Genomic DNA, 68,594 nt, shown 5'->3' on the forward strand with positions numbered 1-68,594 from the left:
TGGGGAGCAGATCCCCACGGCACGGCTATGATCCCCACAGCCTGTTTGTGGTCACCATGGACTAGGAGCCCTTAGCAGGGGCAGGGAGAGGGAGAGGGGCAGGAGGAGGAGGGTCTCAGCAGTCCAGAGATGCAGGTGGGACAGGCACTCGGGGCGCTGCAGCGGTGGCGGGGGCAGATTGTGACCCTGGATGCGGGAGGAGCGCAGCATCTGACTCCCGCAATGCCGAAGAGGAGGAAGAATAATCCAGGAAGCAGCCAGACCGCCCCCAGCAGGGACCAAGCTGCACAAAGGGTGCCGGCAGCCCACCCTGTCTCTCCTCCCAGATCTGCCTCTGGCCAGGAAGGACTCAAAGAGAGCTTCCAGAGAGCTGGACGGCTCTGCCGGCTGGCACGCCTGCCCACAGGTCCCTCGAGGAAGAGCTCTAGCCTGCGTTCAGCTTTTGGGATCGCCTTGCTAAAAACAGCGCTCGCTGGGAGGCAACGGGCAGCAAAGCCAAATCCGGAATTAAAAACAGTCGTTGGCCTTGCAGGCGTGAGCTTACGGGGTGTTTTCTTCTCTGGAGGCTTTGGGGCAATTGGCGGAAATAGCCAGCGTGGGAGGTTTGTGGCGTGGGATTTTGAAAGCTGTGTGCTTGCGTGCGCCCATCTTGCAGTCTCTTCTTTCTAAACACGGCGTTGGAGCCACTCGAATGGAAGTGGGCTGGATGAGCCGACAGCGAGCGGGACTGAAAGGGGCTGAACAGCCGGGCCCAGAGGGTGCCGCTCGGTGGCAGCAAGCCTAGCGCAAGGCCAGGACGTAGCGGTGTCTCCCGGGGGTCAGTAGTGGCTCTGGTCGTGCTTCGCCCCTTCCTCACCTAACGTTAGCTCTGGGTGATGGGGCAGAGCGCCTCGTCAGCAAGTTGGCAGGTGTCACCAGCCCGAGAGGAGCTGGCGATTCGGCCAGGGGGTCCTGCTGCCATCCCGAGGCCGAGCTCCGGCACCTGCTTCTGCTCCGCTTCCTTGGAGCCTTTAGTCCTGACAGCAAGGAATGGTGTTTCTTCCTTTCTTCTGCCCCGCCCGCCCCCACCCCGGCACCTTCAGGGGAAGAATGCTATAGAAAGTCAAAGAAGAAAGAACTCTGGCCCGGCCACCTTATGCCCAAGATGCCTTCGGCAAAAGGCGCCCCTCGGGGCACAGGCGCTCTTCAGCCACGTTCAGCCAAGCCAGCCCGCCTGCCGTGGCTCTTTATGAAGGGTAGCGAATGCCGTGCTGCCCCAGCACACGAGCTGTGGCTGAAGCGTGTGAGTGAGGAGCGGGCACACCCTGCTCAACCTCCAGCTGCCAGGGTGCCCTGCTTTCCTGGGTGGCACTGGGCGCTGCCAGCTCCGGAGCCCTGACCCTGCCCTGAGCTCAGCAGTGAGGTCCCTCTGCACCTAGGAGTGTGGGATGGCTGCCAGCTGGAGGAGCGGTGCTAGAGGAGGCTTGGAAGCAAAGCTGCCTTTGTCCCGCTCGGTGAGCTTGTGGCGTGAGCATTGAATGCGGCGCTTGGCTGCTGGCTGGTGCCAGGGAAAGGGCTCTGGAGCCTGCTAGTGCTGCTGTGGCAGGGCCCCAGCGTGCGCTGGAAGCAATGCTCCCCGGGCTCCGAGCAGGTCAAGGGGTGAATCCAGGTGCTAAGGCGCTGCCCACCAATGTTTTGGGGAGCTGGAGGGTGAGAGAGGCAGCCAAGGTCAATGCAGCGCAGTTGCTGAGGGCGTTTCTTTGGTAGCTCTCGTTCAGAGTCAGGCTGTGGCTGTACCTGGTGGGGGGCAGATCAAACTCCTTGGAAAAGAAGCTGCGAGAGACCGGGTGCTTTGCTACACCAGTCTCACGGACACAGTCCTGTAGCTGGGCAGAGCAGAAAGGAAAGCCTCAGCGAGCGCAGGCGGCAGGCAAAGGTGCGAGCAGGAGCGCTTCCAGGCCTGGCCAGCGCTTCGTCCGTCTGGCTGTGTGGCTCGGCGAAGAGGTGGGAGCTCTGCCGGCGGACAGACGGCGCTTGGGCAGCAGCGCGTGGGGAAGCCCGGGGGCTGCCAGCTGCTGGCTACAGGAGGTGCCCGGGCTGTGGCGGCTGCTGGCCGCAGCGCGTCCCCGTGCGTCCCCGTGTCACAAAGGGGCGGTGATGCGGCACCCGCCCGGCGCTTGTGAGCTCACCCGGCCAGGGCCTGTGATCCTGAGGAGCGGGCCAGCGAAGGCCAGTTGGGCTGAGCTGGCCTTCGGGACAACTCGGCTCCTGCCTTTGCTGCTCGCGCGGCTCCTTTTTTCCAAGCATTCCTCGTTTCCTGCCCACTTCTGCCCAGCTTCCCTCCTCTCTCAAAGGTAACCGTGACGTGACTTGCAGGGCAGATGGCAGAGTAGGTCGCCGTGGGATGAAAGGAGAGGCTGGTCTGTACCTTGCCAGCCCTAGGCTGAGCCATCGCACCTTTGTAGGCTGGCCACACGTGGGCTATGGGTAGCGCTGCTGTTTGGCAGTTGTTCTTTCTTTGCCGTATCCTAGGAGGGGCAAGTAGGGGGTGGGGGGGTGGCAGTGCAGCGTGAGGCATTGGGCTCAGCCTAGAAGGACGAGAAGCCCACCCTGAGTGCTGCGGTAGGAAGGCTGGCAGAGGAGGAGCACGGCAGCGGGAGCTGCTCAAGTAGCAGCCCAAAGCCGGTCGCTCCTGCACGCAAGGTGGGAAAGTGTGGGCTAGAGAGGCGGCGGGCTGTGTTGCTAACGCTGGCCACAGGCCAGCAGCAGGTCCTCTTCAGAGAAGGTGCCGTGCATTGGAGCCTTTCCCAAGGGCCTTTGACGGTGCTGTGGACTGGGGCCCTGGGACAGCGCTGGGAAAGGCGTCAGCCTGCAGCTCTGCCGCAGTTCCGAGCACCACCGAAAGAGATTTGAGGGCAGATACCGTTCTGTGGGTTTCGTGTGGCGCTTTTTTAAATCCTTTTGGTGAGCTGCGGTTATTTCTTTGCAATCAGGCGGCAGGCTCGGCGCTGCTCTCTCTCTGGAGCGCCTCCCGACGTCCTTTGCCATCCGGAGCCTTCCCCTCTGTTCCCGAGAGGAGCGATGGCCGCAACGGGGAACGACTCCTGTGAGTAGCGGCTTCGCCAGCAGGCTCGGCCTTTGCCAACGCCAAAGGCAACGGGCGCGGCTGGGGCTCCATCCCTGCCTGCTGGTGCGCTGAGAGCCTAGGGCGAATCCTGGGGCGCTTTCCTGCTAGCAGCCAGGCTTACCCAGGTGTTCTCCATTAGAGACAGGAAAGCACCTTGTGTCACTCCTCTGCCGCTAGGCACAAGACACTGAAAGGTGTCCTTGCCGGCAGAAAGGTCTGACAGCAGCAGGGCTGCCTTCTCACCTCTTCCCCAATGTCATTTCCCTGCAGTCCTTGTCGAGGGAATGGCTCCTCCACAAAGGGTCCTCTTTCCCCCGGAGAAGATTTGCCTGGCCTGGCAGCGCCGACAGGGAGCCGGAGCGGGACTCCACAACCTGGGCAATACGTGCTTCCTCAACTCCATCCTGCAGTGCCTGACCTACACACCCCCTCTGGCCAACTACCTGCTCTCTCGGGAGCACAGCCAGTCGTGTGAGTACTTTGATGAACAGCTCCTCGTTCGTTGGGCACTTGCCAAGGGTTCCCAGCACCTGGAATTCAGCTTAGGAGCAAAGCCGCCCTCCTTTCTCAACCCGCCGAGTTGGTCGTCTTTGAACACTCAAGCCCAGAAGCCGCTTGTCCTGTCCAGGTGTCTCTTTCCCCTTCAGAAAGGCGCCTCTTTGTAGCCCCGCGTCTTGGTCCCAGCTCCTGCAAGTTAAACCCTCTTTGCCTGTGGCACAGACAGGCTCTGTCAGCGAAGAAGCGTCCTTCTGAAGAGTGTCTTCTGCGCACTCGAATGTCCTGGGCTTGTTGGGACGTGGGGGCCTTGGGAGGGGTGGAGGCCGCTCCTGGGACTCCAAGGTCTGCGTGAGGTTTCCCGTTGCTATGGCTATTTTGCTAAGCGGAGAAGCTTGCTTCCCTCCCACCTCCCTCTTCAGGTCGTCAGCAAGGCGTCTGCGTGATGTGCAGGATGGAAGCGCACGTGAACAGCGTCTTGCGTTCCTCAGGCAGTGCCATCGAGCCCTGGGGTGTCGTCAGCGTTCTGACATGTAAGTCGCTTCAGGTGCTTTGCCATGTCTCCGTCTGTTCGCGGAGGAGAGAAGGACTAACTTCCTCTTTCTTAGGCATAGGAGAACATTTCCAGCTGGGCGTGCAGGAAGACGCCCACGAGTTCCTCCGCCTTGCTGTCGATGCCATGCAGAGCGCTTGCCTGAGCGGAAGCAGCGAGTAAGCACAAGCAAATTACCTTTCCAATGCTCCCGAGCCCTTTGGACTCCTTGAGGTGCTCCCATCAAGGAGAACCTACGCCCAGGGTTTTCAGGCCAAGTAAAACTCCTGGAGGAGGTGACTCTCTGCCCCTTACCGTTTCTTTCCAGCTTGGACATCTCTTCCCAATCGACTACCGTCGTCCATCAAATCTTTGGGGGCTGTCTGAGATCCAGAGGTACTGCTCCCCACCTGTTGTTCCCCTTGGGACTGGCTGTGCCCTTCTGCCTGCTGCCTGTGATAAACAGCTGTACGTCTGACTGGCGCAGTAGGTAGGAGGAGCATGAACGGGCACGGTCGACCTCCCCTATCGCTGAGCGTTTCGGTTTGCCTTCCAGTCACGTGCTTGAGCTGCAAGGCAGTTTCCAGTTCCTACGAGGCCTTCCTGGACGTTCCTTTGGACGTGAAAGTAAGAGGGCTTGTGGCTTGTGCTTCGGGGCATCCCAAGGCCCCTGTAGCTTTCCAGAATCAACGCGGTTGGCTTAAAACGCCTCCTGTGACCCGAAGAGAGCTTGGTGGTGGGCGGGAAGCGGAATGGCCCGAGTCCCTCTGGGGAGGCCGTGGCAGCGGTCTGCCTGTGGGTGCTGGCTTGAAGCCGGGCGAGTGGGAATTGTCCTCTCTGCACCCTGGACGTCCTCTCAGCCTTCTTCCCTTTGCCCTCCCTCAGCAGCCGTCTGGCTCCTGGCCTGGCGGGTGGTATTGTTTTCCTTGGTGGTGACCCTGCACACCCTCGGTAGCTGAACTGTGCAGCGCCACAGAGAGGTGGCTCTCGGTAGCCTTGGGAATCCCTTGGGAAGGAGGGCGATGTTCAGCCCCAAAGGCTCGTCCCGTCTCCTTCCGGACGCTGCTTGCAGGCTGAGGGCGGGTCTCCTCAGCGTCGTCTAGCTAGGTTTTTGCGTAAACTCCTAGGAGGTGTTTGGGTGAGGGTGTTTCCCGCAGCTCAGTGCTCTCCTTTCTCACTCCTCCAGGCAGCCTCTTCTGTCACCGGTGCTCTGGAGGGCTTTGTCCGACCTGAGCGGCTGGAGGGCGAAAACTGCTATCGGTGTAGCCAGTAAGATGAACGCTAACGTCCTAATCGTACTAGATCCTGCGTGAAGGTGCTGCGTGTCGCCGAGCATAAGCCGTCGTTTCGTGTAGGCTGAACGCACAAGGAGACGACGCGGCTGGCTTTAGCGTGGCCTTACAGTGCTGAATAGTTTTAAAATAGCGCAAGGATGTGTGAGACGGGAAGGGTTGTCTGGCCTTCCGGGGGGAAGAAAGGCTGCGTCGCAGGGTGCGTTTCAGCCCTCGCCTCTGTGCTTGCTTCCAAGGTGTGAGAGGATGGTCGCCGCCTCCAAGAGGTTTACAATCCATCGCGCGCCCATGGTTCTCACAGTGTGCCTGAAAAGGTTTGACGATTTCACCGGCGGGAAGATCAGCAAGGTGTGTACGCAGCTGGAGCGCAACCTCCTCTTCCTGGCGCAGGGGGTTTCCCAAAGCAGCGGGGCCTTTCGCCGGCTGTTGGCGTTGAGGTCTTTGCGTTCCCTTGCCAGGAGAGGAGAGTTCCCGTGGGAGGAGAAGCGCGTGCCCTGCTCCGGCAGAGCTGCTTTGGCCGAGAACAGTTTCCTGCCACCCAAACCACGCCCCGTAGCTTTAGGGAGCGCCGAGTTGCCGTCAGCCCCAGAGATGTCTTTCTACGCCTCTAGCCCTTAGTCTTGGAAGGCTAGTTCACGTAGTATTTCAGGATGGCTTCTGAGCCCTCTTGCTCTCTCCGTAGGTTGTGGAGTACCCCGAGTACTTGGACCTTCGCCCGTACACGTCTCACGCAGCTGGGGAGCCGCTCCTCTACTCCTTATATGCTGTCGTGGTGCACCGCGGTCCCAGCTGTTATCACGGACACTATTTCTGCTACACAAAGGTAAAGAGGGACGTCCTGCCTAGCAAGGCAGGGCAAAATCTACCCTGCCGAAGACACGCTTTCACGGCAGTGTTACTGGCAGCCGAGGGTCTTGGCGAGAAGGTCTCCTTAGGGGCTGGGCTGGGTTGGTTTTGGCTTTCTCTTGGTTCTGCAGTTCTCTGCCTGGGTTGGTGGAGGCACCGTGCCGTTCATCTCCAGATACCGACGCCTTTCTTTGCAGGCCAGCAGCGGAGCGTGGTATAAGATGGACGATGAGTCTGTGGATCGTTGTGGCATCGACACCGTGCTCAGGCAGCAAGCGTATCTGCTGTTTTACATCAGGTAATAAATAACAAGCGGTACTAAAACCTGTTTAGAATCGGTTTCCTCTCCTGGTTTTTGCTGATTTTCTTCTCATCCCCCTGAGCGTTTCTCTCACAGGAGAGCGAGTACAGGCCGCCCCATTCAGCGCTGTCAGAGCTGAGCTACCCCACGTCAGTGGTTATCTTTCCCTAGTGGGCTTTAGGCTGCTGCCCTGGTGCAAAGTGCTGCTTGCCTGCTCTGTGAAGCTGGCTGACGTAGGGAAGAGTACTTAAAGGGGGCCTACAGGCGAGGTGGGGAGGGACTCTTTATCAGGGAGTGTGGTGGTAGGAAGAGGGGCACCGGTTTGAAAGCGAGGGAGGGTAGGTTTTGGTTAGCTCTCTGTTAGGAAGAAATCCTTGAGGGTGAGGGTGGCGAGGCCCTGGCACAGGTTGCCCAGGGAAGCTGTAGGTGCCCTCTCCCGGGAGGTGTTGGAGGCCAGGCTGGACGGGGCTTTGAGCAACGTGGTCTGGTGGAAGGTGTCTGTGGCCAGGGCAGGGGAGGTGGAACGAGGTGATCTTTCAGGTCCCTTCCAGTCCAAACTGCCTGATGATTCTACGATTCTATGAAATGGAGGCCATAGGGGTTATAAAGACGAGGCCTTGCTCCGACAGGGGGATTGGGGAAGACCCCAGCTGAACTTGCCAGAATGCCATTTGTGGCCCTGGTTGCATCTTCCCTCTGTCGTAGAAACCGCTCCCACAAAAGGACTGAAGCCGAGAGGAGGCTGCAAGAAGAGCCCTAAAGAGAGATGCCTCTCTTTGTTTTTATTCTCCAGGTGCTCTGATCGGAAACCTGGCGAAATGGCTGCTTCCTCACCGGCACCATCGTATGCCCCTTCCTTCCCCAGCCTGTGGGGGTCCAGCAGGAAGCAAGTGGGTTCTGTGGGAGCAGAGGGTGAGCCTCGACAGACCAAGGTAACCCTGGGGAGGTGGCTGAGGGCAGCACGTGGGCAGTGGGCTTCTTTCTGGCATCTTGGCATCGCTCTCTTTTCCCTGGCACGCGGCACCGCTGTTGACAGTTGCGACGCTGCTCCCTCTCAAAGCACCCCCCCTAGATCCGTCCCATTGGTGCGCCTTTGGCCCTTCCGCCTCTGCAGCCCTCCAGGAGAGGCTCTGGAAGGCCCTTAGCTGTCCCCTCAGGCACCTTCTGGGGCTTCCCGCGGCTCTGCTCCCTTGAGGAGGGAAGGGCAGGACCCTATCCCAGCTCTCCTTGCAGGACGTGGCAGCGGGCATGGAGGACTCTCCAGGGGACAGCGGCTCCTCCGCAAGAGCCAGCACCAGCCAGCCCACCTGGGCAGGTGCACGGGAGGCATCTGCAGGCTGGCTGGGCCCCGTCTGGCCAGGCAGGCTCAGCATTGCCTCCTGCGTGGGCTTCTGCTGGCATCGCTTCTTCTGCAGCTTGACAAGGCTGGTGTCCAGAAGGAAAGCTGACTGCCTGGTCTGCTCTCCGCCCTCGGGCCGTCTGCTGCACACCATGCAGGAGGGCAGCGAGGAGGAGGAGCGTGGAGCGAGCCCTTCTTCCCAGAGGAAGGGTGGCAGGGAGAGGCCCCGGAGCAGATCGCCGCAGTGGGGCAGGGATCTCCGCAGCTGGGTCGTGGACCCCACGGACTACGACCACTCAGCAGGGAGGAGGAAGAGAACTAGCCCTGCGAGTGTTGACTGCGCTCCCAGGCACGGCGCAGCTCCAGGGCCCTCCAAGAGCAGCTGCCAGTCAGCTCGCGCAGCCAGTGCTGCTCAGGAGCAGAGCCTGCCAAAGCAGAGGGAGCAGAGAAGATGCTGTCAGCGGGGCAATGATATCCACAGCCTCCCTGTGGAGCACACGGGGCGCCGCCGCTCAGCACGCAAGAGGAAGAGGGAGAGAACAAGTCCTCCGCGTTGTGCCCGAGCCCCAAGAGGCGATGCAGCTCCCGAGGCCCTCCAACGCCGGCTCCGAGGGGGCTCCCGCAGCCAGGGCTGCTTGGGAGCAAACTCAGCGGAGCGCGGAGTGGGGAGCAGATCCCCACGGCACGGCTATGATCCCCACAGCCTGTTTGTGGTCACCATGGACTAGGAGCCCTTAGCAGGGGCAGGGAGAGGGAGAGGGGCAGGAGGAGGAGGGTCTCAGCAGTCCAGAGATGCAGGTGGGACAGGCACTCGGGGCGCTGCAGCGGTGGCGGGGGCAGATTGTGACCCTGGATGCGGGAGGAGCGCAGCATCTGACTCCCGCAATGCCGAAGAGGAGGAAGAATAATCCAGGAAGCAGCCAGACCGCCCCCAGCAGGGACCAAGCTGCACAAAGGGTGCCGGCAGCCCACCCTGTCTCTCCTCCCAGATCTGCCTCTGGCCAGGAAGGACTCAAAGAGAGCTTCCAGAGAGCTGGACGGCTCTGCCGGCTGGCACGCCTGCCCACAGGTCCCTCGAGGAAGAGCTCTAGCCTGCGTTCAGCTTTTGGGATCGCCTTGCTAAAAACAGCGCTCGCTGGGAGGCAACGGGCAGCAAAGCCAAATCCGGAATTAAAAACAGTCGTTGGCCTTGCAGGCGTGAGCTTACAGGGTGTTTTCTTCTCTGGAGGCTTTGGGGCAATTGGCGGAAATAGCCAGCGTGGGAGGTTTGTGGCGTGGGATTTTGAAAGCTGTGTGCTTGCGTGCGCCCATCTTGCAGTCTCTTCTTTCTAAACACGGCGTTGGAGCCACTCGAATGGAAGTGGGCTGGATGAGCCGACAGCGAGCGGGACTGAAAGGGGCTGAACAGCCGGGCCCAGAGGGTGCCGCTCGGTGGCAGCAAGCCTAGCGCAAGGCCAGGACGTAGCGGTGTCTCCCGGGGGTCAGTAGTGGCTCTGGTCGTGCTTCGCCCCTTCCTCACCTAACGTTAGCTCTGGGTGATGGGGCAGAGCGCCTCGTCAGCAAGTTGGCAGGTGTCACCAGCCCGAGAGGAGCTGGCGATTCGGCCAGGGGGTCCTGCTGCCATCCCGAGGCCGAGCTCCGGCACCTGCTTCTGCTCCGCTTCCTTGGAGCCTTTAGTCCTGACAGCAAGGAATGGTGTTTCTTCCTTTCTTCTGCCCCGCCCGCCCCCACCCCGGCACCTTCAGGGGAAGAATGCTATAGAAAGTCAAAGAAGAAAGAACTCTGGCCCGGCCACCTTATGCCCAAGATGCCTTCGGCAAAAGGCGCCCCTCGGGGCACAGGCGCTCTTCAGCCACGTTCAGCCAAGCCAGCCCGCCTGCCGTGGCTCTTTGTGAAGGGTAGCGAATGCCGTGCTGCCCCAGCACACGAGCTGTGGCTGAAGCGTGTGAGTGAGGAGCGGGCACACCCTGCTCAACCTCCAGCTGCCAGGGTGCCCTGCTTTCCTGGGTGGCACTGGGCGCTGCCAGCTCCGGAGCCCTGACCCTGCCCTGAGCTCAGCAGTGAGGTCCCTCTGCACCTAGGAGTGTGGGATGGCTGCCAGCTGGAGGAGCGGTGCTAGAGGAGGCTTGGAAGCAAAGCTGCCTTTGTCCCGCTCGGTGAGCTTGTGGCGTGAGCATTGAATGCGGCGCTTGGCTGCTGGCTGGTGCCAGGGAAAGGGCTCTGGAGCCTGCTAGTGCTGCTGTGGCAGGGCCCCAGCGTGCGCTGGAAGCAATGCTCCCCGGGCTCCGAGCAGGTCAAGGGGTGAATCCAGGTGCTAAGGCGCTGCCCACCAATGTTTTGGGGAGCTGGAGGGTGAGAGAGGCAGCCAAGGTCAATGCAGCGCAGTTGCTGAGGGCGTTTCTTTGGTAGCTCTCGTTCAGAGTCAGGCTGTGGCTGTAGCTGGTGGGGGGCAGATCAAACTCCTTGGAAAAGAAGCTGCGAGAGACCGGGTGCTTTGCTACACCAGTGTCACGGACACAGTCCTGTAGCTGGGCAGAGCAGAAAGGAAAGCCTCAGCGAGCGCAGGCGGCAGGCAAAGGTGCGAGCAGGAGCGCTTCCAGGCCTGGCCAGCGCTTCGTCCGTCTGGCTGTGTGGCTCGGCGAAGAGGTGGGAGCTCTGCCGGCGGACAGACGGCGCTTGGGCAGCAGCGCGTGGGGAAGCCCGGGGGCTGCCAGCTGCTGGCTACAGGAGGTGCCCGGGCTGTGGCGGCTGCTGGCCGCAGCGCGTCCCCGTGCGTCCCCGTGTCACAAAGGGGCGGTGATGCGGCACCCGCCCGGCGCTTGTGAGCTCACCCGGCCAGGGCCTGTGATCCTGAGGAGCGGGCCAGCGAAGGCCAGTTGGGCTGAGCTGGCCTTCGGGACAACTCGGCTCCTGCCTTTGCTGCTCGCGCGGCTCCTTTTTTCCAAGCATTCCTCGTTTCCTGCCCACTTCTGCCCAGCTTCCCTCCTCTCTCAAAGGTAACCGTGACGTGACTTGCAGGGCAGATGGCAGAGTAGGTCGCTGTGGGATGAAAGGAGAGGCTGGTCTGTACCTTGCCAGCCCTAGGCTGAGCCATCGCACCTTTGTAGGCTGGCCACACGTGGGCTATGGGTAGCGCTGCTGTTTGGCAGTTGTTCTTTCTTTGCCGTATCCTAGGAGGGGCAAGTAGGGGGTGGGGGGGTGGCAGTGCAGCGTGAGGCGTTGGGCTCAGCCTAGAAGGACGAGAAGCCCACCCTGAGTGCTGCGGTAGGAAGGCTGGCAGAGGAGGAGCACGGCAGCGGGAGCTGCTCAAGTAGCAGCCCAAAGCCGGTCGCTCCTGCACGCAAGGTGGGAAAGCGTGGGCTAGAGAGGCGGCGGGCTGTGTTGCTAACGCTGGCCACAGGCCAGCAGCAGGTCCTCTTCAGAGAAGGTGCCGTGCATTGGAGCCTTTCCCAAGGGCCTTTGACGGTGCTGTGGACTGGGGCCCTGGGACAGCGCTGGGAAAGGCGTCAGCCTGCAGCTCTGCCGCAGTTCCGAGCACCACCGAAAGAGATTTGAGGGCAGATACCGTTCTGTGGGTTTCGTGTGGCGCTTTTTTAAATCCTTTTGGTGAGCTGCGGTTATTTCTTTGCAATCAGGCGGCAGGCTCGGCGCTGCTCTCTCTCTGGAGCGCCTCCCGACGTCCTTTGCCATCCGGAGCCTTCCCCTCTGTTCCCGAGAGGAGCGATGGCCGCAACGGGGAACGACTCCTGTGAGTAGCGGCTTCGCCAGCAGGCTCGGCCTTTGCCAACGCCAAAGGCAACGGGCGCGGCTGGGGCTCCATCCCTGCCTGCTGGTGCGCTGAGAGCCTAGGGCGAATCCTGGGGCGCTTTCCTGCTAGCAGCCAGGCTTACCCAGGTGTTCTCCATTAGAGACAGGAAAGCACCTTGTGTCACTCCTCTGCCGCTAGGCACAAGACACTGAAAGGTGTCCTTGCCGGCAGAAAGGTCTGACAGCAGCAGGGCTGCCTTCTCACCTCTTCCCCAATGTCATTTCCCTGCAGTCCTTGTCGAGGGAATGGCTCCTTCACAAAGGGTCCTCTTTCCCCCGGAGAAGATTTGCCTGGCCTGGCAGCGCCGACAGGGAGCCGGAGCGGGACTCCACAACCTGGGCAATACGTGCTTCCTCAACTCCATCCTGCAGTGCCTGACCTACACACCCCCTCTGGCCAACTACCTGCTCTCTCGGGAGCACAGCCAGTCGTGTGAGTACTTTGATGAACAGCTCCTCGTTCGTTGGGCACTTGCCAAGGGTTCCCAGCACCTGGAATTCAGCTTAGGAGCAAAGCCGCCCTCCTTTCTCAACCCGCCGAGTTGGTCGTCTTTGACCACTCAAGCCCAGAAGCCGCTTGTCCTGTCCAGGTGTCTCTTTCCCCTTCAGAAAGGCGCCTCTTTGTAGCCCCGCGTCTTGGTCCCAGCTCCTGCAAGTTAAACCCTCTTTGCCTGTGGCACAGACAGGCTCTGTCAGCGAAGAAGCGTCCTTCTGAAGAGTGTCTTCTGCGCACTCGAATGTCCTGGGCTTGTTGGGACGTGGGGGCCTTGGGAGGGGTGGAGGCCGCTCCTGGGACTCCAAGGCCTGCGTGAGGTTTCCCGTTGCTATGGCTATTTTGCTAAGCAGAGAAGCTTGCTTCCCTCCCACCTCCCTCTTCAGGTCGTCAGCAAGGCGTCTGCGTGATGTGCAGGATGGAAGCGCACGTGAACAGCGTCTTGCGTTCCTCAGGCAGTGCCATCGAGCCCTGGGGTGTCGTCAGCGTTCTGACATGTAAGTCATTTCAGGTGCTTTGCCATGTCTCCGTCTGTTCGCGGAGGAGAGAAGGACTAACTTCCTCTTTCTTAGGCATAGGAGAACATTTCCAGCTGGGCGTGCAGGAAGACGCCCACGAGTTCCTCCGCCTTGCTGTCGATGCCATGCAGAGCGCTTGCCTGAGCGGAAGCAGCGAGTAAGCACAAGCAAATTGCCTTTCCAATGCTCCCGAGCCCTTTGGACTCCTTGAGGTGCTCCCATCAAGGAGAACCTACGCCCAGGGTTTTCAGGCCAAGTAAAACTCCTGGAGGAGGTGACTCTCTGCCCCTTACCGTTTCTTTCCAGCTTGGACATCTCTTCCCAATCGACTACCGTCGTCCATCAAATCTTTGGGGGCTCTCTGAGATCCAGAGGTACTGCTCCCCACCTGTTGTTCCCCTTGGGACTGGCTGTGCCCTTCTGCCTGCTGCCTGTGATAAACAGCTGTACGTCTGACTGGCGCAGTAGGTAGGAGGAGCATGAACGGGCACGGTCGACCTCCCCTATCGCTGAGCGTTTCGGTTTGCCTTCCAGTCACGTGCTTGAGCTGCAAGGCAGTTTCCAGTTCCTACGAGGCCTTCCTGGACGTTCCTTTGGACGTGAAAGTAAGAGGGCTTGTCGCTTGTGCTTCGGGGCATCCCAAGGCCCCTGTAGCTTTCCAGAATCAACGCGGTTGGCTTAAAAACGCCTCCTGTGACCCGAAGAGAGCTTGGTGGTGGGCGGGAAGCGGAATGGCCCGAGTCCCTCTGGGGAGGCCGTGGCAGCGGTCTGCCTGTGGGTGCTGGCTTGAAGGCGGGCGAGTGGGAATTGTCCTCTCTGCACCCTGGACGTCCTCTCAGCCTTCTTCCCTTTGCCCTCCCTCAGCAGCCGTCTGGCTCCTGGCCTGGCGGGTGGTATTGTTTTCCTTGGTGGTGACCCTGCACACCCTCGGTAGCTGAACTGTGCAGCGCCACAGAGAGGTGGCTCTCGGTAGCCTTGGGAATCCCTTGGGAAGGAGGGCAATGTTCAGCCCCAAAGGCTCGTCCCGTCTCCTTCCGGACGCTGCTTGCAGGCTGAGGGCGGGTCTCCTCAGCGTCGTCTAGCTAGGTTTTTGCGTAAACTCCTAGGAGGTGTTTGGGTGAGGGTGTTTCCCGCAGCTCAGTGCTCTCCTTTCTCACTCCTCCAGGCAGCCTCTTCTGTCACCGATGCTCTGGAGGGCTTTGTCCGACCTGAGCGGCTGGAGGGCGAAAACTGCTATCGGTGTAGCCAGTAAGATGAACGCTAACGTCCTAATCGTACTAGATCCTGCGTGAAGGTGCTGCGTGTCGCCGAGCATAAGCCGTCGTTTCGTGTAGGCTGAACGCACAAGGAGACGACGCGGCTGGCTTTAGCGTGGCCTTACAGTGCTGAATAGTTTTAAAATAGCGCAAGGATGTGTGAGCCGGGAAGGGTTGTCTGGCCTTCCGGGGGGAAGAAAGGCTGCGTCGCAGGGTGCGTTTGAGCCCTCGCCTCTGTGCTTGCTTCCAAGGTGTGAGAGGATGGTCGCCGCCTCCAAGAGGTTTACAATCCATCGCGCGCCCATGGTTCTCACGGTGTGCCTGAAAAGGTTTGACGATTTCACCGGCGGGAAGATCAGCAAGGTGTGTACGCAGCTGGAGCGCAACCTCCTCTTCCTGGCGCAGGGGGTTTCCCAAAGCAGCGGGGCCTTTCGCCGGCTGTTGGCGTTGAGGTCTTTGCGGTCCCTTGCCAGGAGAGGAGAGTTCCCGCGGGAGGAGAAGCGCGTGCCCTGCTCCGGCAGAGCTGCTTTGGCCGAGAACAGTTTCCTGCCACCCAAACCACGCCACGTAGCTTTAGGGAGCGCCGAGTTGCCGTCAGCCCCAGAGATGTCTTTCTACACCTCTAGCCCTTAGTCTTGGAAGGCTAGTTCACGTAGTATTTCAGGATGGCTTCTGAGCCCTCTTGCTCTCTCCGTAGGTTGTGGAGTACCCCGAGTACTTGGACCTTCGCCCGTACACGTCTCACGCAGCTGGGGAGCCCCTCCTCTACTCCTTATATGCTGTCGTGGTGCACCGCGGTCACAGCTGTTATCACGGACACTATTTCTGCTACACAAAGGTAAAGAGGGACGTCCTGCCTAGCAAGGCAGGGCAAAATCTACCCTGCCGAAGACACGCTTTCACGGCAGTGTTACTGGCAGCCGAGGGTCTTGGCAAGAAGGTCTCCTTAGGGGCTGGGCTGGGTTGGTTTTGGCTTTCTCTTGGTTCTGCAGTTCTCTGCCTGGGTTGGTGGAGGCACCGTGCCGTTCATCTCCAGACATCGACGCCTTTCTTTGCAGGCCAGCAGCGGAGCATGGTATAAGATGGACGATGAGTCTGTGGATCGTTGTGGCATCGACACCGTGCTCAGGCAGCAAGCGTATCTGCTGTTTTACATCAGGTAATAAATAACAAGCGGTACTAAAACCTGTTTAGAATCGGTTTCCTCTCCTGGTTTGTGCTGATTTTCTTCTCATCCCCCCGAGCGTTTCTCTCACAGGAGAGCGAGTACAGGCCGCCCCATTCAGCGCTGTCAGAGCTGAGCTACCCCACGTCAGTGGTTATCTTTCCCTAGCGGGCTTTAGGCTGCTGCCCTGGTGCAAAGTGCTGCTTGCCTGCTCTGTGAAGCTGGCTGACGTAGGGAAGAGTACTTAAAGGGGGCCTACAGGCGAGGTGGGGAGGGACTCTTTATCAGGGAGTGTGGTGGTAGGAAGAGGGGCACCGGTTTGAAAGCGAGGGAGGGTAGGTTTTGGTTAGCTCTCTGTTAGGAAGAAATCCTTGAGGGTGAGGGTGGCGAGGCCCTGGCACAGGTTGCCCAGGGAAGCTGTAGGTGCCCTCTCCCGGGAGGTGTTGGAGGCCAGGCTGGACGGGGCTTTGAGCAACGTGGTCTGGTGGAAGGTGTCTGTGGCCAGGGCAGGGGAGGTGGAACGAGGTGATCTTTCAGGTCCCTTCCAGTCCAAACTGCCTGATGATTCTACGATTCTATGAAATGGAGGCCATAGGGGTTATAAAGACGAGGCCTTGCTCCGACAGGGGGATTGGGGAAGACCCCAGCTGAACTTGCCAGAATGCCATTTGTGGCCCTGGTTGCATCTTCCCTCTGTCGTAGAAACCGCTCCCACAAAAGGACTGAAGCCGAGAGGAGGCTGCAAGAAGAGCCCTAAAGAGAGATGCCTCTCTTTGTTTTTATTCTCCAGGTGCTCTGATCGGAAACCTGGCGAAATGGCTGCTTCCTCACCGGCACCATCGTATGCCCCTTCCTTCCCCAGCCTGTGGGGGTCCAGCAGGAAGCAAGTGGGTTCTGTGGGAGCAGAGGGTGAGCCTCGACAGACCAAGGTAACCCTGGGGAGGTGGCTGAGGGCAGCACGTGGGCAGTGGGCTTCTTTCTGGCATCTTGGCATCGCTCTCTTTTCCCTGGCACGCGGCACCGCTGTTGACAGTTGCGACGCTGCTCCCTCTCAAAGCACCCCCCCTAGATCCGTCCCATTGGTGCGCCTTTGGCCCTTCCGCCTCTGCAGCCCTCCAGGAGAGGCTCTGGAAGGCCCTTAGCTGTCCCCTCAGGCACCTTCTGGGGCTTCCCGCGGCTCTGCTCCCTTGAGGAGGGAAGGGCAGGACCCTATCCCAGCTCTCCTTGCAGGACGTGGCAGCGGGCATGGAGGACTCTCCAGGGGACAGCGGCTCCTCCGCAAGAGCCAGCACCAGCCAGCCCACCTGGGCAGGTGCACGGGAGGCATCTGCAGGCTGGCTGGGCCCCATCTGGCCAGGCAGGCTCAGCATTGCCTCCTGCGTGGGCTTCTGCTGGCATCGCTTCTTCTGCAGCTTGACAAGGCTGGTGTCCAGAAGGAAAGCTGACTGCCTGGTCTGCTCTCCGCCCTCGGGCCGTCTGCTGCACACCATGCAGGAGGGCAGCGAGGAGGAGGAGCGTGGAGCGAGCCCTTCTTCCCAGAGGAAGGGTGGCAGGGAGAGGCCCCGGAGCAGATCGCCGCAGTGGGGCAGGGATCTCCGCAGCTGGGTCGTGGACCCCACGGACTACGAGCACTCAGCAGGGAGGAGGAAGAGAACTAGCCCTGCGAGTGTTGACTGCGCTCCCAGGCACGGCGCAGCTCCAGGGCCCTCCAAGAGCAGCTGCCAGTCAGCTCGCGCAGCCAGTGCTGCTCAGGAGCAGAGCCTGCCAAAGCAGAGGGAGCAGAGAAGATGCTGTCAGCGGGGCAATGATATCCACAGCCCCCCTGTGGAGCACACGGGGCGCCGCCGCTCAGCACGCAAGAGGAAGAGGTAGAGAACAAGTCCTCCGCGTTGTGCCCGAGCCCCAAGAGGCGATGCAGCTCCCGAGGCCCTCCAACGCCGGCTCCAAGGGGGCTCCCGCAGCCAGGGCTGCTTGGGAGCAAACTCAGCGGAGCGCGGAGTGGGGAGCAGATCCCCACGGCACGGCTATGATCCCCACAGCCTGTTTGTGGTCACCATGGACTAGGAGCCCTTAGCAGGGGCAGGGAGAGGGAGAGGGGCAGGAGGAGGAGGGTCTCAGCAGTCCAGAGATGCAGGTGGGACAGGCACTCGGGGCGCTGCAGCGGTGGCGGGGGCAGATTGTGACCCTGGATGCGGGAGGAGCGCAGCATCTGACTCCCGCAATGCCGAAGAGGAGGAAGAATAATCCAGGAAGCAGCCAGACCGCCCCCAGCAGGGACCAAGCTGCACAAAGGGTGCCGGCAGCCCACCCTGTCTCTCCTCCCAGATCTGCCTCTGGCCAGGAAGGACTCAAAGAGAGCTTCCAGAGAGCTGGACGGCTCTGCCGGCTGGCACGCCTGCCCACAGGTCCCTCGAGGAAGAGCTCTAGCCTGCGTTCAGCTTTTGGGATCGCCTTGCTAAAAACAGCGCTCGCTGGGAGGCAACGGGCAGCAAAGCCAAATCCGGAATTAAAAACAGTCGTTGGCCTTGCAGGCGTGAGCTTACGGGGTGTTTTCTTCTCTGGAGGCTTTGGGGCAATTGGCGGAAATAGCCAGCGTGGGAGGTTTGTGGCGTGGGATTTTGAAAGCTGTGTGCTTGCGTGCGCCCATCTTGCAGTCTCTTCTTTCTAAACACGGCGTTGGAGCCACTCGAATGGAAGTGGGCTGGATGAGCCGACAGCGAGCGGGACTGAAAGGGGCTGAACAGCCGGGCCCAGAGGGTGCCGCTCGGTGGCAGCAAGCCTAGCGCAAGGCCAGGACGTAGCGGTGTCTCCCGGGGGTCAGTAGTGGCTCTGGTCGTGCTTCGCCCCTTCCTCACCTAACGTTAGCTCTGGGTGATGGGGCAGAGCGCCTCGTCAGCAAGTTGGCAGGTGTCACCAGCCCGAGAGGAGCTGGCGATTCGGCCAGGGGGTCCTGCTGCCATCCCGAGGCCGAGCTCCGGCACCTGCTTCTGCTCCGCTTCCTTGGAGCCTTTAGTCCTGACAGCAAGGAATGGTGTTTCTTCCTTTCTTCTGCCCCGCCCGCCCCCACCCCGGCACCTTCAGAGGAAGAATGCTATAGAAAGTCAAAGAAGAAAGAACTCTGGCCCGGCCACCTTATGCCCAAGATGCCTTCGGCAAAAGGCGCCCCTCGGGGCACAGGCGCTCTTCAGCCACGTTCAGCCAAGCCAGCCCGCCTGCCGTGGCTCTTTGTGAAGGGTAGCGAATGCCGTGCTGCCCCAGCACACGAGCTGTGGCTGAAGCGTGTGAGTGAGGAGCGGGCACACCCTGCTCAACCTCCAGCTGCCAGGGTGCCCTGCTTTCCTGGGTGGCACTGGGCGCTGCCAGCTCCGGAGCCCTGACCCTGCCCTGAGCTCAGCAGTGAGGTCCCTCTGCACCTAGGAGTGTGGGATGGCTGCCAGCTGGAGGAGCGGTGCTAGAGGAGGCTTGGAAGCAAAGCTGCCTTTGTCCTGCTCGGTGAGCTTGTGGCGTGAGCATTGAATGCGGCGCTTGGCTGCTGGCTGGTGCCAGGGAAAGGGCTCTGGAGCCTGCTAGTGCTGCTGTGGCAGGGCCCCAGCGTGCGCTGGAAGCAATGCTCCCCGGGCTCCGAGCAGGTCAAGGGGTGAATCCAGGTGCTAAGGCGCTGCCCACCAATGTTTTGGGGAGCTGGAGGGTGAGAGAGGCAGCCAAGGTCAATGCAGCGCAGTTGCTGAGGGCGTTTCTTTGGTAGCTCTCGTTCAGAGTCAGGCTGTGGCTGTAGCTGGTGGGGGGCAGATCAAACTCCTTGGAAAAGAAGCTGCGAGAGACCGGGTGCTTTGCTACACCAGTGTCACGGACACAGTCCTGTAGCTGGGCAGAGCAGAAAGGAAAGCCTCAGCGAGCGCAGGTGGCAGGCAAAGGTGCGAGCAGGAGCGCTTCCAGGCCTGGCCAGCGCTTCGTCCGTCTGGCTGTGTGGCTCGGCGAAGAGGTGGGAGCTCTGCCGGCGGACAGACGGCGCTTGGGCAGCAGCGCGTGGGGAAGCCCGGGGGCTGCCAGCTGCTGGCTACAGGAGGTGCCCGGGCTGTGGCGGCTGCTGGCCGCAGCGCGTCCCCATGCGTCCCCGTGTCACAAAGGGGCGGTGATGCGGCACCCGCCCGGCGCTTGTGAGCTCACCCGGCCAGGGCCTGTGATCCTGAGGAGCGGGCCAGCGAAGGCCAGTTGGGCTGAGCTGGCCTTCGGGACAACTCGGCTCCTGCCTTTGCTGCTCGCGCGGCTCCTTTTTTCCAAGCATTCCTCGTTTCCTGCCCACTTCTGCCCAGCTTCCCTCCTCTCTCAAAGGTAACCGTGACGTGACTTGCAGGGCAGATGGCAGAGTAGGTCGCTGTGGGATGAAAGGAGAGGCTGGTCTGTACCTTGCCAGCCCTAGGCTGAGCCATCGCACCTTTGTAGGCTGGCCACACGTGGGCTATGGGTAGCGCTGCTGTTTGGCAGTTGTTCTTTCTTTGCCGTATCCTAGGAGGGGCAAGTAGGGGGTGGGGGGGTGGCAGTGCAGCGTGAGGCGTTGGGCTCAGCCTAGAAGGACGAGAAGCCCACCCTGAGTGCTGCGGTAGGAAGGCTGGCAGAGGAGGAGCACGGCAGCGGGAGCTGCTCAAGTAGCAGCCCAAAGCCGGTCGCTCCTGCACGCAAGGTGGGAAAGCGTGGGCTAGAGAGGCGGCGGGCTGTGTTGCTAACGCTGGCCACAGGCCAGCAGCAGGTCCTCTTCAGAGAAGGTGCCGTGCATTGGAGCCTTTCCCAAGGGCCTTTGACGGTGCTGTGGACTGGGGCCCTGGGACAGCGCTGGGAAAGGCGTCAGCCTGCAGCTCTGCCGCAGTTCCGAGCACCACCGAAAGAGATTTGAGGGCAGATACCGTTCTGTGGGTTTCGTGTGGCGCTTTTTTAAATCCTTTTGGTGAGCTGCGGTTATTTCTTTGCAATCAGGCGGCAGGCTCGGCGCTGCTCTCTCTCTGGAGCGCCTCCCGACGTCCTTTGCCATCCGGAGCCTTCCCCTCTGTTCCCGAGAGGAGCGATGGCCGCAACGGGGAACGACTCCTGTGAGTAGCGGCTTCGCCAGCAGGCTCGGCCTTTGCCAACGCCAAAGGCAACGGGCGCGGCTGGGGCTCCATCCCTGCCTGCTGGTGCGCTGAGAGCCTAGGGCGAATCCTGGGGCGCTTTCCTGCTAGCAGCCAGGCTTACCCAGGTGTTCTCCATCAGAGACAGGAAAGCACCTTGTGTCACTCCTCTGCCGCTAGGCACAAGACACTGAAAGGTGTCCTTGCTGGCAGAAAGGTCTGACAGCAGCAGGGCTGCCTTCTCACCTTTTCCCAAATGTCGTTTCCCTGCAGTCCTTGTCGAGGGAATGGCTCCTCCACAAAGGGTCCTCTTTCCCCCGGAGAAGATTTGCCTGGCCTGGCAGCGCCGACAGGGAGCTGGAGCGGGACTCCACAACCTGGGCAATACGTGCTTCCTCAACTCCATCCTGCAGTGCCTGACCTACACACCCCCTCTGGCCAACTACCTGCTCTCTCGGGAGCACAGCCAGTCGTGTGAGTACTTTGATGAACAGCTCCTCGTTCGTTGGGCACTTGCCAAGGGTTCCCAGCACCTGGAATTCAGCTTAGGAGCAAAGCCGCCCTCCTTTCTCAACCCGCCGAGTTGGTCGTCTTTGAACACTCAAGCCCAGAAGCCGCTTGTCCTGTCCAGGTGTCTCTTTCCCCTTCAGAAAGGCGCCTCTTTGTAGCCCCGCGTCTTGGTCCCAGCTCCTGCATGTTAAACCCTCTTTGCCTGTGGCACAGACAGGCTCTGTCAGCGAAGCAGCGTCCTTCTGAAGAGTGTCTTCTGCGCACTCGAATGTCCTGGGCTTGTTGGGACGTGGGGGCCTTGGGAGGGGTGGAGGCCGCTCCTGGGACTCCAAGGTCTGCGTGAGGTTTCCCGTTGCTATGGCTATTTTGCTAAGCGGAGAAGCTTGCTTCCCTCCCACCTCCCTCTTCAGGTCGTCAGCAAGGCGTCTGCGTGATGTGCAGGATGGAAGCGCACGTGAACAGCGTCTTGCGTTCCTCAGGCAGTGCCATCGAGCCCTGGGGTGTCGTCAGCGTTCTGACATGTAAGTCGTTTCAGGTGCTTTGCCATGTCTCCGTCTGTTCGCGGAGGAGAGAAGGACTAACTTCCTCTTTCTTAGGCATAGGAGAACATTTCCAGCTGGGCGTGCAGGAAGACGCCCACAAGTTCCTCCGCCTTGCTGTCGATGCCATGCAGAGCGCTTGCCTGAGCGGAAGCAGCGAGTAAGCACAAGCAAATTACCTTTCCAATGCTCCCGAGCCCTTTGGACTCCTTGAGGTGCTCCCATCAAGGAGAACCTACGCCCAGGGTTTTCAGGCCAAGTAAAACTCCTGGAGGAGGTGACTCTCTGCCCCTTACCGTTTCTTTCCAGCTTGGACATCTCTTCCCAATCGACTACCGTCGTCCATCAAATCTTTGGGGGCTGTCTGAGATCCAGAGGTACTGCTCCCCACCTGTTGTTCCCCTTGGGACTGGCTGTGCCTTTCTGCCTGCTGCCTGTGATAAACAGCTGTACGTCTGACTGGCGCAGTAGGTAGGAGGAGCATGAACGGGCACGGTCGACCTCCCCTATCGCTGAGCGTTTCGGTTTGCCTTCCAGTCACGTGCTTGAGCTGCAAGGCAGTTTCCAGTTCCTACGAGGCCTTCCTGGACGTTCCTTTGGACGTGAAAGTAAGAGGGCTTGTGGCTTGTGCTTCGGGGCATCCCAAGGCCCCTGTAGCTTTCCAGAATCAACGCGGTTGGCTTAACAACGCCTCCTGTGACCCGAAGAGAGCTTGGTGGTGGGCGGGAAGCGGAATGGCCCGAGTCCCTCTGGGGAGGCCGTGGCAGCGGTCTGCCTGTGGGTGCTGGCTTGAAGGCGGGCGAGTGGGAATTGTCCTCTCTGCACCCTGGACGTCCTCTCAGCCTTCTTCCCTTTGCCCTCCCTCAGCAGCCGTCTGGCTCCTGGCCTGGCGGGTGGTATTGTTTTCCTTGGTGGTGACCCTGCACACCCTCGGTAGCTGAACTGTGCAGCGCCACAGAGAGGTGGCTCTCGGTAGCCTTGGGAATCCCTTGGGAAGGAGGGCGATGTTCAGCCCCAAAGGCTCGTCCCGTCTCCTTCCGGACACTGCTTGCAGGCTGAGGGCGGGTCTCCTCAGCGTCGTCTAGCTAGGTTTTTGCGTAAACTCCTAGGAGGTGTTTGGGTGAGGGTGTTTCCCGCAGCTCAGTGCTCTCCTTTCTCACTCCTCCAGGCAGCCTCTTCTGTCACCGGTGCTCTGGAGGGCTTTGTCCGACCTGAGCGGCTGGAGGGCGAAAACTGCTATCGGTGTAGCCAGTAAGATGGACGCTAACGTCCTAATCGTACTAGATCCTGCGTGAAGGTGCTGCGTGTCGCCGAGCATAAGCCGTCGTTTCGTGTAGGCTGAACGCACAAGGAGACGACGCGGCTGGCTTTAGCGTGGCCTTACAGTGCTGAATAGTTTTAAAATAGCGCAAGGATGTGTGAGACGGGAAGGGTTGTCTGGCCTTCCGGGGGGAAGAAAGGCTGCGTCGCAGGGTGCGTTTCAGCCCTCGCCTCTGTGCTTGCTTCCAAGGTGTGAGAGGATGGTCGCCGCCTCCAAGAGGTTTACAATCCATCGCGCGCCCATGGTTCTCACGGTGTGCCTGAAAAGGTTTGACGATTTCACCGGCGGGAAGATCAGCAAGGTGTGTACGCAGCTGGAGCGCAACCTCCTCTTCCTGGCGCAGGGGGTTTCCCAAAGCAGCGGGGCCTTTCGCCGGCTGTTGGCGTTGAGGTCTTTGCGTTCCCTTGCCAGGAGAGGAGAGTTCCCGCGGGAGGAGAAGCGCGTGCCCTGCTCCGGCAGAGCTGCTTTGGCCGAGAACAGTTTCCTGCCACCCAAACCACGCCCCGTAGCTTTAGGGAGCGCCGAGTTGCCGTCAGCCCCAGAGATGTCTTTCTACGCCTCTAGCCCTTAGTCTTGGAAGGCTAGTTCACGCAGTATTTCAGGATGGCTTCTGAGCCCTCTTGCTCTCTCCGTAGGTTGTGGAGTACCCCGAGTACTTGGACCTTCGCCCGTACACGTCTCACGCAGCTGGGGAGCCCCTCCTCTACTCCTTATATGCTGTCGTGGTGCACCGCGGTCACAGCTGTTATCACGGACACTATTTCTGCTACACAAAGGTAAAGAGGGACGTCCTGCCTAGCAAGGCAGGGCAAAATCTACCCTGCCGAAGACACGCTTTCACGGCAGTGTTACTGGCAGCCGAGGGTCTTGGCGAGAAGGTCTCCTTAGGGGCTGGGCTGGGTTGGTTTTGGCTTTCTCTTGGTTCTGCAGTTCTCTGCCTGGGTTGGTGGAGGCACCGTGCCGTTCATCTCCAGATACCGACGCCTTTCTTTGCAGGCCAGCAGCGGAGCGTGGTATAAGATGGACGATGAGTCTGTGGATCGTTGTGGCATCGACACCGTGCTCAGGCAGCAAGCGTATCTGCTGTTTTACATCAGGTAATAAATAACAAGCGGTACTAAAACCTGTTTAGAATCGGTTTCCTCTCCTGGTTTGTGCTGATTTTCTTCTCATCCCCCCGAGCGTTTCTCTCACAGGAGAGCGAGTACAGGCCGCCCCATTCAGCGCTGTCAGAGCTGAGCTACCCCACGTCAGTGGTTATCTTTCCCTAGCGGGCTTTAGGCTGCTGCCCTGGTGCAAAGTGCTGCTTGCCTGCTCTGTGAAGCTGGCTGACGTAGGGAAGAGTACTTAAAGGGGGCCTACAGGCGAGGTGGGGAGGGACTCTTTATCAGGGAGTGTGGTGGTAGGAAGAGGGGGACCGGTTTGAAAGCGAGGGAGGGTAGGTTTTGGTTAGCTATCTGTTAGGAAGAAATCCTTGAGGGTGAGGGTGGCGAGGCCCTGGCACAGGTTGCCCAGGGAAGCTGTAGGTGCCCTCTCCCGGGAGGTGTTGGAGGCCAGGCTGGACGGGGCTTTGAGCAACGTGGTCTGGTGGAAGGTGTCTGTGGCCAGGGCAGGGGAGGTGGAACGAGGTGATCTTTCAGGTCCCTTCCAGTCCAAACTGCCTGATGATTCTACGATTCTATGACATGGAGGCCATAGGGGTTATAAAGACGAGGCCTTGCTCCGACAGGGGGATTGGGGAAGACCCCAGCTGAACTTGCCAGAATGCCATTTGTGGCCCTGGTTGCATCTTTCCTCTGTCGTAGAAACCGCTCCCACAAAAGGACTGAAGCCGAGAGGAGGCTGCAAGAAGAGCCCTAAAGAGAGATGCCTCTCTTTGTTTTTATTCTCCAGGTGCTCTGATCGGAAACCTGGCGAAATGGCTGCTTCTTTACCTGCACCATCGTATGCCCCTTCCTTCCCCAGCCTGTGGGGGTCCAGCAGGAAGCAAGTGGGTTCTGTGGGAGCAGAGGGTGAGCCTCGACAGACCAAGGTAACCCCGGGGAGGTGGCTGAGGGCAGCACGTGGGCAGTGGGCTTCTTTCTGGCATCTTGGCATCGCTCTCTTTTCCCTGGCACGCGGCACCGCTGTTGACAGTTGCGACGCTGCTCCCTCTCAAAGCACCCCCCCTAGATCCGTCCCATTGGTGCGCCTTTGGCCCTTCCGCCTCTGCAGCCCTCCAGGAGAGGCTCTGGAAGGCCCTTAGCTGTCCCCTCAGGCACCTTCTGGGGCTTCCCGCGGCTCTGCTCCCTTGAGGAGGGAAGGGCAGGACCCTATCCCAGCTCTCCTTGCAGGACGTGGCAGCGGGCATGGAGGACTCTCCAGGGGACAGCGGCTCCTCCGCAAGAGCCAGCAGCAGCCAGCCCACCTGGGCAGGTGCACGGGAGGCATCTGCAGGCTGGCTGGGCCCCATCTGGCCAGGCAGGCTCAGCATTGCCTCCTGCGTGGGCTTCTGCTGGCATCGCTTCTTCTGCAGCTTGACAAGGCTGGTGTCCAGAAGGAAAGCTGACTGCCTGGTCTGCTCTCCGCCCTCGGGCCGTCTGCTGCACACCATGCAGGAGGGCAGCGAGGAGGAGGAGCGTGGAGCGAGCCCTTCTTCCCAGAGGAAGGGTGGCAGGGAGAGGCCCCGGAGCAGATCGCCGCAGTGGGGCAGGGATCTCCGCAGCTGGGTCGTGGACCCCACGGACTACGAGCACTCAGCAGGGAGGAGGAAGAGAACTAGCCCTGCGAGTGTTGACTGCGCTCCCAGGCACGGCGCAGCTCCAGGGCCCTCCAAGAGCAGCTGCCAGTCAGCTCGCGCAGCCAGTGCTGCTCAGGAGCAGAGCCTGCCAAAGCAGAGGGAGCAGAGAAGATGCTGTCAGCGGGGCAATGATATCCACAGCCCCCCTGTGGAGCACACGGGGCGCTGCCGCTCAGCACGCAAGAGGAAGAGGGAGAGAACAAGTCCTCCGCGTTGTGCCCGAGCCCCAAGAGGCGATGCAGCTCCCGAGGCCCTCCAACGCCGGCTCCAAGGGGGCTCCCGCAGCCAGGGCTGCTTGGGAGCAAACTCAGCGGAGCACAGAGTGGGGAGCAGATCCCCACGGCACGGCTATGATCCCCACAGCCTGTTTGTGGTCACCATGGACTAGGAGCCCTTAGCAGGGGCAGGGAGAGGGAGAGGGGCAGGAGGAGGAGGGTCTCAGCAGTCCAGAGATGCAGGTGGGACAGGCACTCGGGGCGCTGCAGCGGTGGCGGGGGCAGATTGTGACCCTGGATGCGGGAGGAGCGCAGCATCTGACTCCCGCAATGCCGAAGAGGAGGAAGAATAATCCAGGAAGCAGCCAGACCGCCCCCAGCAGGGACCAAGCTGCACAAAGGGTGCCGGCAGCCCACCCTGTCTCTCCTCCCAGATCTGCCTCTGGCCAGGAAGGACTCAAAGAGAGCTTCCAGAGAGCTGGACGGCTCTGCCGGCTGGCACGCCTGCCCACAGGTCCCTCGAGGAAGAGCTCTAGCCTGCGTTCAGCTTTTGGGATCGCCTTGCAAAAAACAGCGCTCGTTGGGAGGCAACGGGCAGCAAAGCCAAATCCGGCATTAAAAACAGTCGTTGGCCTTGCAGGCGTGAGCTTACGGGGTGTTTTCTTCTCTGGAGGCTTTGGGGCAATTGGCGGAAATAGCCAGCGTGGGAGGTTTGTGGCGTGGGATTTTGAAAGCTGTGTGCTTGAGTGCGCCCATCTTGCAGTCTCTTCTTTCTAAACACGGCGTTGGAGCCACTCGAATGGAAGTGGGCTGGATGAGCCGACAGCGGGCGGGACTGAAAGGGGCTGAACGGCCGGGCCCAGAGGGTGCCGCTCGGTGGCAGCAAGCCTAGCGCAAGGCCAGGACGTAGCGGTGTCTCCCGGGGGTCAGTAGTGGCTCTGGTCGTGCTTCGCCCCTTCCTCACCTAACGTTAGCTCTGGGTGATGGGGCAGAGCGCCTCGTCAGCAAGTTGGCAGGTGTCACCAGCCCGAGAGGAGCTGGCGATTCGGCCAGGGGTCCTGCTGCCATCCTGGGGCACCTGGGCAGGCTGCAGAGCTGGGCTGACAGGGACCTCATGCAGTTCAGGAACGGGAAGTGCAAAGGCTGCTCGGTGCCGAGCACTGGCACAGGTGGCCCAGGGAGCTTGTGGAGTCTTCAGCCTTGGGGATGTTCCACAGCCCTCTGCACATGGGCACGACCAAGCGGCTGCAAGGTGCCCTCCCTGAGCAGCGGGGTGGGACCATCTAATTCCACCCTCTGTCGACCTCCCGGCCAGCCTCAAGGAGTCAGTGATTGTGTGAAATGGATGCTGAGATCCATTGGATCCAGCCACCGACGCTGTCCCCCTGGGGAGGAGCCCAGGCAGCAGCAGGTGGTTCTCTGCCGGAGCTGCGGCCCCTGGGGCGCAGGTGGGAGCAGGAGAACAGCGTCTGGAGGACGGGATGGCAGAGACGAGGCGCTTGTGGGCCCACAGGAGTGTGTCTCTCTTTGCCTCTTGGTATAGGAAAAGCCTGAGAAGCACTTCTAAGTATACGTATCGAAATCTGTGAACGGGGAGAATAGTGATGCCAAGAGATTTGTAGGACGTAAGCGTAGCTGTGTCTTTGTGTTTGAAAAGTTTCCTTGCTTCTGTCTCTTGCGACTTAATTTTTTTTAGCCTCCTGGTCTTAACCCTGGTGTCCAGAGAACATGTTCTTCTTTGCTAAAGAAATGGCTGAGAGTCTCCTATGATGTTATTGCAGAGCAAGGAAAGCGCTTCCGGAGTGGATCTGTACAGCACTTGCTGACCCAGTCCAACTTTAATGTTCGTTGGGACTCAGGGGTAGGAACCTGAAGGGAAGTTGCTGGTGCTGGGTCTCTGTATTTGTTGTGCATCCAAGGACGAAGGCTTCCTTGCTGCTTCCTCGCACAGAAGCTCTGAAAGGAATAAATCCTAGTGCGTACCTACAAAAACAAGCAACTACCATTAGATGTTTCTTGCGTAGGTCAGAGTGGTTTTGCTTATGAAAAGTTCCCTTCATAAATTTTGTTCCGCATGAAGGTAAATAGGAATGATTTTTCTTGTTCCGTGTGCTGCTTTTGAGAGTTTTAATTTGAATTAAGTGTCTTACTTGAGTTATTTGTGGGTTTTTAACTCCCCACAGGATGGCTTAATCCAGTAATGTGATGAAACAATGAGGAAACTGTGTGTGGTTATTACAATTCAGCAGGGGACATACAGGTTAGGCTCTGGGAAGAAACGGTAAGAATTCCTTTCTAATTAAAAGTGTGGATTTATAAGCAGTGAGATAATGCCCAGGTTAGGTTGGTGGTTTTCTGTTTGTGGTTTCTTTGGTTTGGTTTTTGTTTTTTGTTTTTTTTTTTTTCTAAATGTATCTGGCTTGGGCTCTGCTTGTTCTGTCTAGTTTTTGGGTTTCTACTATAACCAGTTACCTTAAATTTGGTGTAGATTCCGGTCGATTGATCGGCCTGTGCTGTGAATGAATTAATTACTAACGTACACTAGTAAAGACAATATATTTGGTCTTCAGCGTGACAGTGAAACAATACTTGCCATCATTGACTCTTTTATCTCAAAGCTGCTTTAATATTCAGTACTTGAGCTTGAGTTTATCTTAATTAGGAGGGGTAATTAGACATTTTGGAGCAGAATGCTGAGGTTAGTGCTAGCTGCTTCCTTCTGCTGAGAATTAGTGTGTTCTCAGGGCTTTTTGTGGCATTAACAGTACTAGGAATATAGCTTTCACTCTTCCCTGAGAGACACTAAATGCAACTTTAAGAGTTACAGAAAATTTTGGAAAGTGTTATGGTAAAGTTCATGTTTTTGAAAGAACTCCCCTTCATACTTCTATGCATTCATGTCTTGGGCACGTTAAAGCAGTATTTCAGAATCACGCGGTACATAACCAGGCTTTGTGAGCCTGAGCAACTGTGCTTGAATGTCGAGATATGTAAGAAAAAAAGGAAGGTACTAATTCCTTGCTTTTAATCTAGGTGCCTGGAATGGCTCTTGAATAACCTGATGCCTCACCAGAGTGTGGCGCTCTTCAAAGACCTCAGGTATTCAGGCGTCAGTTAACTGTCAGTGGTGAAGTACAGTTTCTTCCAAAGCGTGCAGCTCGCTCAACACGACTTTCTAGGCTATCGACGGTTGCTTGTTACCTAGCTTGCTTTCTTGGTTTTGTCTGTATGTCTCACAGAATTCTTTGATGACTTGTCTGTTTTAAGCACAAACTCACGATCCCCTAATGCCCTGAGGTGAACAAGTACTCAGCCGATCGGGTTCTTGTGCGCCCTTCCCGGCCTGGCCTGCGCTGGAGTCATTGGGACGATCCGACCGCTCCGGGCGGCCTCCTGAGGGGGCGGCGGCGGCCGGGCCGTCAAGGGGAAGCGCGGCGGTGGCCGCCTCCGAGGGGGCTCCGGGCCGCGGACGCGGCTCTGTCAGGGGCGGGTGGCGGGAAGGGGCTGCGGGGCTGGCGGCGGTCGCGCTGGCCCTGAGGTGGCGCGGCGGGCAGGAGGGGCCGTGAGGGGCGGAGGGGCCCGGCGAGGCCGGGGGCGAGTGAGGGGCTGTGCGGGAAGGGCCCGGGGCGCTCGAGGGCCGAGCCCGATCTTCGGGGTCTTGTGCGGGAAAGGGAGGGGCGGAGGGGAAGGGCTGCCGCTGTGAGGTTGGTGGGGGGCCGGGGCCAGGGGGGAGTTTCTTGTCTGCTTCGGAAAGGTCCCAGCAGCAGCTGCTGCAGTGAACAAGAGAGGGGAGGTGAGCAACGGCGGGGGGGGGAGGCTGGTCCCTCACGGGGAGGAAAAAAGCCCTTTCCGGTACCTGGTGCTGCCTCTGTAACAGACAAATTTGAAGGAGTGTGTCTCTGTCTTTTTGCATAGGAAACAGCTGAAAAGCACTTCTAAGTATATTTATCAGACTCTGTTTGTGAATGGGGAGAACAGCGATGTCAAAATTTGTGCTCTGGGAGAGGAGTGGAACTTGCATAAGATCTATTTGTGCCAGGTAAGCGGCTCCTTTCTTCCTCGCAAGAGAAACTGTATTTGTGATGAAAGAATGTCTGGTAAATGGTAAGTGTGACTCAAGACTTTTTTCTTTCCTTTTCTTCCCCTTACATTTCTGACTTATCACTCTCGCTGTGGATGCAAGCAGTTACACAACATGCCTTGTGCCTTTGATAGTAATGTTAGGAAGCGTAGCTGTAGCTTCGTGTTTGAAAAGTTTCTTTGTTTCTGTCCCTTGCAACTTAATTTTGTTTTAATCTCATCATCTTAACCTTGGCCCATCCTTTGTGAAAACAGTCCTGAAAACTGTCTTTTGGTGTCCGGAGGACAGGTTCTTGTTTGCTAAAGAAATGGCTGAGAGTCTCCTGCGATGTTAATATTATTGCAGAGCAAGGAAAGCGCTTCCGGAGTGGATCTGTACAGCACTTGCTGACCCAGTCCAACTTTAGTGTTCATTGGGACTCAAGGGTAGGGAACTGAAGGGAAGTTGCTGGTGCTGGGTCTCTGTATTTGTTGTGCATCCAAGGATGAAGGCTTCCTTGCTGCTTCCTCGCACAGAAGCTCTGAAAAGAATAAATCCTAGTGCGTACCTACAAAAAAGATGCTGTTTCTTACAAGCGTTTTATTTTGGGCTCGTGTTAGGGTGAAATTCTTTGTAAGACGTCTTGCGCTTTGGGAGTGAAGAGTGCTGTTATCTTTACTGTCTGTTCTCTTTTATTACTTTTCCTGTGACAGAAGTGGGGAGAAACCATGGCTTTGTCTTGAAACGTTTCATTCAGTTGTGCCGTTACCTTTAACGTGGGAGTCTAACCTGGAAAGCAATGTATTTGAAGCGAGAAGAGAAAGTAACATCAGGTACTACACCTGAAAATGTGTGCGCTTCTGTGTTAGCTGTAGTGAAACACAAAATGGTTTTATGTGTTACGAGGTGAAGATGGCACTGGGAGATGCTCAGCAGGTTGAATGCAGCTCCTCTGGTGTAAGAAGGGATGGTAGAAGTGAATTCTTGATTTTTGTTGTTGTAGTGTTAAAGCCATGTTTCCAGTATAGGTACAGCAATTGCTTGCATTGGCCACAGCAAGGGAAATTTCACAGAATCACAGGACGATAGGGGTTGGAAGGGACTTCTGGAGGTCATCCCATCCAAACCCCTGCTTGAGCAGGCACACCCAGAGCAGGGGGCACAGGACCGCGTCCAGGCGGGGGGTGAATGTCTCCAGGGAAGGGACCCCACAGCCTCTCTGGGCAGCCTGTGCCCCTGCTCTGGCACCCGCACTGGGAAGGGGTTTGTCCTCATGTTCAGGTGGAACCTCCCATGTTCCAACTTGTGCCTGTTGCCCCTTGGCCTGTCATTGGGCACCACTGAAAAGAGCCTAGTCCCATCATTGTGACACCCACCCTTTAGATATTTATAAGCATTGATGAGATCCCCCCTCAGTCTTCTCTTCTCCAGGCTGAACCAGCACAAGTGTGTCAGCCTTTCCTCACAAGGGAGATGTTCCAGCTCCTTGGTAGCTCTCCTCTGGACTTGCTCAAGCAGTTCCCTGTCCTTCTTAAACTAGGGGCCCAGATCTGGATGCAGCACTCCAGATGTGGCCTCACTGGGGCAGAGCAGAGGGGGACAATAACCTCCTTGCCCTGGCCATGCTCCTTTGAATGCAGCCCAGGACACTGTTGGCCTTCGTGGCCCCAAGGGCACGATGCTGGCTCAGGGTCACCTCGCTGCCCCACAGCACTGCCAGGGCCTTCTCAGCAGAGCCGCTCTCCAGCAGGTCCCCCCCAGCCTGTGCTGGTGCGGGGGGTTGTTTCTCCCCAGGGGCAGGACCTTGCGCTTGCTCTTGCTGAATTCCATGAGGTTCCCCTGGGTACAGCTCTCCAGCCTGTCTAGGTCCTGTTTCATTGCTTTCTTGTAGGAAAAAGCCTTTTGCGTGCATCAGAACCTTTTGAAGCGTGTAAAACGCAGGCAGAAAAGTCACTTGCATATAGCCCAAGGTTGATCATAGGCAGCCACCTCTGGATAGAGCAGTGGTTGTGTTTGACCAGGGGGACAGCTGGGAGACACAGCTTTAATTGTCTGCTTGCTTTTAACTTTGTAAAACTGAGGCAGGGTATAAGTGGGTTGGACAGTCAGACTTAACGTTGTGCAGCATAAACAGGGTGGGCACTTTGGTGGTTTGTCCTTAGGCTGTTGTTGGCGACAATGCTTTTAATCGTGGATGTGATTGTGCTGCTGCTCCGTCTCAAGTTCGTGAAGCTAGCCCTTCAAACTTAGTGTGGGTGCACGACTAAAATTGAATATTAAATAGCTTCTGTGGATGCTTTTGAACAGACTCTGAAAATTGCAGTTTTGGTCTGTAGAGGTGTCATTGTACAAGCGATGTTCTTGTGAGATGAAGTTTTGTGGTGAAGTTAACTGTTCTCCTAAGTCAGGTTTCTATTTCAATTTATGCTCTGTCGTTGGAGTGGTGTTTCTCAAGGTAAAATATTTGTGGGTGTTAAAAATAGCTCGCTGTCAATGAAATCACGACTCCTCTGCCTTGTTGAGCATCCTCTCTCAGGATGTATGTTTCTGTTTCCCTAGTCTCTCAAGCTACTGCATTTAGTTTGATAAATGACAGCAAGGTGCTGCTCTACCTGTGAGTGGCAGGTCTGAGAAATGGAGGGTTTCATTTTCTCTGATACTGGTTACTAAAATGATAAATTCTCCTGAAACTGAGGAGTTGGCCTACATGGCAAAGCTAAGGTAGCCTCCTGAGGATCGGCAAGATGACTGAGGTCCTGGTTTTAGAGTAGCGTATTGTATGTCATCGTAGTTAGGGGATATGCCAAAGGTATGGAAATATTTATGTAATGAAATAAAATCAGAATTGGATTTCATGTTATGTGCTGCCCTGAGTTGAAATGCTGAGTTAAGAGGTCAGGGCATACGGTGCTGTACAAATAGACTTTATTTTTTTGATCTCTCAGGTAAACTTCAGTGAGTGATAGCACCTCATAATGGGCACATCTGCTGCTGAGAAGGAAAATCATGAATCCTAGTAGAGCAGTATATTTCACTTCATTTGGACGGAAACCTATCAAATTCTAGTTTTATATGCCTTACACTTTATAAGAAAAGGTATATTTCCATAAGTGGTGTATGTGCATGTGGCCTTGGTATGAGACTTACAACCTTGTACATTAATTTGTATGTCTTGCATGCTTTTCTTCCCTCCAGCCCCCCAGTAGCTGAACAGGCATTCCGCGATGCCTGGAGGATTTGTTGTCCACCGGTAACATTAAGGACTTAATTCTTGGACTGGTTATATCCCCATTGGTGGTGTGGTTTGTAGGAAAAGAGTTTGTGTGGCTTTTGTGGCCCTTGAAAGCTCTTTCTTCACTCTGATTGCAGACACGTAGTCCAAACGTCCTAGACGCATTTTCCCTTTCAGAAATAGAGCAACTACAGTTAGTCCTTTCTTGAGTAGGTCAGAGTGGTTTGCATTATGAAAAGTTCCCTTCATAAATTTTGTTCTGCATGAAGGTAAATATGAATGATTTTTTTTTGTTCCGTGTGCTGCTTTTGAGAGCTTTAATTTGCATTAAGTGTCTTACTTGGGTTCTTTTTCTCTCCTCTTCCCTCATGTAGTCAGGCTACTTTTCCAGTATGTTCAGTGGAGCTTGGAAAGAATCTAGCATGAACATCATAGAGTTGGAGATTCCTGACCCAAACATTGATACAGAAGGTAAGTGGGAACCTTTTATTTTAACATAACTCCTACCTTCAGCGTTCAAGCTGAACCTGACAGAAAATTAACTGGAAAAAAAAAATTTTTTAAGGATAATTTTCAAACGAGTAAATAAGAAACTTGAAAGAATGAGTTCTGTGCTCATTCAGTTCTGAGCTTAACTCGGGTCACCAGTAGAGTTGAATTAACTTTTGTACCTCTGAGCTGGGAAGCACAGCTGGAAAGCAACTGCTTGTACTGTTGTTTTGGCATTGGGGCTCTTGGGATCAATATGTGCAACTGTTGTGGAGATCCGAATGTTGGAGTGTGGATCACATCTTCATCTGTCTGGTCTTGAAAAGCTGCCGAGGGGGGGGCTCGCGGGGGACCGATGTGAGTTGGCAGAAAGCTTTGCTATGGTTCCAAGCACCGTGGAGTGAACTGTGAGTTTTGTTTTTCAGAAGAATTACAGAGAAATTTGTAGCATCACAGCAGTATCTCAATGTTACACTAGTGATGAGTTGCAGAGGAGGAGCATGAGATTTCTCTTCTTTTTACCTAGTTTTACTGTCCTGCACGTGGCCCCGTGGCGTGCCTTGGTGGCTGTTTTAAGATGAATATCTTGTTTAAATGGTGCAAGGGGCTGTATTTCATCGGTGACTGCCATGTTTTGTGTATTCTGTTTATGTGCGTGTGCTTGAGGTGGTAAATACCAGTTTTTTATCCTGAGCAAGCAGGAGTGAAGAGAATGTGTGAGTTGCAGTGGTTTGGTTATATTTAAGGATTCTTTTAGTTATCCGAGCTCGTATGTCCTGTCTTAGTTTGACACTTGTACTCTTTTCAGCTCTACAGGTGGCTTTTGGCTCGCTGTACAGAGATGATGTATTAATAAAACCCAGTCGAGTAGTTGCCCTTTTAGCAGCAGCCTGCATGCTGCAGCTTGTAAGTAATAAATGTGCAATATTTTTATGCTTTCTTTTCAGCTAAAGGTAACTGTTCGTAACATAGTCACGCACACGTATTGTTTCACCTGGAGAAATAAATAATCTTTTCGTACAAAGTGGGAAAAAGCCCCAAACGTAACACAGTGGTTCTATTTCAAAATAGCATGGCTTAGATTCAGTTGTAATGTTAAGCACCATTTTGAGCATTATATCTAGAAGTAGGCTAAAATAAGTTTTAACAGCTCCTTTGTTCTACCCTGACAGTATTCATTAAGCTTTTCTTTCACGTGATATATCCTTAAGAAAAAGCTGTTTTTCTGAGGAACATTGATTGGTTTGTGTGTTCTGGATAGAGTAGCAGAGGTCACTGTAGCACGTGTGACTCTGGTAATTGTTCAGGCATGAAAACTTGTATGAACTGCACAATCTTTGAAACCTCAGTTAGGAAATAAAAACTTTGAATATTTGTGGGTTTTTTTCTTCCCCGCAGGATGACTTAATCCAGCAATGTGGTGAAACAATGAAGGAAACCATTAATGCAGAAACTGTGTGTGGTTATTACAATTCAGCGGCAACATATGGGTTAGACTCTGTGAAGAAAAAGTAAGAATTACTTTCTCTGAGCTGCTTTGTACATTGCTAATTAGAAGTGTGAATTTATGAATGGTGAGATAATGTCCAGTTAGGTTGGTGGTTTTTTTGTTGTTTGGTTTTTAATTTTTTTTTTAAAGGTATCTGGCTTGGGCTCTGCTTGTTCTGTTTAGTTTTCAGGTTTCTACTATAACCAGTTACCTTAAATTTGGTGTAGATTCTGGTCGATTGATCAGCCTGTGCTGTGAATGAATTAATTACTAACGTACACTAGTAAAGACAATATATTTGGTCTTCAGCGTGACAGTGAAACAATACTTGCCATCATTGACTCTTTTATCTCAAAGCTGCTTTAATATTCAGTACTTGAGCTTGAGTTTATCTTAATTAGGAGGGGTAATTAGACATTTTGGAGCAGAATGCTGAGGTTAGTGCTAGCTGCTTCCTTCTGCTGAGAATTAGTGTGTTCTCAGGGCTTTTTGTGGCATTAACAGCACTAGGAATATAGCTTTCACTCTTCCCTGAGAGACACTAAATGCAACTTTAAGAGTTACAGAAAATTTTGGAAAGTGTTATGGTAAAGTTCATGTTTTTGAAAGAACTCCCCTTCATACTTTTATGCATTCATGTCTTGGGCACGTTAAAGCAGTATTTCAGAATCACGCGGTACATAACCAGGCTTTGTGAGCCTGAGCAACTGTGCTTGAATGTCGAGATATGTAAGAAAAAAAGGAAGGTACTAATTCCTTGCTTTTAATCTAGGTGCCTGGAATGGCTCTTGAATAACCTGATGCCTCACCAGAGTGTGGCGCTCTTCAAAGACCTCAGGTATTCAGGCGTCAGTTAACTGTCAGTGGTGAAGTACAGTTTCTTCCAAAGCGTGCAGCTCGCTCAACACGACTTTCTAGGCTATCGACGGTTGCTTGTTACCTAGCTTGCTTTCTTGGTTTTGTCTGTATGTCTCGCAGAATTCTTTGATGACTTGTCTTTTTTCAGCATAAACCTCATGAAACAGCTGATTAGTTCTTCTGACCTACTTGTAGTGCAAGTGGAAATGGATGTGTACACCGCTCTCAAAAAGGTACTTGGCGAAGGGTTGGGCTGGGGCTTTATGAAGTTGAACTCCAGCGTAGTAGCTGATTTGTAGCACAATGAGAATTTTAACCTCTTTGGTATTTCCTGGAAGCATCTAAGAGAGTATCAGAATCTTTGTAGGAATTAATGCATTATGAAAAAGCGCTGTTAATAACGCATGTATTACTGTTTTGAAGACTTCTTCAATTAACTCCCTAGAGTTTGTTTATTTTCCCTAGTGGATGTTCCTCCAGCTAGTGCCTACTTGGAATGGGTCTTTGAAACAACTCTTAACCGAAGCTGATGCGTGGTTTGCCAGGCGCAGGAGAGGTAGGATTAATTGGCATGGCCTTGGGTTGTGGAAGAGGCTGGTCAGAAGTAAAATACGATAGTCTTCCTCCACTTCCCAACTTTCTCCTCTTCTCTCTGGGAAGGCTGGCCTCTGCCAGCAGTCCCCGGGATCAGGGTCTCAGCACCGATAGCCTTTTCACTGTTTTGTCCACATGTTTCAAGTGAGCAGACATGGTCGCTAGTTTTGCTTCGTTGCTTCTGCTGTTGTTCAGTTAGGATAAGCTTTTGTTGCCTTCTCGCTAGAAGGCACGTGTGTGTTTCCAAAGAGGAAAAGTTTGGTCTAACAGTTCTGCCAAAAGGGTTTGAGTGTAAGTAATTTCTTGGGTTTAGCTCCAAAAGATGGTTTGCTTGTCCATAAAAACTTTCTGTGCTTAATAAAGTAAACCTCAATGTCAAATACAAATAGGCTCTGGAAAATATTTAGAAAACCAACTTGTAATACCAGTGCTCCGTCTTGCAGATTTTGAGGATGACGTTGCCTTCCTGGAATCGGAACAGGGGAATGCGTTCCTGTCGGTGTTCACACACTTGAGATTACAGTATATCATCAGTGACTTGGCGTCAGCCAGAATTATTGAGAGAGATTCCCTAATGCCCTCAGGTGAGCGAGTACTCAGCTGATCGAGTTCTGTGTGCCTTTCCTAGCCTGGCCTGTGATAGAGTCATTGGGAAGATCGAGGTGTATTTGCTGGTCTTATCACTTGCGTGTTTATCTCCAATGTCTGAATTGCGGCTGAAGATTCAGCAGAAGTTGAACATTAAATTTACATGCATGAAAGTCTTAAAAGACAGACACGTAGGTGTGTTAAGCGTTTGTTGATCAGTCAGTTTATCAAAATACTTTATAATCAGTACATGGTAGGTTATCTGTGTTTAAATGACCCCTGAGTCCCAGGCATGCAAAAAAACTGCTGAGAGAGCAAAATTTGCTGCGACTCAACTGTTTTGTAGCCATTATCTTTGTACAAAGAGCTGGGTAGTTTTTGCTGGGATTTGGAGTAATACCTGAAAATGAAAACCAAAAGCACAAGGTGCTGTGAACTCGTCTCCCCTCCTCAAAGACAAGCATTATTTACTGACAGGTATTTCGGGTGTTTTTGGAGGAGATGGGATAATGACGTATTCTGCTCTTGTCCTTTTATTTGCATTTTGCATACATCCTCCTTCTAGGTCCTGGTGCTTTTTTGAAGCCCATAGAGTGAAATGCCATTTAATGTGTTATAGATCACTGCTATTAATGTTACAGTATCACTGAAAGATAAGAAGCCGCATTCTCATCTTTGCTTTGTTCTTTGCTTGGAAGCTGTGTAAACTTGGCTGCTGAGAGATGAGTGAAACTGGAGATGAGTAACCCCGTTGGGCTCTCACTTGAAAGTGTTTTTCCACCATCGTTCATATCTTTTATCATGTGAAACACCTGCCCCTCCTCCTTTTTCCTTTTTGTTTTTATTTAATATTTTATTATTTATTTTTCCCCTCCCCAGAGTGAGTTGTGCTCATTGTAACAGTGTTTGGACTTCCCCTGCTCTGCCTCTGGATCTGGCTCCTGGTGTCCTAGCTCCATATTTCACTCTGTTCGGTCTTTCCTTATTGTAGTTGAATCTTAGCATTGAATTTTGCATCTTGACTCTCTGACAGTTTTTTTCCCTAGCTCTCATGTACACAGCATTGATTCTTTTTTCTATATCTGTCCCCAGCACAACTATCCATCCGTCCATGTCCCTGCGATGTCTGTTTAGCAATGTAATTGCCAAATGTGAATTAAGACTGCTTTTATTGATCTGTTCATCACTCTTATTTGCAACTTCTTGACAACTGTGTTCTTGCCATCTGTCTGTAGCCTTCGGGGTCGCTTTGGGCTCTTGCCATACATAACTCTTTAACCTGTCCTTGAGTTACACCGCTGCCTTCCTCTAAAATTAATTTTTTTTTTTCCATCTCACATTGGCTTTTCCTTCATGCTGCCATAGATGTCAACACAATAATGGTCCAATATCAGAGGAGACTTGTCGGGATATTTTTCTTGAAGCCTGCTAGCCTGGTCAAACTGTTAGATGCTTTTAAAACACTTGCCTTGCCATTAAGGTGATGTAGTGAGTGTTACTTTAGTTTGCCTTCCTTGTGCTGCCGTATCCTGTCTCTGCTAGAAATAATGGGTTTTTTTGTAGCTGAATTCAGCTTTTTGTAGCTGAATGTCTCAATAACGCTGAGCACCTCTTTCTCACACTTTGAAATGTTCAAAGAATGCCGCTATCAGAAGCTGAATTAGGACTTTCTGATAGGGGGTAGCTGTGGGGAGGGAGTAGGGTCCTTCCCTCCCTAGAAATCTGTCCCTCTCTTGAGTGAAAGTGAACCGTTACCACTGCTGAAATGCACTGGCTTTCCCTGCTCTCGCTTCTGGCTTCGATTAATACCTTCATAGACGGAGAAGAGACTGTCTTCCTCACTAGATCTGGCAAAGTCAAATACGAAGGAACTCGGTTATCCTGTGCTCACAACGTCTATTTGAAAGTGTCCTTCGAACAGCAGGTGGAGGCAGTGTGTCGTAGACCGCTGCGTCGAGCTGAGGTGGAGCTTGGGTGAATGGTTTGGTCGGTTATGACCGGTAGATGGGGCAGGGTTTGACCTCGAGCAAGTGATAACAGTTTATACTATGCATAAATCCTAGAAGAACAGATCCGATCGTGGATGGGTGGTATTTCAGATGCTTAAGTGATGTATAAAGTCAGTATAATCCATCTGGCGATTAACATTGGTGCGGATGGTAATCATAGTGCAAAGGCATCTTCATTCTGTATTAAAAAATAAGGTAACTGTGGGTGAGTGACCCTTTAGATCCTTAATTGAAAGATGACAGAGGAGAACTATGGATTATTTTCATGTCAAGTGGCTGTGTCAGCATGTGAATAAGATGTTGCAAACCAGACATTTGCCAGTACTGCGCTTGGTTTCCTTCTCTTAACGTTGCTGTTTGTTATCGCTTACCAGAACTGCGACGGGCAGCCTTTTCTTAGTGTTCTTCAGCGGACAGATTTTGTGTCTGTGCTCAAACCCAGCAGCCTTCTGCCTACATACGTCAGAGGAAGAATGTTCTTACATTGTTACGAGATTAATTGCAACTTTGAGGCTGGTTTGCCTGTGCTTATTGAAAAAGAATGTGCTCTACCACTGATAATGAATTTAAAAAAAAGGAAAAAAACCCCAAACTTGAATTCCAAGGGAACTGGGAGAGCAGGGAGGGAAGAGCAGCGTGATGTGGAGACCTCTACAGGTGTAATGAAGTGTAAGTGAAGAGGTTAATACTGGATGGCCCTTGTAATCTGTTGGTGGTGGTGTGTAGCCAAAAGCTGTGTTAAGATCAGGAACTTTTGCTCGTCCTTTAAAAGGAGGCTTGGATAAATATTGGTGGTGCCCTTTTGAACTGATGCTGCCAGCATCCAGTGTCTGAGGTGATTGCATCGTACCCAAGAGAGCCTTGAAACATGGAAATTGCTGGGCAGTTTGTATTGTGGTGTAAGCCTTTTAGATTATTCTAGATGAAATAGTTCTCAGGGAGGTATAAAGAAGGCGACCATGTTGAAGAGTTGAAAGAAATGGTGTAACACTTCCTGAGCAGTATTTTTCCTCTTAACCTTTACAGATTAACAGGTGAACTACAGTTGAAATATGGTGTATGACATAGGTTCATATACAAAAATAGCGAAGATGCTCTGTCTCCTGATTGTGTTTTTGTTTTTTTCCTCCTAGCACATCCATTCTCTGTTCCTCACCTGTGCACTTTTCCTTAAATCATTGTAATGCTTTCTGTTGCGCTCTGGTGAATTCCCATTTTGGTCCTATCGCAGCCTGAATCTTAACTCGGGAGTCAGTAGGGCAAGGGCTGGTTTTATGTTTTGAATCTGGGACTCTGAAGGCGATCTCAGCACTGTGATCTCACCCTTCTGTCACCCTCAGCAGCAACCAACCTGTTTTGTTTTCCTGCTAACGGTGGTTCTCGCCGCTCCTGCCATCCCAGTCCATTCCTCCCTAGAGTTTGTTCTCATCTGAGACCTTGCGGACTTGCCGCTGTTCATTAGCTTGACTGAAAAGAACTTACGTGCTGGGCTTTTGGCTGCTTCTGATCCCTTCTGCATAACTGCCTTAGCAGCTGTTAGGTTTTGTTCTGCTGTATCTCTTGGTTGCAGCTGTTAAATTAATACAGCTGACAGAATCTTCACAGAATCACAGAGTGGTGGGGGTTGGAAGAGCCCTCTGGAGCTCACCCCGTCCCACCCCTGCTTGAGCAGGCACCCCCAGAGCAGGGGGGGCACAGGACCGCGTCCAGGCGGGGGATGAATGTCTCCAGGGAAGGGACCCCACAGCCTCCCTGGGCAGCCTGTGCCCCTGCTCTGGCACCCGCACAGGGAAGGGGTTTGTCCTCATGTTCAGGTGGAACTTCCCGTGTTCCAGCTTGTGCCCGTGGCCCCTTGGCCTGGCGTTGGGCACTATTGAAAAGAGCCTAGTCCCATCATCCTGACACCCGCCCTTTAAATACTTATAGGTATTTATGAAATCCCCCCTCAGTCTTCTCTTCTCCAGGCTGAACCAGCACAAGTGTGTCAGCCTTTCCTCACAAGGGAGATGCTCCAGCCCCCTGATCACCTCGGTAGCTCTCCGTACCATCTTCCTGGTGTTCTCAGAGGAAGACATGGCTTATGTTTATTGCTAGTAGGGGACAGCTTCTGTTCTGTTTGTTTTTACCATACCTGTGATAAGGCACTGTTTCCTTTATCTTTTGATTCTGTTTTCCTCTTGTTTAACTTGTGTAGAATTCTGTTGGGGATTCAGAGAGTGGCATCTTCTCCTAAGAGCTTGTTACCCAGCTCCTTGGCTGAACAGAACTTAGCGCACTGAGAAAACATGTTGAGTTGCATCACTTCTGGCAACCGTGGATGCTTGATAAGATGAAAATAGTCCTGAGTTACTCAGTGTTAGCAGTTGATTTTTATCTGAACTGCCTCTTCTGTACCTGCGGCCTGGAGCTGAATCACACACGCGCGTTATCAGGTGGTGGGTTTGCACAGGCCGTCCAGTTAATAAGTGTAACCTTATTATTGCAATGTGATTTTATTTCTATATTTCAAGTGCCTATGAACACCCCCATTCCCGGCTCCAAAGGCGACACCAAGCTTATTTTTTTGTTCTTGTTGTTTTTCAATTTTAGAATGGCTGTCCTCTGTTTACAAACAGCAGTGGCTTGCCGTGCTCAGAGCAGAACAAGGCAATGATATTGGGTAGGTATATTACAGGCTTTCCTTTCTCTCTTTCTTAAACTAGAAAATTTCCTCTCATATACATTCTGACAAGATTAACTTTTGGAGTTCCAGGTTGTATGGTTCTTAACAGCATCAGCCAATTGAAAACAGCAATGTGGTGGAATTTTTTGAATTCAATATAGTGACTTAGTTAAACATTGGAGAATGGGAAGGGTCACTCCATTACTTGCCTAGAAGAAGTGCACAAAGGAAAATTCAGTTATGCTCAAGTTAGAATGGTTCACAGAGGGATCGTGGATGCAGGGGATAAGCAGGACCCTCCCATTGAGTCACAAGGTTCAGAAGAGATGCCCTTGCTTTCTAAACTCCTTTCAGTGAGGAGCCTAGGCGCGGCTAGGTCCAATCTTAGTCTCAGGCTTGGTCAATGGTTTATGTGAATAGGGATAATATATATATTCACACTGCACACAAACATACCCCCCGAGGTTAACCTGTGAGTAAAAATTATCTTTTTGTGAGTTTCATGAATTACTCACATTTATGTGCTGATATTCATCAGCGCACGGCCGGTGAACCTCGCAAAATCAGGCCTTTGAGTCCTCGCAAAAACGTCAACAGAAGATCCCTCCATCCTTGCAAAACCTACCCTGAGAGGCGTCCCAGCCCACAGGAGATACAGGGTCACGTGGCCGGCTGCGGTGCAGGAGAGCTCAAAAGGTCTCCGTCTTGGATCACTATTTATAGGATTGAGATGATTGGCTTTGGTCAATATTTTACATTCTGGCCACAATTCTGGTACGCAGGTCAGGGGGCAGATGGCCCAGGTGTGGTCAGAGATTGCCTGAGGCCCAGGTCGTTGTGACCAAGATAACAACACAATAGGGCTCACCCTGGGATCTCAGAGGGGTGGGGGGGCTGCACCACCACAGCACTGCACCGCCCTTGAGGAAATGCCATGACGACTGCTATGTTTCTGTGCCCTTTCAGAGATGTACAGGTAGCTGTGCTTAGTGGAACACCCTGACTGGCGTCTGTGCGCATAACGTGTAGTTGGGTTTCTTCAGCCTGTGCCTCACAAGGATCGTCAGTGGTGGCTTGGGCAGCGAGGCATGGTGATTTAACAGATGTGACATGTATGCGCGTGACCACAAACTGTTCCCTTCTGCTTGGTTTTGCCACATTGCATTGAGCCTGACTTGAACCAAAGGCCGTGCAGTCTGTGGCAGCGTTCAGCGGTAGAGTTACAGATCTCCCACCTGCCTTTTGAAGTGAAGAGTGAGTGTTCTCTTGATGTACTTCTGTGGCAGCGAGTGGTTCAGGATTTTCCACCCGGAGGTTTTGACTGGATCGTTAGTGAACGACCAACCACCAATAGACCTATTCTTAAGTACTCATAGCTCTGTCTTGAAACAGCTTACGCTTTAGCCCCAACACCCCGTGGCAGTGGCTTCCGTGGCTTAATTGTGTATTATATAGGAAATATTTCCTTAATCGCTTCCTTTTGGTGTTATGTAAGAGTGTTAAAAATGCCCAAAACTCTGACTTTGGCCTTAAGAGGATCTTTAAGAAGCGGTTCTCTCTGTCAATAGCAGTGCTCCAGAAAACGGAAGAGGTAAAGTACGTCATTATGAATGTCGTCATTTCAGCTCCTAAAGATTAATGTCGGGTGGTCATAGCTTGTTTCTGGGACTGTTGTTTGCTTGGGAAGACTTTTCTTGTAATGCAGTCATGGATGTATCTAACAGTAGGCGAATGTACAGTGCGCATTACCATCTAGCTCATATGGGACCCACAATTAGCATGAAAGCAAGTATTAACATAGTCATCCGAGTTCTTATTCAAGATAAGCCTTGGTATTTGCTTATTTTTGATGTCTTTTGGTAACTCACTGTAATGCAGGGAGAGTGTTTTAACTGTCAGCCGTTAGATACACCTGCTTCTGAAAAAGCAAGCTCTCATACAAAACTGAAGTGCAGATGATGGGGGTCATACCAGCTTTTAAAATGAGCAACTTGCATGTTCAACTCCAGGGCAGATGCTTTCAGTGACTCTTGGAAGGAGCAGAGTATTTTTCCATGTTTTTCTTGCTTGTCTAGTTTTCTTTAGTATGGGATTTTTTTTTTTTTAAACACAGCTAGAAGTGAAAAATCTGAGGCAGAGAAAGTTTACTGAACAGTAGACATCCGCCCGAATCTCTTATTATGGCATTTATTGCCAAGGTCTTTCGCTGATGGCAATGGCCCACTTATTAGTGGGTGAGATGTAGTGTTTCTTCTCAATATGTTTTTGCTTCTAACTTTGGTAGTTTACAAGCTTAATGGTTCAAAGTGGCATCCAGGTTGCTGTTTGTTTTGTAGTCAATAATGGCCTGATTGTCTCTGAACAGGGTGTTCTCTGGAGTCATGTGGGAGGGAGATGGGGGGTGCACGCACATGCGTGCACGGAGGGCTTCCCTGGAGTCGTGTGCAGTTCAATTGTTCTGTCGCTAGTCCACAGCACGCAATCTCTGAGATGATGTTTGAAATCCTGAGACCACTTCTCTGTCTTCTACTGGCAAGCCGTACTGCCACCCTGCAGTGAGATGCCTGTGGTCCGTAAGTCATGTCTTAGAAGGGAAGACATGAAACTGTTCCTTTGTATTAAAGCAAATATTTTGGATGTTGGACCAACCGGTAGCTGAAAGAAAAGAATTAGGGTTTTATAAGACCATCCTTTGATCCAGATCTGCTGCCCTTCCTCTCGCACTTACTGCCTGTATCAGTATCTTAACACGTTTTTTCCTTAGAGATAAGGATGCAAACTCAGTCAAGCCGAGTGAAATGTGAGGTCTGACTCCCAGTGAGCTGAAGTAAGGCTCTATTTTCATATCCCACCTGGAGCAGAGCGTAATTGCACCCGCTTATTCTAGGGCTGCCAGCATGGAAATTACATTGCTTTGAAACATGTGATGTGGTTTGCTCTTTTGATAACTTCAGAGAGGAGGAGAAAATGTTTCTCTCCTTGTTTATGTAGTTTGCATTTAAAAGGACTAAACATTTTCCTCACTCCAGAATTTGGGAATTTTTTAGTGTAATACTGGAGTTTGTGACTTTGAACTGTAGCTGCTCAAGGTTTACTTGTTGTGCTAAAGTGGATCGCTGCTTTTTTTAATTAAACATGTGTTCTGTGGCAGATGCGAGAGAGATCTTTCAAGTCCATGACTGGAGTCGTTTCTATTCTAATGGTCTCTTTGGTGGTGTTTAAGAAGGAAATAGGATAACTTGACTGTTCGCTAAGCACGTGGTAGGCCAGCGTAAGCGGTTACAGCTGGAAGTTTTGCATCTTCTGAGGCTGCTCGAGGAATTGCGAGGGGGGAATGTTACCGTCTCTCTGACATTATGTACTAATGTTTGTGAAAGTTGTCACTAATTAAACAGAAATGAACCTTTTATCACCATTACTGAATTTGGGTCAGCTACGTAAGCAGTTCAGCTAGAAGGTGTGTAGAAAGCATGTGGGAGGTTCTTGGATGAGTTTGGTTAGCATGATTAGCGTGTTTGCTTAACTTAATCATAAAATACTTAAGCGTCCAGGACTGGTTTTTACAGAAACGGGGCAAAAAGACCACAGACCGAGCTTGTTCGTAAAAGGCATAGCCACAAGCTCTTGCGGTGTTTGTACAGTAGGAAGAGAAGAGGTGCAGCGTTTCTTCTTGCTTGTGGAGCTTGAAGTGTGTTGTTTGGTAGTGCGGGTTCATAATTTAACGTGGGGGTGGTGGTGGGGGTTGCCTTTCATTGCGATTTATGCTACTCACTTCAAGCGTTTGTCCTCAGTGTAACTTGAAGACTTTCTGGCAATGGTTGCTTATTTGGTTAACGATGTCATCGTGTCTAAAGTTAAGTGAGTAACATACCTCTGGAAAACTGGGCCTGATTTTACTCATGCCGGCTCTGCAAGGTTTCTCTATGTGCCGAAGCGGCAGTGGAAACTGTTGGGTGAAACAAGTTCATATTGGTGTAGGATGCCAGAACCAAGAGCTCGTGGCACTTGGTGGTCGCTGGGGGTAAACTTTTTTCCAGCCGCTTGAGAAATCTTTGAGTGTCGCTCTGGGTGCCGCTTCATAGCGCTGCTATTTTGCAGAGTCCTGCAGCTGTTCCTCAGCAGCAGCACTCGTTGATGTTTGTGCCTAGTAAGTCGGGACTACCGTGTTTAAAATGGACTTGGTTCTTTTAGGAGGATTGGGGAATGCATGTCATTGCAACGGCTATTATATCCATACCTGAAAAGGTTCTCTGGTAAAAGTCCTACCTACCGAGGCTTATATTGCAGTTTTGTAGAGTAGTCGGATGTTCACGGGATGATTCGGGTTGGAAGGGGGACTGGCAGGTCATCTAGTCTAACCTGGGCACAGAGAAGGGTCAGCTGTGTGCTCAGACCGGTTTACTGGGGTCTGTTCAGCTCTTCCACGTTAAAGTACCGTACAAAGCTGTTTAAGTATCCTTAAAGATGCCCTTTTTTTTTTTGTAGGCCTCAGGAAATAAATAAAGAGGAACTGGAAGGAAACAGCATGAGGTGTGGTCGAAAACTTGCAGAGGGTGGCCATGTAAGTACGGCACGTGGCTACGTCTGTGCGCAGCTGACACATCTTAGACGTGCTAGGTATTTTCAAAACACGTTGGTCTTAATTGTCAAACTGCATCAAAAAGAGGTAACGGAGATGCTACGTTAAAGAAATTATTTTATTCTCCCTAGAAGGATGAAAAGGCTTGCTGTCGTTGAGATGAATAAGGAGTTAGTGACTTAATTGTGCTCTGGCACTGCAAGCAAGCCCGTGTTTGGAAAAACCTCTGTTGCATGAAAGGAGGGAATGTAGCCATGACTTATCATCGGAGACGTGTAAAATACATTCAGTTAAAATAAAGCTCTGATCACTGATGTCCCTTTCTTTTTAACTGGAAAAGGAAGCTTTCCAGATAAACTGTGTAACAGCCACAGCCAGAACCCCGCTGTGTTCCGTGTACGTCTGTGTGTCTTTAGGTAGCAGGTCCTGTGAGAGCACAGGAGACATGAATATTTTCTTCCCCACTGAAGTCACTTAACATGAGGCTGTTGTACTCCGAGGAGCACTTTAAGCACGAATGGGGTGTGTAGTTAAGTGCTGCTCAGACATACAGCAGCAGGTACCAGGATGCAGAACTATTTTAGATCCGCTTGTGTGAAATGTATTTCCGTATGTTTGGAAGGCAGCTGACGCGAAGCTTGTCTCGTGTACTCGTCTGCCTGCAAAGGCTGGCCGCTACAGTGAGTGGTTGCCTACCAGGGCGTCTTATGTCTCAAAGAGGTGTTGGCAAGGATCCTTGAATCCACCAGACATCTCTGTAGCCGAGGATCCCGGTCCCAAGTTTGAGCTGTTGGAGAAGCGGCACTTCTCATTTGTGTTGTGGCCAGTGCTCAGAGGGGCTGGTTTGTTTCTGTGTTTTTTAACTTGTGCTCTTCAGTACTGCTGGCGGTGGACTGGGTTCAACTTTGGCTTTGACCTTCTTGTCACTTATACAAATGGTTACATCATTTTCAAGCGGAATACGCTGGATCAGCCGTGCAGTGGATCAGTCAGTCTGCAGCCTCGGAGAAACATAGCCTTCAGGTAAATAATCACCAAGGAGGCAGAGCCTGTGGCGTGTGCTAAGATCTCCTACTGTAACTAAGTCTTTCCATCTGATGGATCCATTCTTTTGGATCCAAGTTTAACTCATCCCTTGCATTAAATTTTGTTGCCACCAGGTTAGTTATGTTTGAAAATGCCATTCTGTCTCCTTGGGACAAACTCTTTGTGCCGGAAAAACTACGTTATGGGAAACTAATTTAACTGTTGTTGTGTCCCTAGGTTACGTGTAACCTCTTTTGATAGCAGCGGGAAAGTTACTTTCAGTAGAACAACAGGATATCAGATTCTAACCTTTCAGAAGGACCAGGTATGTTTGGAGACTGCTTGCCTTCCCAGACTTCCAGCACTGGTGAGATTACCCATCTGAATAGTATGTCCATCAGGCTCCTGCTCATTTAGAGGCAAACTTGGAGCTTGTTTGAAGACTCTGTTGCGTTGTAAGCTGAAGAGTTAAAAGAATCCCTGCCTGTTGTTCAAGGGTGGTATTCATTGCTCTGTTAAACAAAGACCCAAAAGCCTCAGAGAGGAGTGGAGTTTATTAAGAGAATGTGCCCATTTCCACCCTCTGTGACAGCAGAATTCAGTAAGGAATGTGAAAGACTTGATCATCAAGTGTCTTAAGTGCTAATCAGCAGTGATATGTATGTGGTGGGTACATAGAGACTTTCTCCCTGCAAATGCAGAAAATCCCTCTTTATCTCCAATGTGCTTGAAGGTAAAGTTTGCTCAGCCGTTTCTCACGGTTCTGTTTCCTCTGATGCAGAAGGGTCGGCAGCCCTGGGGCAAGGGCTGTAAGCAATTTCAGAATAGCTTGTCAGTGTTAATATTACAAAACACCTGCTGAAGGTGAAGGTGAATTACTGTCTTGAGGTTTTTTATCTCTGCTTTTTGAATACATGTTAATTAAAATGTATAGAAGGACTGTTAGTACCAGTTTCGGTGCTTTTTGATGTACTTCCCTGTAATGGCCTCACTTGCTACGCAAATGCTCAAATGTCCACTGTGTTTGCTTTACAGGAGCAGATAGTGATGAATTTGGACAGAAGCCTCCTGACCTTCCCGCTCTACATCTTCTGTAACTTTTTGTACACATCGCCAGAGAAGACGACCGACAGCGAGGCACTGCCAGATAACTCAGAAACCTGAGACCTCTTTATATATTATATATCTATATATTTTATATATATATATATGGCCTTAGTATACTCCTATGCATATCTGAAAAGATCATCAGAAATTGTGTAGGCCAAAACTAGTTATCCCATATGTTTTTTTAATTTCTGTTCTGCACCTGCAGACAGTAGCCATTCCGTGGTTAAGAAATGTTAGACTTTTTATTTTCCTGGGTGAAAACTGAGCCAAATGGGACAGGGGGAGTTTGTGTGAATGACATCTTACGAACTTTCCTGTCAGATTCTGAGCACGCATTGTAGGACGCGTGGTTTTTGTAGTGTCTTATTTGTTTGTGGGTTGGTTTTTTTTTTTAAATGACTGATCTGTAAATACCAGGTCCGCATTCTGTTTCTTTTGTGGTCAAGTGTAAGAGGTACACTGTATTCATTCTTTCTATATGTTTTAAAATACCCAGCTTTTCGGTAATGCCAGCTTTGGTGCTGGGTTGAGCCACCCCAGGGCTCCTGCGTTGTTCTGAGGGCTCAGCGCCTCCTGTTCAGGACCAGGTCCTGCTCTGCCCTTGCACCCCGCTGGCTCCCGGGGCCACCCACCGCCCCTGCTCACCTGGACAAGCCGTTGCTGCGTGCAGACGCAGCCCTGGCCCGCACACCCCCGCGCACATGTGCCCTGGCTGCTGGGGAACCGCCACCCTGCAGTGCGACGGGCACGTGGGATACGGAGCAAGAGCTTGCACAAAACTCATCTTGAGAATCATTTTTTGCAGACATTAACGACTCGTTCCCGTGATCTGTGGGTGTCCTGGTCCTACGTTGCCCTCCCTCGCCCTCCCGGCTGTAGAGGGACTGTCAGTGCAAAGAAACAAATCCCTTCCCAGCTTTGGTCCTTGTTCCCAGGACAGGATCAGGGATTTGGAATGGGGCCGGTGGCGCAGGGGCCCTTGCTAAGGGATCGTGAAGGAGTGGCTCAGTGCAGGAGTGAGGGGAGCACAGAAACCCAAACACAGCATAGCTTCCCCCAGAATTTTCTGGGGTGGTTGGTTTTTCTCCCCCACCCCCCCCATTTTATTTGTCACTGACTGGGAGCAGCAATTGTGGCAAAGGGGAGTGGAGCACTACACTGTATGGAAAGTACAAAAATAAGGAAGCCTATATATAATTGCAGTCAGTTACTAAAAATTGCTTCCGGGGCAGAGATTGGTGCACCTCTGGTGCTCCTCATACATCTTGGGTGACTGAATATGGTCCTTCTCTCTACAAGGCCTTTGACTTCAAAAAGGGAAGAGGCAAATTCCTCTTGCAAGGATCAATAATTTGCTGCTTGTAGAGAGATAGGTACATCTATCCTAAAAAAAAAAAAAAAAAAAGTAACAATAAAGTCCTGTCTACAGACCAACGAGGAGCGAATTGCTAGGGAGGAAGATCAGTGTCTCCGGTGTAGCAGCTGACTCACTGGAAGGCTCTGCTCTCCTGCTCCCTGAGTGGCCAGAGAACGTGCCAGTACAAGACCAGGAGTTCAAAGAAAATGCGTCCTAATGGGAACAACCAAGCAAAACAAAAGCCATCCTAAATCCACAAAGCAGTACTTCTTACTGGAGGAAAGAGACAGGCTGAAGAACTCGGCTGGTGGGGTCCAAGGTGGCAGTGCTAATGCCATTGCATCCAACAGAGGAATAAGCCAGGCCAGCCAGAGCAGTGACAAAGGTGCCTTTTCTGCCTCACAAGATGACAAGCAGGAGACCAGCCACCTCAAGGGTGTGCATGGCCACAGTGGGTCCTCACACAGCACGGGGAATAAACAGGAGGGACTGGAGCTCTGCGTGCAGTCACAGGGCCATGATCTCATTGCAGTCACAGGCTTTTCAGGAAAGACAGGCCAGCAAGACGAGGTGGGGGAGCTGCTCTTTATGTGAAGGAGCAACTGGAATTTATCAAGCTGTGCCCAGAGGGTGGAGGAAGAATGAGTTGAGAGCTTATGGGGAAAAAATCCAAGGGCAGGGAAATATGGGTGACGCTGTTATGGGTGTTCGCTATAGGCCACCTGATGAGAAAGAAGTCAATGAGTCCTTCTACAGCCAGCTAGAAGTACCCTCACAATTGCAGGCCCTGGTTCTCGTGGGTGACTTCAACCCCCGTGATATTTGCCTGAAAAGCAAGATGGCGAGGCACACACCATCCAGGAGGCTCCTGCAGAGCATTGAGGATAACTTTTTGACACAGGTGCTGGAGGAGCCAACAAGGCAAGATGTGCTGCTGGACCTTATACTAACAAACAGAAGGTCTAGTCAAGGCTGTGAGGGTTGAGGGTAGCCTTGGCTGCAGTGACCGTGAGATGGTGGAGTTCAGAATCCTGTGTGGTAGAAGCAGGGCAACAAGCAGGATTACAACCTTGGACTTTAGGAGTGCTAACTTTTGGCCTCTTCAAAGACCTGTTTGGAGGAATCCCATGGGTTAGGGCTCTAGAAGGCAGGGGGGTCCAAAAGAGCTGGACAGTATTCAAGGACCACTTCCTCTAAGCTCAAGGTTGGTGCATCTGTGTGAGGAAAAAGTCAAACTGATACCTTAAAAGCTAAAAGATAGAAGGTTCCAGGTCTGGCAGATTGATTATATCACACTCCTACGGACCTGCCCAGGCAAGCGCCATGTGCTCACCATGGTGGAAGCACCCGCTGGCTGGAAGCATACCCCGTGCCCCACGCCACTGCCCGACACACTATCCTGGGCCTGGAAAAACAAGTCCTATGGCGACATGGCACCCCAGAGAGAATGGAGTCAGACAACAGGACTAATTTCTGAAACAACCCTATAGACACCTGGGCCAAAGAGCGCGGCATTGAGTGGGTATATCACACCCCCTGTCACGCACCAGCCTCTGGGAAAATCGAACGATTCACTGGGCTGTTAAAGACTACAGAGAGCAATGGCGGGGTGGGACGTTCAAACACTGGGATACACATTTAGCAAAAGCCACCTGGTTAGTCAGCACTGGGGGATCTGCCAATAGAGCTGGCCTTGCCCAGGCAGAACCCTTACGTACTGTGGAAGGGGACAGAGTCCCTGTAGTGCATGTGAAAAGTATCCTGGGGAAAACAGTCTGGGTTATTCCTGTCTTGGGTAAAGGCAAACCCATTCATGGGATTGCTTTTGCTCGAGGACCTGGGTGCACTTGGTGGGTGATGCGCAAGGATGGAGAAATCCGATATGTGCCTCAAGGGGATTTGATTTTGGGTGAAAACAGCCAATGAACTGAATGGTAGGGTGCTAATTGCTATATAATGTTGTATGTCATCTCTTCTGTGGTTGCTATATGCCATATCAATGGTATCACGGTAGGAATCTTCCAGTTCGTGGAGAATGAACTTTGATTGAACCAAGCCAAGTGCAGCAGTGATGGAACAAGAACTGACTTCGGCATGCAACAATCCAACACCACACACACCATCTCTCCTGCCCTGAAAGACTGATACGATAGATGGAGCCTGAAGTCACGGACTAAATGAACTGAATAGGCATTTTGTGGACACTTGTGGATATTTTACAGACATTTTACAGGGGTAGTCCATAGACTAGGGGAATGTTATCTGTGAATTATATCAAAGGATGGGAAGGAGTAGGGGGTGGTGAATGAGGCTGTACTGGATAGTGTGGGACCTGAGCATGATGTAAATGGTATGGAATCAGGCGTGGATATTGTCATGGTTTTGGCTGGGATGGAGTTTGTTTTCCTCACTGTAGCTGGCGTGCTGTGGTTTGGATTTAGTATAAGACTGATGTTGATGGCACACTGATGTTTTGGTTGTTGCTAAGTAATTGTGAATTTGGTGCTAAGTGTTGCCAGGTGGTGCTTGTACAGGTCAAGGATGTTTCCAGCTTCTCATGTTCTGCAGGGGGCGTGGGATGCTGGGGGGGGGCATTGCTGGGGGAGCTGACCTGAGTTACCCTGTGGATATTCTGTATCATATGATGAAATGCCAGGATATCAAGTTGGGGGGCCGGGCTAGGAGGGAGGCAATGGTGCCTTGGGGGCAGGGGGTGTTTGCTGGATGGTTACTTTACTTGATGTTGGTTTGGCTTATTTTTAACATTTCCCCTTCTGCTTTATTTCCTTTTTCTATATATAATTATTATTATGATTATTACTGATTGATTTTACTTATAAAATTCTTCGTATCTCAACACTTGGACTCTCTGCTGCACACCATGCAGGAGGGCAGCGAGGAGGAGGAGCGTGGAGCGAGCCCTTCTTCCCAGAGGAAGGGTGGCAGGGAGAGGCCCCGGAGCAGATCGCCGCAGTGGGGCAGGGATCTCCGCAGCTGGGTCGTGGACCCCACGGACTACGAGCACTCAGCAGGGAGGAGGAAGAGAACTAGCCCTGCGAGTGTTGACTGCGCTCCCAGGCACGGCGCAGCTCCAGGGCCCTCCAAGAGCAGCTGCCAGTCAGCTCCTGCAGCCAGTGCTGCTCAGGAGCAGAGCCTGCCAAAGCAGAGGGAGCAGAGAAGATGCTGTCAGCGGGGCAATGATATCCACAGCCCCCCTGTGGAGCACACGGGGCGCCGCCGCTCAGCACGCAAGAGGAAGAGGGAGAGAACAAGTCCTCCGCGTTGTGCCGGAGCCCCAAGAGGCGATGCAGCTCCCGAGGCCCTCCAACGCCGGCTCCAAGGGGGCTCCCGCAGCCAGGGCTGCTTGGGAGCAAACTCAGCGGAGCGCGGAGTGGGGAGCAGATCCCCACGGCACGCCTGTGATCCCCACAGCCTGTTTGTGGTCACCATGGACTAGGAGCCCTTAGCAGGGGCAGGGAGAGGGAGAGGGGCAGGAGGAGGAGGGTCTCAGCAGTCGAGAGATGCAGGTGGGACAGGCACTCGGGGCGCTGCAGCGGTGGCGGGGGCAGATTGTGACCCTGGATGCGGGAGGAGCGCAGCATCTGACTCCCGCAATGCCGAAGAGGAGGAAGAATAATCCAGGAAGCAGCGAGACTGCCCCCAGCAGGGACCAAGCTGCACAAAGGGTGCCGGCAGCCCACCCTGTCTCTCCTCCCAGATCTGCCTCTGGCCAGGAAGGACTCAAAGAGAGCTTCCAGAGAGCTGGACGGCTCTGCCGGCTGGCACGCCTGCCCACAGGTCCCTCGAGGAAGAGCTCTAGCCTGCGTTCAGCTTTTGGGATCGCCTTGCAAAAAACAGCGCTCGCTGGGAGGCAATGGGCAGCAAAGCCAAATCCGGCATTAAAAACAGTCATTGGCCTTGCAGGCGTGAGCTTACGGGGTGTTTTCTTCTCTGGAGGCTTTGGGGCAATTGGCGGAAATAGCCAGCGTGGGAGGTTTGTGGCGTGGGATTTTGAAAGCTGTGTGCTTGCGTGTGCCCGTCTTGCAGTCTCTTCTTTCTAAACACGGCGTTGGAGCCACTCGAATGGAAGTGGGCTGGATGAGCCGACAGCGGGCGGGACTGAAAGGGGCTGAACGGCCGGGCCCAGAGGGTGCCGCTCGGTGGCAGCAAGCCTAGCGCAAGGCCAGGACGTAGCGGTGTCTCCCGGGGGTCAATAGTGGCTCTGGTCCTGCTTCGCCCCTTCCTCACCTAACGTTAGCTCTGGGTGATGGGGCAGAGCGCCTCGTCAGCAAGTTGGCAGGTGTCACCAGCCCGAGAGGAGCTGGCGATTTGGCCAGGGGGTCCTGCTGCCATCCCGAGGCCGAGCTCCGGCACCTGCTTCTGCTCAGCTTCCTTGGAGCCTTTAGTCCTGACAGCAAGGAATGGTGTTTCTTCCTTTCTTCTGCCCCGCCCGCCCCCACCCCGGCACCTTCAGAGGAAGAATGCTATAGAAAGTCAAAGAAGAAAGAACTCTGGCCCGGCCATCTTATGCCCAAGATGCCTTCGGCAAAAGGCGCCCCTCGAGGCACAGGCGTTCTTCAGCCACGTTCAGCCAAGCCAGCCCGCCTGCCGTGGCTCTTTGTGAAGGGTAGCGAATGCCGTGCTGCCCCAGCACACGAGCTGTGGCTGAAGCGTGTGAGTGAGGAGCGGGCACACCCTGCTCAGCCTCCAGCTGCCAGGGTGCCCTGCTTTCCTGGGTGGCACTGGGCGCTGCCAGCTCCGGAGCCCTGACCCTGCCCTGAGCTCAGCAGTGAGGTCCCTCTGCACCTAGGAGTGTGGGATGGCTGCCAGCTGGAGGAGCGGTGCTAGAGGAGGCTTGGAAGCAAAGCTGCCTTTGTCCTGCTCGGTGAGCTTGTGGCGTGAGCATTGAATGCGGCGCTTGGCTGCTGGCTGGTGCCAGGGAAAGGGCTCTGGAGCCTGCTAGTGCTGCTGTGGCAGGGCCCCAGCGTGCGCTGGAAGCAATGCTCCCCGGGCTCCGAGCAGGTCAAGGGGTGAATCCAGGTGCTAAGGCGCTGCCCACCAATGTTTTGGGGAGCTGGAGGGTGAGAGAGGCAGCCAAGGTCAATGCAGCGCAGTTGCTGAGGGCGTTTCTTTGGTAGCTCTCGTTCAGAGTCAGGCTGTGGCTGTACCTGGTGGGGGGCAGATCAAACTCCTTGGAAAAGAAGCTGCGAGAGCCCGGGTGCTTTGCTACACCAGTGTCACGGACACAGTCCTGTAGCTGGGCAGAGCAGAAAGGAAAGCCTCAGCGAGCGCAGGCGGCAGGCAAAGGTGCGAGCAGGAGCGCTTCCAGGCCTGGCCAGCGCTTCGTCCGTCTGGCTGTGTGGCTCGGCGAAGAGGTGGGAGCTCTGCCGGCGGACAGACGGCGCTTGGGCAGCAGCGCGTGGGGAAGCCCGGGGGCTGCCAGCTGCTGGCTACAGGAGGTGCCCGGGCTGTGGCGGCTGCTGGCCGCAGCGCGTCCCCGTGCGTCCCCGTGTCACAAAGGGGCGGTGATGCGGCACCCGCCCGGCGCTTGTGAGCTCACCCGGCCAGGGCCTGTGATCCTGAGGAGCGGGCCAGCGAAGGCCAGTTGGGCTGAGCTGGCCTTCGGGACAACTCGGCTCCTGCCTTTGCTGCTCGCGCGGCTCCTTTTTTCCAAGCATTCCTCGTTTCCTGCCCACTTCTGCCCAGCTTCCCTCCTCTCTCAAAGGTAACCGTGACGTGACTTGCAGGGCAGATGGCAGAGTAGGTCGCTGTGGGATGAAAGCAGAGGCTGGTCTGTACCTTGCCAGCCCTAGGCTGAGCCATCGCACCTTTGTAGGCTGGCCACACGTGGGCTATGGGTAGCGCTGCTGTTTGGCAGTTGTTCTTTCTTTGCCGTATCCTAGGAGGGGCAAGTAGGGGGTGGGGGGGTGGCAGTGCAGCGTGAGGCGTTGGGCTCAGCCTAGAAGGACGAGAAGCCCACCCTGAGTGCTGCGGTAGGAAGGCTGGCAGAGGAGGAGCACGGCAGCGGGAGCTGCTCAAGTAGCAGCCCAAAGCCGGTCGCTCCTGCACGCAAGGTGGGAAAGCGTGGGCTAGAGAGGCGGCGGGCTGTGTTGCTAACGCTGGCCACAGGCCAGCAGCAGGTCCTCTTCAGAGAAGGTGCCGTGCATTGGAGCCTTTCCCAAGGGCCTTTGAAGGTGCTGTGGACTGGGGCCCTGGGACAGCGCTGGGAAAGGCGTCAGCCTGCAGCTCTGCAGCAGTTCCGAGCACCACCGGAATAGATTTGAGGGCAGATACCGTTCTGTGGGTTTCATGTGGCGCTTTTTTAAATCCTTTTGGTGAGCTGCGGTTATTTCTTTGCAATCAGGCGGCAGGCTCGGCGCTGCTCTCTCTCTGGAGCGCCTCCCGACGTCCTTTGCCATCCGGAGCCTTCCCCTCTGTTCCCGAGAGGAGCGATGGCCGCAACGGGGAACGACTCCTGTGAGTAGCGGCTTCGCCAGCAGGCTCGTCCTTTGCCAACGCCAAAGGCAACGGGCGCGGCTGGGGCTCCATCCCTGCCTGCTGGTGCGCTGAGAGCCTAGGGCGAATCCTGGGGCGCTTTCCTGCTAGCAGCCAGGCTTACCCAGGTGTTCTCCATCAGAGACAGGAAAGCACCTTGTGTCACTCCTCTGCCGCTAGGCACAAGACACTGAAAGGTGTCCTTGCCGGCAGAAAGGTCTGACAGCAGCAGGGCTGCCTTCTCACCTCTTCCCCAATGTCGTTTCCCTGCAGTCCTTGTCGAGGGAATGGCTCCTCCACAAAGGGTCCTCTTTCCCCCGGAGAAGATTTGCCTGGCCTGGCAGCACCGACAGGGAGCTGGAGCGGGACTCCACAACCTGGGCAATACGTGCTTCCTCAACTCCATCCTGCAGTGCCTGACCTACACACCCCCTCTGGCCAACTACCTGCTCTCTCGGGAGCACAGCCAGTCGTGTGAGTACTTTGATGAACAGCTCCTCGTTCGTTGGGCACTTGCCAAGGGTTCCCAGCACCTGGAATTCAGCTTAGGAGCAAAGCCGCCCTCCTTTCTCAACCCGCCGAGTTGGTCGTCTTTGAACACTCAAGCCCAGAAGCCGCTTGTCCTGTCCAGGTGTCTCTTTCCCCTTCAGAAAGGCGCCTCTTTGTAGCCCCGCGTCTTGGTCCCAGCTCCTGCAAGTTAAACCCTCTTTGCCTGTGGCACAGACAGGCTCTGTCAGCGAAGCAGCGTCCTTCTGAAGAGTGTCTTCTGCGCACTCGAATGTCCTGGGCTTGTTGGGACGTGGGGGCCTTGGGAGGGGTGGAGGCCGCTCCTGGGACTCCAAGGTCTGCGTGAGGTTTCCCGTTGCTATGGCTATTTTGCTAACCGGAGAAGCTTGCTTCCCTCCCACCTCCCTCTTCAGGTCGTCAGCAAGGCGTCTGCGTGATGTGCAGGATGGAAGCGCACGTGAACAGCGTCTTGCGTTCCTCAGGCAGTGCCATCGAGCCCTGGGGTGTCGTCAGCGTTCTGACATGTAAGTCGTTTCAGGTGCTTTGCCATGTCTCCGTCTGTTCGCGGAGGAGAGAAGGACTAACTTCCTCTTTCTTAGGCATAGGAGAACATTTCCAGCTGGGCGTGCAGGAAGACGCCCACGAGTTCCTCCGCCTTGCTGTCGATGCCATGCAGAGCGCTTGCCTGAGCGGAAGCAGCGAGTAAGCACAAGCAAATTGCCTTTCCAATGCTCCCGAGCCCTTTGGACTCCTTGAGGTGCTCCCATCAAGGAGAACCTACGCCCAGGGTTTTCAGGCCAAGTAAAACTCCTGGAGGAGGTGACTCTCTGCCCCTTACCGTTTCTTTCCAGCTTGGACATCTCTTCCCAATCGACTACCGTCGTCCATCAAATCTTTGGGGGCTCTCTGAGATCCAGAGGTACTGCTCCCCACCTGTTGTTCCCCTTGGGACTGGCTGTGCCCTTCTGCCTGCTGCCTGTGATAAACAGCTGTACGTCTGACTGGCGCAGTAGGTAGGAGGAGCATGAACGGGCACGGTCGACCTCCCCTATCGCTGAGCGTTTCGGTTTGCCTTCCAGTCACGTGCTTGAGCTGCAAGGCAGTTTCCAGTTCCTACGAGGCCTTCCTGGACGTTCCTTTGGACGTGAAAGTAAGAGGGCTTGTCGCTTGTGCTTCGGGGCATCCCAAGGCCCCTGTAGCTTTCCAGAATCAACGCGGTTGGCTTAACAACGCCTCCTGTGACCCGAAGAGAGCTTGGTGGTGGGCGGGAAGCGGAATGGCCCGAGTCCCTCTGGGGAGGCCATGGCAGCGGTCTGCCTGTGGGTGCTGGCTTGAAGGCGGGCGAGTGGGAATTGTCCTCTCTGCACCCTGGACGTCCTCTCAGCCTTCTTCCCTTTGCCCTCCCTCAGCAGCCGTCTGGCTCCTGGCCTGGCGGGTGGTATTGTTTTCCTTGGTGGTGACCCTGCACACCCTCGGTAGCTGAACTGTGCAGCGCCACAGAGAGGTGGCTCTCGGTAGCCTTGGGAATCCCTTGGGAAGGAGGGCGATGTTCAGCCCCAAAGGCTCGTCCCGTCTCCTTCCGGACACTGCTTGCAGGCTGAGGGCGGGTCTCCTCAGCGTCGTCTAGCTAGGTTTTTGCGTAAACTCCTAGGAGGTGTTTGGGTGAGGGTGTTTCCCGCAGCTCAGTGCTCTCCTTTCTCACTCCTCCAGGCAGCCTCTTCTGTCACCGGTGCTCTGGAGGGCTTTGTCCGACCTGAGCGGCTGGAGGGCGAAAACTGCTATCGGTGTAGCCAGTAAGATGAACGCTAACGTCCTAATCGTACTAGATCCTGCGTGAAGGTGCTGCGTGTCGCCGAGCATAAGCCGTCGTTTCGTGTAGGCTTAACGCACAAGGAGACGACGTGGCTGGCTTTAGCGTGGCCTTACAGTGCTGAATAGTTTTAAAATAGCGCAAGGATGTGTGAGACGGGAAGGGTTGTCTGGCCTTCCGGGGGGAAGAAAGGCTGCGTCGCAGGGTGCGTTTCAGCCCTCGCCTCTGTGCTTGCTTCCAAGGTGTGAGAGGATGGTCGCCGCCTCCAAGAGGTTTACAATCCATCGCGCGCCCATGGTTCTCACGGTGTGCCTGAAAAGGTTTGACGATTTCACCGGCGGGAAGATCAGCAAGGTGTGTATGCAGCTGGAGCGCAACTTCCTCTTCCTGGCGCAGGGGGTTTCCCAAAGCAGCGGGGCCTTTCGCCGGCTGTTGGCGTTGAGGTCTTTGCGTTCCCTTGCCAGGAGAGGAGAGTTCCCGCGGGAGGAGAAACACGTGCCCTGCTCCGGCAGAGCTGCTTTGGCCGAGAACAGTTTCCTGCCACCCAAACCACGCCACGTAGCTTTAGGGAGCGCCGAGTTGCCGTCAGCCCCAGAGATGTCTTTCTACGCCTCTAGCCCTTAGTCTTGGAAGGCTAGTTCACGTAGTATTTCAGGATGGCTTCTGAGCCCTCTTGCTCTCTCCGTAGGTTGTGGAGTACCCCGAGTACTTGGACCTTCGCCCGTACATGTCTCACGCAGCTGGGGAGCCCCTCCTCTACTCCTTATATGCTGTCGTGGTGCACCGCGGTCCCAGCTGTTATCACGGACACTATTTCTGCTACACAAAGGTAAAGAGGGACGTCCTGCCTAGCAAGGCAGGGCAAAATCTACCCTGCCGAAGACACGCTTTCACGGCAGTGTTAATGGCAGCCGAGGGTCTTGGCGAGAAGGTCTCCTTAGGGGCTGGGCTGGGTTGGTTTTGGCTTTCTCTTGGTTCTGCAGTTCTCTGCCTGGGTTGGTGGAGGCACCGTGCCGTTCATCTCCAGATACCGACGCCTTTCTTTGCAGGCCAGCAGCGGAGCGTGGTATAAGATGGACGATGAGTCTGTGGATCGTTGTGGCATCGACACCGTGCTCAGGCAGCAAGCGTATCTGCTGTTTTACATCAGGTAATAAATAACAAACGGTACTAAAACCTGTTTAGAATCGGTTTCCTCTCCTGGTTTGTGCTGATTTTCTTCTCATCCCCCCGAGCGTTTCTCTCACAGGAGAGCGAGTACAGGCCGCCCCATTCAGCGCTGTCAGAGCTGAGCTACCCCACGTCAGTGGTTATCTTTCCCTAGCGGGCTTTAGGCTGCTGCCCTGGTGCAAAGTGCTGCTTGCCTGCTCTGTGAAGCTGGCTGACGTAGGGAAGAGTACTTAAAGGGGGCCTACAGGCGAGGTGGGGAGGGACTCTTTATCAGGGAGTGTGGTGGTAGGAAGAGGGGGACCGGTTTGAAAGCGAGGGAGGGTAGGTTTTGGTTAGCTCTCTGTTAGGCAGAAATCCTTGAGGGTGAGGGTGGCGAGGCCCTGGCACAGGTTGCCCAGGGAAGCTGTAGGTGCCCTCTCCCGGGAGGTGTTGGAGGCCAGGCTGGACGGGGCTTTGAGCAACGTGGTCTGGTGGAAGGTGTCTGTGGCCAGGGCAGGGGAGGTGGAACGAGGTGATCTTTCAGGTCCCTTCCAGTCCAAACTGCCTGATGATTCTACGATTCTATGAAATGGAGGCCATAGGGGTTATAAAGACGAGGCCTTGCTCCGACAGGGGGATTGGGGAAGACCCCAGCTGAACTTGCCAGAATGCCATTTGCGGCCCTGGTCGCATCTTCCCTCTGTCGTAGAAACCGCTCCCACAAAAGGACTGAAGCCGAGAGGAGGCTGCAAGAAGAGCCCTAAACAGAGATGCCTCTCTTTGTTTTTATTCTCCAGGTGCTCTGATCCGAAACCTAGCGAAATGGCTGCTTCCTCACCGGCACCATCGTATGCCCCTTCCTTCCTCAGCCTGTGGGGGTCCAGCAGGAAGCAAGTGGGTTCTGTGGGAGCAGAGGGTGAGCCCCGACAGACCAAGGTAACCCCGGGGAGGTGGCTGAGGGCAGCACGTGGGCAGTGGGCTTCTTTCTGGCATCTTGGCATCGCTCTCTTTTCCCTGGCACGCGGCACCGCTGTTGACAGTTGCGACGCTGCTCCCTCTCAAAGCACCCCCCCTAGATCCGTCCCATTGGTGCGCCTTTGGCCCTTCCGCCTCTGCAGCCCTCCAGGAGAGGCTCTGGAAGGCCCTTAGCTGTCCCCTCAGGCACCTTCTGGGGCTTCCCGCGGCTCTGCTCCCTTGAGGAGGGAAGGGCAGGACCCTATCCCAGCTCTCCTTGCAGGACGTGGCAGCGGGCATGGAGGACTCTCCAGGGGACAGCGGCTCCTCCGCAAGAGCCAGCAGCAGCCAGCCCACCTGGGCAGGTGCACGGGAGGCATCTGCAGGCTGGCTGGGCCCCATCTGGCCAGGCAGGCTCAGCATTGCCTCCTGCGTGGGCTTCTGCTGGCATCGCTTCTTCTGCAGCTTGACAAGGCTGGTGTCCAGAAGGAAAGCTGACTGCCTGGTCTGCTCTCCGCCCTCGGGCCGTCTGCTGCACACCATGCAGGAGGGCAGCGAGGAGGAGGAGCGTGGAGCGAGCCCTTCTTCCCAGAGGAAGGGTGGCAGGGAGAGGCCCCGGAGCAGATCGCCGCAGTGGGGCAGGGATCTCCGCAGCTGGGTCGTGGACCCCACGGACTACGAGCACTCAGCAGGGAGGAGGAAGAGAACTAGCCCTGCGAGTGTTGACTGCGCTCCCAGGCACGGCGCAGCTCCAGGGCCCTCCAAGAGCAGCTGCCAGTCAGCTCGCGCAGCCAGTGCTGCTCAGGAGCAGAGCCTGCCAAAGCAGAGGGAGCAGAGAAGATGCTGTCAGCGGGGCAATGATATCCACAGCCCCCCTGTGGAGCACACGGGGCACCGCCGCTCAGCACGCAAGAGGAAGAGGGAGAGAACAAGTCCTCCGCGTTGTGCCCGAGCCCCAAGAGGCGATGCAGCTCCCGAGGCCCTCCAACGCCGGCTCCAAGGGGGCTCCCGCAGCCAGGGCTGCTTGGGAGCAAACTCAGCGGAGCGCGGAGTGGGGAGCAGATCCCCACGGCACGGCTATGATCCCCACAGCCTGTTTGTGGTCACCATGGACTAGGAGCCCTTAGCAGGGGCAGGGAGAGGGAGAGGGGCAGGAGGAGGAGGGTCTCAGCAGTCGAGAGATGCAGGTGGGACAGGCACTCGGGGCGCTGCAGCGGTGGCGGGGGCAGATTGTGACCCTGGATGCGGGAGGAGCGCAGCATCTGACTCCCGCAATGCCGAAGAGGAGGAAGAATAATCCAGGAAGCAGCGAGACCGCCCCCAGCAGGGACCAAGCTGCACAAAGGGTGCCGGCAGCCCACCCTGTCTCTCCTCCCAGATCTGCCTCTGGCCAGGAAGGACTCAAAGAGAGCTTCCAGAGAGCTGGACGGCTCTGCCGGCTGGCACGCCTGCCCACAGGTCCCTCGAGGAAGAGCTCTAGCCTGCGTTCAGCTTTTGGGATCGCCTTGCAAAAAACAGCGCTCGCTGGGAGGCAACGGGCAGCAAAGCCAAATCCGGCATTAAAAACAGTCGTTGGCCTTGCAGGCGTGAGCTTACGGGGTGTTTTCTTCTCTGGAGGCTTTGGGGCAATTGGCGGAAATAGCCAGCGTGGGAGGTTTGTGGCGTGGGATTTTGAAAGCTGTGTGCTTGCGTGCGCCCATCTTGCAGTCTCTTCTTTCTAAACACGGTGTTGGAGCCACTCGAATGGAAGCGGGCTGGATGAGCCAACAGCGAGCGGGACTGAAAGGGGCTGAACGGCCGGGCCCAGAGGGTGCCGCTCGGTGGCAGCAAGCCTAGCGCAAGGCCAGGACGTAGCGGTGTCTCCCGGGGGTCAGTAGTGGCTCTGGTCGTGCTTCGCCCCTTCCTCACCTAACGTTAGCTCTGGGTGATGGGGCAGAGCGCCTCGTCAGCAAGTTGGCAGGTGTCACCAGCCCGAGAGGAGCTGGCGATTCGGCCAGGGGGTCCTGCTGCCATCCCGAGGCCGAGCTCCGGCACCTGCTTCTGCTCAGCTTCCTTGGAGCCTTTAGTCCTGACAGCAAGGAATGGTGTTTCTTCCTTTCTTCTGCCCCGCCCGCCCCCACCCCGGCACCTTCAGAGGAAGAATGCTATAGAAAGTCAAAGAAGAAAGAACTCTGGCCCGGCCACCTTATGCCCAAGATGCCTTCGGCAAAAGGCGCCCCTCGGGGCACAGGCGCTCTTCAGCCACGTTCAGCCAAGCCAGCCCGCCTGCCGTGGCTCTTTGTGAAGGGTAACGAATGCCGTGCTGCCCCAGCACACGAGCTGTGGCTGAAGCGTGTGAGTGAGGAGCGGGCACACCCTGCTCAACCTCCAGCTGCCAGGGTGCCCTGCTTTCCTGGGTGGCACTGGGCGCTGCCAGCTCCGGAGCCCTGACCCTGCCCTGAGCTCAGCAGTGAGGTCCCTCTGCACCTAGGAGTGTGGGATGGCTGCCAGCTGGAGGAGCGGTGCTAGAGGAGGCTTGGAAGCAAAGCTGCCTTTGTCCCGCTCGGTGAGCTTGTGGCGTGAGCATTGAATGCGGCGCTTGGCTGCTGGCTGGTGCCAGGGAAAGGGCTCTGGAGCCTGCTAGTGCTGCTGTGGCAGGGCCCCAGCGTGCGCTGGAAGCAATGCTCCCCGGGCTCAGAGCAGGTCAAGGGGTGAATCCAGGTGCTAAGGCGCTGCCCACCAATGTTTTGGGGAGCTGGAGGGTGAGAGAGGCAGCCAAGATCAATGCAGCGCAGTTGCTGAGGGCGTTTCTTTGGTAGCTCTCGTTCAGAGTCAGGCTGTGGCTGTACCTGGTGGGGGGCAGATCAAACTCCTTGGAAAAGAAGCTGCGAGAGCCCGGGTGCTTTGCTACACCAGTGTCACGGACACAGTCCTGTAGCTGGGCAGAGCAGAAAGGAAAGCCTCAGCGAGCGCAGGTGGCAGGCAAAGGTGCGAGCAGGAGCGCTTCCAGGCCTGGCCAGCGCTTCGTCCGTCTGGCTGTGTGGCTCGGCGAAGAGGTGGGAGCTCTGCCGGCGGACAGACGGCGCTTGGGCAGCAGCGCGTGGGGAAGCCCGGGGGCTGCCAGCTGCTGGCTACAGGAGGTGCCCGGGCTGTGGCGGCTGCTGGCCGCAGCGCGTCCCCGTGCGTCCCCGTGTCACAAAGGGGTGGTGATGCGGCACCCGCCCGGCGCTTGTGAGCTCACCCGGCCAGGGCCTGTGATCCTGAGGAGCGGGCCAGCGAAGGCCAGTTGGGCTGAGCTGGCCTTCGGGACAACTCGGCTCCTGCCTTTGCTGCTCGCGCGGCTCCTTTTTTCCAAGCATTCCTCGTTTCCTGCCCACTTCTGCCCAGCTTCCCTCCTCTCTCAAAGGTAACCGTGACGTGACTTGCAGGGCAGATGGCAGAGTAGGTCGCTGTGGGATGAAAGGAGAGGCTGGTCTGTACCTTGCCAGCCCTAGGCTGAGCCATCGCACCTTTGTAGGCTGGCCACACGTGGGCTATGGGTAGCGCTGCTGTTTGGTCGTTGTTCTTTCTTTGCCGTATCCTAGGAGGGGCAAGTAGGGGGTGGGGGGGGTGGCAGTGCAGCATGAGGCGTTGGGCTCAGCCTAGAAGGACGAGAAGCCCACCCTGAGTGCTGCGGTAGGAAGGCTGGCAGAGGAGGAGCACGGCAGCGGGAGCTGCTCAAGTAGCAGCCCAAAGCCAGTCGCTCCTGGACGCAAGGTGGGAAAGCGTGGGCTAGAGAGGCGGCGGGCTGTGTTGCTAACGCTGGCCACAGGCCAGCAGCAGGTCCTCTTCAGAGAAGGTGCCGTGCATTGGAGCCTTTCCCAAGGGCCTTTGAAGGTGCTGTGGACTGGGGCCCTGGGACAGCGCTGGGAAAGGCGTCAGCCTGCAGCTCTGCAGCAGTTCCGAGCACCACCGAAAGAGATTTGAGGGCAGATACCGTTCTGTGGGTTTCGTGTGGCGCTTTTTTAAACCCTTTTGGTGAGCTGCGGTTATTTCTTTGCAATCAGGCGGCAGGCTCGGCGCTGCTCTCTCTCTGGAGCGCCTCCCGACATCGTTTGCCATCCGGAGCCTTCCCCTCTGTTCCCGAGAGGAGCGATGGCCGCAACGGGGAACGACTCCTGTGAGTAGCGGCTTCGCCAGCAGGCTCGGCCTTTGCCAACGCCAAAGGCAACGGGCGCAGCTGGGGCTCCATCCCTGCCTGCTGGTGCGCTGAGAGCCTAGGGCGAATCCTGGGGCGCTTTCCTGCTAGCAGCCAGGCTTACCCAGGTGTTCTCCATCAGAGACAGGAAAGCACCTTGTGTCACTCCTCTGCCGCTAGGCACAAGACACTGAAGGGTGTCCTTGCTGGCAGAAAGGTCTGACAGCAGCAGGGCTGCCTTCTCACCTCTTCCCCAATGTCATTTCCCTGCAGTCCTTGTCGAGGGAATGGCTCCTCCACAAAGGGTCCTCTTTCCCCCGGAGAAGATTTGCCTGGCCTGGCAGCGCCGACAGGGAGCTGGAGCGGGACTCCACAACCTGGGCAATACGTGCTTCCTCAACTCCATCCTGCAGTGCCTGACCTACACACCCCCTCTGGCCAACTACCTGCTCTCTCGGGAGCACAGCCAGTCGTGTGAGTACTTTGATGAACAGCTCCTCGTTCGCTGGGCACTTGCCAAGGGTTCCCAGCACCTGGAATTCAGCTTAGGAGCAAAGCCGCCCTCCTTTCTCAACCCGCCGAGTTGGTCGTCTTTGAACACTCAAGCCCAGAAGCCGCTTGTCCTGTCCAGGTGTCTCTTTCCCCTTCAGAAAGGCGCCTCTTTGTAGCCCCGCGTCTTGGTCCCAGCTCCTGCAAGTTAAACCCTCTTTGCCTGTGGCACAGACAGGCTCTGTCAGCGAAGCAGCGTCCTTCTGAAGAGTGTCTTCTGCGCACTCGAATGTCCTGGGCTTGTTGGGACGTGGGGGCCTTGGGAGGGGTGGAGGCCGCTCCTGGGACTCCAAGGCCTGCGTGAGGTTTCCCGTTGCTATGGCTATTTTGCTAAGCGGAGAAGCTTGCTTCCCTCCCACCTCCCTCTTCAGGTCGTCAGCAAGGCGTCTGCGTGATGTGCAGGATGGAAGCGCACGTGAACAGCGTCTTGCGTTCCTCAGGCAGTGCCATCGAGCCCTGGGGTGTCGTCAGCGTTCTGACATGTAAGTCGTTTCAGGTGCTTTGCCATGTCTCCGTCTGTTCGCGGAGGAGAGAAGGACTAACTTCCTCTTTCTTAGGCATAGGAGAACATTTCCAGCTGGGCGTGCAGGAAGACGCCCACGAGTTCCTCCGCCTTGCTGTCGATGCCATGCAGAGCGCTTGCCTGAGCGGAAGCAGCGAGTAAGCACAAGCAAATTGCCTTTCCAATGCTCCCGAGCCCTTTGGACTCCTTGAGGTGCTCCCATCAAGGAGAACCTGCGCCCAGGGTTTTCAGGCCAAGTAAAACTCCTGGAGGAGGTGACTCTCTGCCCCTTACCGTTTCTTTCCAGCTTGGACACCTCTTCCCAATCGACTACCGTCGTCCATCAAATCTTTGGGGGCTCTCTGAGATCCAGAGGTACTGCTCCCCACCTGTTGTTCCCCTTGGGACTGGCTGTGCCCTTCTGCCTGCTGCCTGTGATAAACAGCTGTACGTCTGACTGGCGCAGTAGGTAGGAGGAGCATGAACGGGCACGGTCGACCTCCCCTATCGCTGAGCGTTTCGGTTTGCCTTCCAGTCACGTGCTTGAGCTGCAAGGCAGTTTCCAGTTCCTACGAGGCCTTCCTGGACGTTCCTTTGGACGTGAAAGTAAGAGGGCTTGTCGCTTGTGCTTCGGGGCATCCCAAGGCCCCTGTAGCTTTCCAGAATCAACGCGGTTGGCTTAAAAACGCCTCCTGTGACCCGAAGAGAGCTTGGTGGTGGGCGGGAAGCGGAATGGCCCGAGTCCCTCTGGGGAGGCCGTGGCAGCGGTCTGCCTGTGGGTGCTGGCTTGAAGGCGGGCGAGTGGGAATTGTCCTCTCTGCACCCTGGACGTCCTCTCAGCCTTCTTCCCTTTGCCCTCCCTCAGCAGCCGTCTGGCTCCTGGCCTGGCGGGTTGTATTGTTTTCCTTGGTGGTGACCCTGCACACCCTCGGTAGCTGAACTGTGCAGCGCCACAGAGAGGTGGCTCTCGGTAGCCTTGGGAATCCCTTGGGAAGGAGGGCGATGTTCAGCCCCAAAGGCTCGTCCCGTCTCCTTCCGGACGCTGCTTGCAGGCTGAGGCCGGGTCTCCTCAGCGTCGTCTAGCTAGGTTTTTGCGTAAACTCCTAGGAGGTGTTTGGGTGAGGGTGTTTCCCGCAGCTCAGTGCTCTCCTTTCTCACTCCTCCAGGCAGCCTCTTCTGTCACCGGTGCTCTGGAGGGCTTTGTCCGACCTGAGCGGCTGGAGGGCGAAAACTGCTATCGGTGTAGCCAGTAAGATGAACGCTAACGTCCTAATCGTACTAGATCCTGCGTGAAGGTGCTGCGTGTCGCCGAGCATAAGCCGTCGTTTCGTGTAGGCTGAACGCACAAGGAGACGACGTGGCTGGCTTTAGCGTGGCCTTACAGAGCTGAATAGTTTTAAAATAGCGCAAGGATGTGTGAGACGGGAAGGGTTGTCTGGCCTTCCGGGGGGAAGAAAGGCTGCGTCGCAGGGTGCGTTTCAGCCCTCGCCTCTGTGCTTGCTTCCAAGGTGTGAGAGGATGGTCGCCGCCTCCAAGAGGTTTACAATCCATCGCGCGCCCATGGTTCTCACGGTGTGCCTGAAAAGGTTTGACGATTTCACCGGCGGGAAGATCAGCAAGGTGTGTACGCAGCTGGAGCGCAACTTCCTCTTCCTGGCGCAGGGGGTTTCCCAAAGCAGCGGGGCCTTTCGCCGGCTGTTGGCGTTGAGGTCTTTGCGGTCCCTTGCCAGGAGAGGAGAGTTCCCGCGGGAGGAGAAGCGCGTGCCCTGCTCCGGCAGAGCTGCTTTGGCCGAGAACAGTTTCCTGCCACCCAAACCATGCCCCGTAGCTTTAGGGAGCGCCGAGTTGCCGTCAGCCCCAGAGATGTCTTTCTACGCCTCTAGCCCTTAGTCTTGGAAGGCTACTTCACGTAGTATTTCAGGATGGCTTCTGAGCCCTCTTGCTCTCTCCGTAGGTTGTGGAGTACCCCGAGTACTTGGATCTTCGCCCGTACATGTCTCACACGGCTGGGGAGCCGCTCCTCTACTCCTTATATGCTGTTGTGGTGCACCGCGGTCCCAGCTGTTATCACGGACACTATTTCTGCTACACAAAGGTAAAGAGGGACGTCCTGCCTAGCAAGGCAGGGCAAAATCTACCCTGCCGAAGACACGCTTTCACGGCAGTGTTAATGGCAGCCGAGGGTCTTGGCGAGAAGGTCTCCTTAGGGGCTGGGCTGGGTTGGTTTTGGCTTTCTCTTGGTTCTGCAGTTCTCTGCCTGGGTTGGTGGAGGCACCGTGCCGTTCATCTCCAGATACCGACGCCTTTCTTTGCAGGCCAGCAGCGGAGCGTGGTATAAGATGGACGATGAGTCTGTGGATCGTTGTGGCATCGACACCGTGCTCAGGCAGCAAGCGTATCTGCTGTTTTACATCAGGTAATAAATAACAAGCGGTACTAAAACCTGTTTAGAATCGGTTTCCTCTCCTGGTTTGTGCTGATTTTCTTCTCATCCCCCCGAGCGTTTCTCTCACAGGAGAGCGAGTACAGGCCGCCCCATTCAGCGCTGTCAGAGCTGAGCTACCCCACGTCAGTGGTTATCTTTCCCTAGCGGGCTTTAGGCTGGTGCTGCTTGCCTGCTCTGTGAAGCTGGCTGACGTAGGGAAGAGTACTTAAAGGGGGCCTACAGGCGAGGTGGGGAGGGACTCTTTATCAGGGAGTGTGGTGGTAGGAAGAGGGGGTCCGGTTTGAAAGCAAGGGAGGGTAGGTTTTGGTTAGCTATCTGTTAGGAAGAAATCCTTGAGGGTGAGGGTGGCGAGGCCCT

General features: G+C 54.9%; 1 protein-coding gene across 1 annotated transcript; it reads left to right on the forward strand.

The window, feature by feature from the left end:
• The first annotated feature begins 27,690 nt into the window (after positions 1-27,690).
• LOC135317011 (germ cell-less protein-like 1) lies at positions 27,691-48,728 on the forward strand. The gene is made up of 14 exons (XM_064472524.1): positions 27,691-27,696; positions 29,494-29,655; positions 33,283-33,379; positions 34,206-34,303; positions 34,796-34,908; positions 35,659-35,724; positions 35,893-35,977; positions 36,210-36,300; positions 36,782-36,922; positions 41,525-41,594; positions 46,083-46,158; positions 47,054-47,199; positions 47,440-47,527; positions 48,238-48,728. The coding sequence occupies exons 1-14, from the start codon at positions 27,691-27,693 to the stop codon at positions 48,364-48,366; spliced, it is 1,368 nt and encodes a 455-aa protein (XP_064328594.1). The 3' UTR covers positions 48,367-48,728.
• The last annotated feature ends 19,866 nt before the right edge of the window (positions 48,729-68,594 follow it).

This window comes from Phalacrocorax carbo, chromosome 24, assembly GCF_963921805.1.
Source record: "Phalacrocorax carbo chromosome 24, bPhaCar2.1, whole genome shotgun sequence".
Lineage (NCBI taxonomy): Eukaryota > Metazoa > Chordata > Aves > Suliformes > Phalacrocoracidae > Phalacrocorax > Phalacrocorax carbo.

Bases quoted from the DNA above. Each gene is read 5' to 3' on its own strand.
- LOC135317011 (XM_064472524.1), top strand. The intron at 34,304-34,795 runs GTAAGTAATAAA...TCTTCCCCGCAG, and splicing joins CAGCCTGCATGCTGCAGCTT to GATGACTTAATCCAGCAATG. The intron at 47,200-47,439 runs GTAAATAATCAC...TTGTGTCCCTAG, and splicing joins CGGAGAAACATAGCCTTCAG to GTTACGTGTAACCTCTTTTG.